The sequence below is a fragment of the Crinia signifera genome, chromosome 3, assembly GCF_055691185.1.
Source record: "Crinia signifera chromosome 3, ASM5569118v1, whole genome shotgun sequence".
NCBI classification, from domain to species: domain Eukaryota; kingdom Metazoa; phylum Chordata; class Amphibia; order Anura; family Myobatrachidae; genus Crinia; species Crinia signifera.
Genome location: NC_139219.1, coordinates 65587701 through 65638851, shown reverse-complemented (window position 1 = coordinate 65638851; position 51151 = coordinate 65587701). Strand labels below are relative to the sequence as shown.

At 42.3% G+C, this 51151-nt stretch overlaps 1 protein-coding gene across 1 annotated transcript; it reads left to right on the top strand.

Annotated features, from left to right (window-relative positions):
- Positions 1-2723: 2723 nt before the first annotated feature.
- Positions 2724-50907, top strand: LOC146063496 (bifunctional protein GlmU-like). Its single transcript, XM_083175920.1, has 4 exons — positions 2724-2803; positions 5486-5545; positions 48113-48295; positions 50480-50907. The coding sequence occupies exons 1-4, from the start codon at positions 2801-2803 to the stop codon at positions 50732-50734; spliced, it is 501 nt and encodes a 166-aa protein (XP_083032046.1). The 5' UTR covers positions 2724-2800; the 3' UTR covers positions 50735-50907.
- The last annotated feature ends 244 nt before the right edge of the window (positions 50908-51151 follow it).

Genomic DNA, 51151 nt, shown 5'->3' with positions numbered 1-51151 from the left:
GAGAAATTCAGGAAAAAATATAAAAATAAGTACATTGTGTTTATATGTCACAGTTATGTGGTGAGGGGCAGAATCTGCTCCTGTTTGTCCACATATGTTATGATTAGCAGCCACCAGCACTGCTTTTGCCTGTTACACTGCACATAACTAATACGAATTGATCCTGGTCCACCAACCCAAGGCACCCCTGCAAGTCTCCTGAGGCACCCCAGGAGGGAGCCTAGGCACACAGTTTGGGAACCACTGCCGTATAGTAAATCAATACCTCCTATACATTAACATGCATATGATTATATTCCAATAATCTACTACGTGCTACGTTTGGTATAGATAAGTAAAACAATGGAAAATATAAGAATGACAGCCTAACCACTAAATTCCCCGGGACCTCGGGATTTAACACAAAATTGTATAGAACAATAGTGATATGGGGCCTTACAATAATCAGTTTAAAACATAAGTTTCAGGTAAGAATGTCCACAACTTCAAATATACTGAATTTTCATCAAATAATGAAATTTATGCCAATATTGGAAGAAATCAATCAAATACATTGTTTGGATGAACGTCTTTTTTCAGTATATTTGAACTTGTGGACAGTCTTACCTGAAACTTATGGTTTAAACTGATTATTGTAAGGCGCCATATCACTTTTGTGCTATACATTAACATGCATATGGCCTGAATATGTGAGAAATTATATAAATAATCAAATGTACACAACATAAAAAGAGAACAAAGCAGGAAACATCACCATCATTCATTTGTAAGACTCCACAAACACGGCAGTAAAGGAAAGTCAGCCTACAAATACATTAGTATGATTTAAGCATTATAACAAGACGTGATAAAAAACAAGTACGAGTTGTACAGGTACAATGACGAGAAGCACAAAACAAGTACAGTATAAGTAGCAGAATAAATCTCACTTAAACAAAATAGCAGCATAAACACAATAGGTACAAGCAGAATAGGCAGAGAGGGGCAGACATTAGATGGGAACCAGCTTGTAAAATCTTATAATCTAGGATGCTGCAAATACATCTTTAAAAGGTGATATTGCAACAATTACTTGGATTATTATGGATTTATTCTAAAGTACAGGTGGATTATTAAATAGTGAATAATAATGTCACAACTCTTCAATTAGAATTGATATCCTGTAGCTTGCTATCTCTTATTTACTAGTATATCAATATGATGAAGTATGGACATGGTTGAACTGGCCCACAGACAGGGCCGGCGCCACCACTAGGCAAATCTAGGCATTTGCCTAGGGCGCCGGCCACTGGAGGGCGGCATTTTGCCCCCCGTGCCGCGGGGGTACCTGTCCTGCGGCGCTGTGTATTTAAAGCTGGCGGCGGAGGCAGCGAGGGGTCCCTGCAGTCAATAAATAACGAGCGATATCCGCCGGGCTATGCGGAAGCGCTTCTGTTGTGAAATCACTGTCCGCACGCTGCGCCGTGCGGCCAGTGTTTTCACAACAGAAGCGCTTCCGCATAGCCCGGCGGATAGTGCTCGTTGACTGCAGGGACCCCTCTCTGCCGCCGCCGCCAGCTTTAAATACACAGCGACGCAGGACAGGTACCCCCCCTCCCCCGGCACCGGGGCGCCCCCACCCCGACTCGCCTGGGGCGCTCCGGTGCCTTGCACCGGCCCTGCCCACAGAGGTACAGGGAAATCCCCAGTGGGCCCCACTGCTTAGAGGCCCACCCTTTCCTAGAGATCAGGTTCCAGACTGTGCACATGAATTATGTATGTTACCTTATACTGCGCAGGACAATGGTGTATTCTCTACAGTTCATTTCTGTTATTAATCTAGTACATTTTCATATATACAAAGAAATGCATTACTTGCAGTATTTACTGTATAGTTATATATTTATATATATTTATATAAGGGCCCAAATCATTGACTCTCTTTGGTAGCTAGCCACATCCCCTAGACCAGGCATGTCCAAACTGTGTGCTCCAGCTGTTGTGAAACTACACATCCCAGCATGCCTTGCCATAGTTTTAGCTTTCCCTAATAGCAAAACTGTGGCAAGGTATGATGGGACTTGTAGTTTACAACAGCTGGAGGGACATAATTTGGACATGCCTGCACTAGAGTGCTGGCTACACCCCTATCTATGGGCCCCTACCTCTGCATTTCCCCATTGGGCCCTTCATGCCCCAGTCTGACAGTATGGAAAGTTATCAAAATATCTACTGATATCTCATCGTACTGACTGTAGCTTTAGGTGACCACGGACAGAAATGAATCCTGCAGCATCCGCGGCCCATCCATAGCAGGATGCTATGATAACTCATTGGATCTCTCTGTTGATCCTTATCTCTGAAAACATGCATATTCTGTTCACTTCACTGAATGCACTAGAACGCAGTACAGAGCATCGTACCATGATCTGTGCTAGAACTAAACTGAAAAAAAATAAAATAAAAGTATGAACTGACCCATAAAGAGGTTTATTACTAAATTATTTATTAGTAATTATTGTCCTATTAGAAAGTAGGGGAAATGAGCCTATATATATATATAATATATGTCACTCTTGCAGATGACTGAGTGCAGACAATAAGGAATGGTTGTTTTTAACCCTGCGTGTTTATCCACTATACCAATCCCTGTTAATCCAGCAGATGGCACTTGGAATCTTTCAGTGTAAATTGGTGTGTGACCAATAGATGTTGCGTCACATATGACCTTTAGACCACGACTAATAGTCTTTTAACACAACAACAGCTCAGCCACAAGTGTGTGTCACCCGAAAGCAAACACTGGTTCTGCTATTTAGTCATGGTGAGTTTACTGTTGTCTGTCTGCTCTAAGAGGAATTCATTCTAAACCTTCATTGGGATAAGCCTATTCCATGAGATCTAACATGCTCAATGCTTTGGTAATGCTTTATAAATATAATACATACATTGATGAACTAGAGCAACATCATGCATGTATTGATCATTCATTTTGTTGCCATGTGTAAAATGCATTTTACAGTAGCATTCTTTCCCTTACTAATCATCCTATGTATTCCTCTCTCTCTTACTGACAAGTATTAAATCAAGCATACAAATGTATTATTTATTGGCAATTAACTTTTGGATTATTTGCAATATTTTATGGTGCTCTCTGGCTTCTGTATGGCTTGGGCTTGCTGATAAATTGGGCTGAATGGCTCCTGTAATTTCCAGTCTTTCCCCTGTTTTACACAGTTATCAGTAAGATAAAAAAAACTGGTTATATATATATATATATATATATATATATATATATATATATATTGTACAAGAACTTGATCATTGAGCTATTCCATTAAATACTGGAATAAAATGAGTGTTTGCAATTTTATTGGAATTGATGGAAGTTTTGTAACCACTAATAATAACTTTAAATGTTCCTTAAATTTAGTAACTTCACAACATCATGTTCACAGTTCAGTAATTGAGTCACCAGTTTTGAATGCTCTTCCTCTGTGGTTGGGCTGCATTTACAAATGTATATGAGATCCTGCAAGATAGTCAGCTCAGAAGTGACCAACTGCTTAAATGCTTCTGGCCAAAGTGAAAAGCTTGGTTAATTGCAGGGTAATGGTGCAATACATGAATTAATCCATCATTCCTGTCTATGCTGAAATGTACCCATCCTTCACATTTTACTGTTTCTAACATACATTTTATAATATATACCTTACAGCTAAATATAAGACACAATAGGGCAGATGTATGAAGCACTGATAAGGGAGAAGTGAGTCAGTGGAAAAGTTGCCCACGGCAACCAATCAGCACTGAAGTAACAGTTATAGGGTCAGATTCTCTAAGCTTCAAAAGTGATAAAATGGAGAGTGATAAACAGCCAGCCAATCAGCTCCTACCTGCCATGTCACAGACTGTGTTTGAAAAATGTCAGACAGGAGCTGATTGGCTGGCTGTTTATCACTCTCCATTTTATCACTTTTGAAGTTTAGAGAATCTGGCCTATAATCTGCATAATATAAAATTATACAGAGCAGCTGATGGTTTCCATAGGCAACTTCTTCACTGGCTCACTTCTTCTCCCTTATCACATGCATTTGCCCCCATGGGCAAGATATGCTAAGCATGGGAAAGTGATAGAATGGAGAGTGATAAACCACAAACCAACCAGCTCTTAACTGTCATTTTTCAAACCCAGCCTGTAACATTGCAGTTAGAAGCTGATTGGCGGGTTGTTTATCACCCTCCACTTTATCACTTTCCAGGATTAGTACATCTGGTCCAATATACCTGATTCAAAGGTGGACGCTATTTGTATGGCATCCAGGTGATAGGATGACAGTGGATAGGTAGACACCATATGGTCAACATGCATTTGCTTGACATGGCCAAGAGGTGAAATGATCGACATGCAGTGGGCGAAACATAGGTTTTTGTTTGTAGAACCTTATCATAGGTTACCATCCATGTGTACTCGAATTGGAACCAGTACATCCCCGAGCATTTTGGTTGGACAGGTGGGGTAAACTCAGGTGCACCCAACACCTGATTAGGTGTGAGATCACAATTGCACCATTTAGTCTGCTGCTCAATAAATATAAAATCTTTTTGTCACAATATTTAATTGAGATACTAGGAAGTCAAGTGAGAATACTACAGTTTGATTAGCGCCTATCACAGGGAGAAAAGTATAAAACTTTTTTTCCCAAAAGTTGCATCCCCGAAGCATGGCAAATGAAGCGGTAAACTAATTTGGAGTCCATATGCTCAAATCTACAAATTGACACCAAAAAAGTAAAAAAAACTCAAGTCGCCCTTTACATGTTTTGACCAATTACATCTTGACATTTTCTTTATGTCGACCTTTGTCTGTTAACCTTTTGGGGCCGACCTTGTGCATATGGACCTTTTGGGGCCGACCTTGTGCATATGGACCTTTTGGGGCTATCCTGGACACTGTCTACCTTTCTACTGTCAACCAATTATACCACACCCCTCTCCCAGCACCACAAAAGGGATGACATTTTGTAAAACGATCCCCATCGCCACCACTTCCCTGTCCTCAAATGGCCACAGCATGACAATTACGCTGTGGCTTGAGGGGCACAGCAAACATTCTCACAGTACAACATTGGCACAACTGTAGTACAGATCCTGTGTAATGCAGATCTGGAAACATCGGAGTGTTGGGTAAACCATCGGTTTGAAATCAGACCTAAAATGTATGACCCTATTTTCCACATTTTTAATTCTTTTGCATTTCAACATTGTACGGACTGTTTATGTATAAATGCCAATGACAATTCCTAGTTGTTCTGTATTGTGATAAAGTATAATTTATTCAAGTGAACTAAATCAAATTCTTAACAATAACTATATAAAGAGAAGTAAAAAAAAAAATGAAAATGTGCAAAATGAATAGAGAAATTTTTATTAGATTTCTAGAGACTGTTGAAATATTTGACATCTGACAGCAGTAAGGCTGAATAACATTGTATTTTTGTGGCAGTACCCAGTGCAGTACCTAGGGTTGTTGCTGCTGGCATCAGGCGCTTCGGCCTATATACAGGTACGTCACTCATTTTAAATTATGTTTAATGAATGCAAATAGCCTGGGTTGCAGGTCTTAGCATCTGTTTCACCCGTATAATGTGTTACTGTTTCTTTATATTTTTTTAAATTAATTTATCAGAGCTGTTCAGGTAATTTTCTACACTTTACATTCTTTACAGCGGCCCAGAGCTTCCTGGGGTGTGGTATAGGGTTCTGACAGTCGGGATCCCGACAGTCATTAGTCCAACGTAGGGATCCCAACTGCCCGAACTCAGACAGCATGGTGAGTGCAACAAAGCCCCTTGCGGGCTTGCTGCGCTCGCCATGCTGCGTGCACGGTGGCTCGCTACGCGCGCCACCTATTCTATTCTCCCTCTATGGGGGTTTTGACAGTCGGGATCCCGACGTCGGGTAAATGACTGTCGGGATCCCGACTGTCGGGACCTCGTCCGGCACCCAGCTTCCTGGACATCCACATAGATAGCCTTCATGTACAGTATTCTGTCCATTGCATTAAGCTTTTTACTAGCAGTCATCTGCCACGCGGGCATGTAGTTAGAGCTTTAGTCTTGGTTTATGCGCTAATATTATCGTTCAGTGTTTATACATTTTATCCCTAATATACTTTGCAGTCCTCTGTGTCCCTATTATTGCTGTGCTCTCATATAACTATCATATACTGTATGCATGATATGAATATATTATGTAATCCTGTAAATGAAATCTGTATAATAGATATTTCTCTGCCTTCTGATGCGTTTATTGGCCTTTAGCACTAGATCCTCAGGGACTTTTGTTCAGGATTGTCAAAGTCCCACTCTGCATCAGTAGTTGGAGTACAGGCAATGTTGGAGTAAAACTGTGTACAAGCGGTGAGAATTTGTGTTCGATTTTGACAATATAGTCAAAATTGAATCGAAATCGAATGGTTTTCAGCTTCATTTGATGACAATTCAATCCTGATGCACACTCCCATTTAGTGTAAATTGAACAGGGAAAGACTATATACAGTGGTACAGATCTGTACTATATAGTCCAAATCAAATGTGTTTTTTGCCTTCCGTTCGATTCAATCCTGTTTGATCCCATTCGAATCAAGATTGAATCACAAGCAACATCGCACCGTGTGTACATAGCATTAGTGTATACAGGAAGGTCTTGTCAGGAAAGAACATTCACCCACGCATAATTATCCTCTTGCATATACATATTACTAGAGTTTGTGTCTGCTTTTTGTATACATATAAGTGAAAACTAAAAGCTACCTTCAAATCTTTCCCCTTGCTCTGTATTTAACTAAAAGTGCTCATATTATATATAAAATGACAAAATGTTTGGCTTATATTCTAGAATAAATATTATGTTTGATGAGATCAGCCTAGTCCTTAAAATGAACGGTGCTGGTACCCTAATGTAGCCCATTCCTACAGATTTTATTTAGAGCATTTAAATGTCTTCTTCTTTTCAGTGCAGGCTGTCCAATTTCTGCAACCAATTGCAGCCGCCCTTGCACAGTCACTCATGCTTTAATAGAGCCTAATGTACAGGTTATTACTTTCTGAATACCATACAGTGGTGTAACTATAAATTTTGCTCCCCCCTGCCAAAAAGTATGTGCCCCCCGGCTCCTTTCCAGCGTGTTTCCCCAGCGTGTGATGATGACGTCATATGCATAGGGGAGAAGCTGAAGCAGGAGAGGGGAAGAGAGACCAGCAGACACTGCTGCTTCCCTTGGCTCCGATGCGTCCATGGCCGCCCTAGCACGCCCATCCGCCCACCCATCCTGTACACAGTAGCCAATAGCTGGCTCTGTGTACAGTCAATTGAATCAGTGGAGGGATTTGTCATCTCTGCCATGGCCCCACCCGCGCTTCGGCTGACTCGCCTCTGGTGCTCAGTCAGTGGGCAGCGGCAGGCAGCAGAATGTCAGTGCGCCGAGCAGGTGCCACTGATACCATAGTCATACTCATCCATTTCTGTTGAAAAATTTGCTATCCCTGTAGAACAGTCACAGCACAAACTACTGCTGCTGTTCTTCCCTCCTGCTCCTGGCCTGACCCTCCGCCATGTTTTGTTGTCTGCCGCCCAGTGGAAGAAGCGGCACTGATAAGCTTCTCGGCTTCTCTGCTACTTGTTATTTAGGGGTCTATTAATAGGGGTCTATTTAAAGTTCCAGTTTCATGTAAAGACTAAGGGGTCTATGCAAAAAGAACAGAGAATGTGGCATGTCAGATATCAGCATCTTTTGCAGCATTTCACTATAATTTTTTTGGGCACTTTTAGATATTTTGTAATTGCAGTAATTTTTTTTACTATCTTTTGCATCATAGTCAATTAATATATTTAATACATCATATTACAATCATAAATAATAATGTTTTGCATCCAATTATACTACTACAATAATATTGCCCCCATAAAGTACAAATTATTTTATGTTCCCCAATACATAATGAACATTATTATATATCAACAATTTCTTATATAGAGCAACAAATTCCGTTGCGCTTTACAATTGGAAACAGTGGTCACTGGGTAGTTACAGACAGTCAAAAAAGGTAGGAAGGCCCTACTCGCAAGCTAATGAATGCTGTCATTTAACCTGTATTGGGAGTCCTTATCTCCTGATTACCTCATTGCTCAAGCAGAACATTGCAAATCTCATCTACTTCTGTTGTATTGTGTATTGACAGTTGGGATGGCGGTTTATCCGATGGCACAGGCAAATGTGGCAGGCGGGGTGGTTCCAGTTATTTTTTCAGTTTCGCCTTTATTAATTCCAGCGGTTTCAACCACCTGAAAAGCAGCATTAAGGCAGTGGTTTTAACAATCTGCCCTTCAGTAAATCTGCTCCTAAGGGGCACATTTACTAAAGGTCCATTTTAATAAATGAATATTGATCTAAATTGATAAGTTTCAGAAGCAAAATATACGTTAGGCGCAAAACATTTTGGCCATCAATAACGATAGAGATGCCCCATACATCCTCATGAGAAAGACACATTTGTGGACAGCCAGTCATATAACTAGCAGTCATTTTTTTACTGGCCTACAACAACAAAAAGTCTAGGAGAGGGCGATCACCAAAACTTCTCACTCTACAGTTAAAGAAAAGTAATTAAGGATGTAGGCCACGGCAAAATCACACACCTTTCTCTAAAAGGAGTACTGACACCGGTCTGCCTCCTGACTGCTCCCAGCCCTGACTGCATGCACTGCAACATGGGGTAAGTGGCTCTATTGGCACTGACTGTGTCCTTCTATTCATAAGTATGTAACTGGCAAATATGATTTGATCAAATTCCCCCAGGATGTGTCTAATGCCCCCCTGTGGGTATGTCTAGAGCAGGGGTGTCAAACACAAGGCCCGCGGGCCAAATCCGGCCCGCCAGACCTCTTCATGTGGCCCGCGCAGCCGCCGCCAGCCTTCACCTTTTATTCTCGATTTTATTTTTTAAACAAGAAAGCCGCCTCTTCAGCACATGCGCGGCAGCCTACAAGCCAGAGAACGTCTGCCCTCTAGCGCAGTGCCGCCGGTTGTCAACCCCTCCTCCGCTCCCACCTGCTGTATAGGAGCCAGAGAGAGGAAAGAGCAGGTCCGTCGTGGTGAATGGTGCTACTGCTGCTGTGCGCTCCAGGTCACTTACTGCTGAGTGTGCACTGCACAGTGACCGGGAGCAGGCTGGCCCCCCACTCCTGGATAGATAGTGCGAGAAGCGCTACTCACAGGAGGGAGGGGGAAATGCGCCTGTGTGAGAGCGCAGCTGTGTCCTTGGTGGTGGAGCAGCTCAGACTGGAGTGGACGCATCAGAGCGGGTAAGTGTCAAACTCTCTGCCTATGGGTGTGTGCACTGGCACATTGCAGCCCATCATTAATTGCTGTGTCCCATGATAATAAGCAGGACATATGCCCTAAGACTGAGTGCAGGCAGCGTGTGCCCTAATGCACTGCAGTTCACAGCAATAGCAGGAGGGAAATTCTACTGCTGAGTTACAGTGGTATTATTTGGGACATACTTGTATGAAGGACACTATTATGATAATAAAGAGTGGACACATAGTCCTACAGATACAACCGGCCCTTTGAGGGTGACCAAACTGCTGATGCGGCCCCCGATGAATTTGAGTTTGACACCCCTGGTCTAGAGGATCTTTTTTATCATCATTCCTCCCCAATCCTTAAGCTTTTTTAATTTGTATACAATTATCTGTAACAGTCCTCCCTGTTGATAGATGTATCTTGATAATGTCAATAGACCCAGCTATTATCCCCCCACCTCTGTGGCATATTCCTGTTTACTTTGATCCCTCTGTGTACAATAAGTGTTTCCATCCAACCCAGTGACTGTCGATCCATAACTGGTGACACGTCCACTCCTCCCATTGGTTATATATGCCCCTATTTGTACCCTCCCCCATGCTTCCCTATATATGCATACAAGAGCAGCAAGGAGCACTATGAGGGCTGATGATTGTACATCAGTCTGCCCTGTGTGTGCCATGCATAAGCTGAGCCTACAGTCTGAGGGAGAGCCCACCTGCCTGTTCCCAGAACAGGGGGTGCAGGGCTTCTCCCTTCCATGCTACGCTGCACTGGGTGACGGCCCTGTTAGCCCACTCATTGAGCCGCCCCTAAATAGTGTCCAGTTCGATCCAAATGCCCACGACAATTCCTCTGAACGCCCATTGCCACACATTCAGCCACAAGTGCCCTGCTTCTGAGAGGTATATGACTCTGAGTTGCTCACAGTACTTCATAATTGTGTATGCTTGACACGGACACATGAGCAGTGTTAATCTCTCCACAGAATGGACTTGCATACAGCTGTGTATCCCCCCTATGTATCCTATGACAATCTATATTAACTGCACATTTTAATGGAGTAGTATGTACGGTCTTCAAGAGAAGCAATATTATTAAATTCTCGGCAGGGGCTGTCCCCTCCTGGTCTCCCTGATATCAGTACCTTCAACGTGTAGGAATGCCATATACACCCTTTATCAATCTCTTCTTCAGAAGCACAATCTTCTCACATGTTTTACATTTAAATTCCATGCCTTGCTACCTGGAGTTCAATTATAGACACTATGAGCAACAAAATTATTCTTTTTCTTTTTATTGTACAAACTTATAATTATTTTTGCATTCATGGGAAAAAAATTGGAAAAGTTGCACTGAGGAAAGATTAAATGCCTAAAGGAACTTCAAGGCAAAAAAATGGAAGAAGGAAAATCAATTTTCCCAGCCACTGAGATTTCTACAGCTTTCTTTGTTAGTTTGAATCAATAGTTCTGTTCCTGTGAATAGCTGAATAATCAGTTTTTGTATAGTGTTGGTATACTTGTGGACTGAGTCACTGAACCTCCAGTTGAAACACTTTTGATCATTAACAGATTTTTGCTGTTATCCTGATTTCTCTACATCTGTGAATTTTACTTACAGCACAGAGCAGAGCAATTATTACAAGCTGTAGGTCCAGTGTGCTTTACCAACATAAATTGATTCTTCAAATACAAATTTCCATATAGAAAAAACCCCAGGAAATGTAAGGCACAATAGATCTTGTCAAATATGCATACACCCCACCCCCCCTCCTCCCCAGTAGGATGTCTTGGAATAAAATGCTATCAGTGACGTAATTATATTCACAGAGGATCCCACTGATGTTACTGCTATCACTGCAATTTACCATAGAACTGACATTTTCAACTTTAATTATGCAGCACTGTGAAAAATGTTCTTTTTATGTCTACAGTCAGGTATTTACTTAAGTTCCATTCCTTGCAGCAGCCTAATGAAGCCCTCTCATTGGTTGCTGCTGAACTGCTTCCCCCTTCGTGCCCTCTCAACTGGTGCTGGGGGGAAGTGGGTTTGGTTCTTTAACACATGCAGATGCCCCGGTTATATAACCAGCAGATGCATGATGGAACTCCTACATTATGCAAGTCAAGTAAGTCTTTTTGAACTGCTAGACTTTTATCCTTTGGTAGAACAAAGAAATACTATATTATAAACATAGAAAAATGTAGAAATGATTCTGCAAGAGCAACAACAAATGAATAATTAAATAGATAAATAAATAAAGCAGCAACAACAAAACAATATGAACCAAATCTTAATTAAAGTTAAAACGGTTTAACTGACTTTGTGGTATATTACATTTTATTAAGTATTTTCCATATTTATAGTTTATCCATAAATTAAAGTTATGAGAGACTGGGGGCGGGATGCTTTAACATCTGCGGCCAAACTTCGCTGGCATTCGATAAGGGCTGTCCTTTGCGATGTGGCACCATCATGGGAGACCCAGGAGTCCCTCTGTGCATACACAGAGTGATGGCGCCGGCCGCGGGGAATGCTGGAAGGGATATGTGACGGATCCCTCACACAGCACTCCGGAGAGAAGCCCATAGGCTTCTATAGGGTATCGCCATCTTTTTACCCTTGTACCTCGTACCCCATTAATTACATCTGTTTTATTGATTATATGCAAGAGTAAGTTAAGGGGGTACAGTAATAGAATTGGGACAACAAGGGGGAAAAGAAAGCAAAAACACAATGGGGACAAGGAAAAAGGGACATCCACAGGCATCAAACAAACAATAAGCTAAAAATGACAAAACACATAGATCAGGCGTCTGAAGCCACCATTGGGATTATTTCAAATTTAAATTGTGTATGGGGGAGGGGGTGGAGTAGAATGTGTGGGGGCACCCTTACCCACTGTGATATATACAGTACCTTGGGAACCATTTTATAACGGGGGCAGAAAGGGCTGTATGTTTTCTCAAAGGCATATTGTATTACATATATTACACAATAATATTCAATATAACACAAAATATAAAAATATATTTTTGTTCAACTTGCAGTGAGAGACGACATGACTGAAAGCTTTATATAATGACATGCATTAACACACAGAAACTGTCACGTTTAATGAACAGTACATCACTTATATCTATAGATTGATTTTTAATGTACAATAGGTTCCATGCTCAATTCTGAAATGATCAGGGCCCAAAGCCCATGCAGGATTCCCCGGAGGGAGATTCACTATCCATCTATCTATCTATATAGAAAACAGCATCACTTTTATTTACAGGCACAACAGCTAAGTCATTCCATTATACAACATAAATGATATGCTGTGAGGTAAGGTTTAAGGTAAATTGGTCTAATTCCATATGTGAAATATAGTGCTGACGCTGTCTGTCAATGTCAAGTGCGGAGCTGACATGAATGATATGTGCAGCAGGGAAGCTCCATACTCAGCTTGGAACTTTGCCCTATGCAGCTGCCTCTGCTGCCTATCCCTTGTTCTACCTCTGCGTATTCAGATAATTCAGTAATAATCCCCTGTGATAGCTCCATAAAACCCACTGGTCACAGGCCACATCCTGGCTTTTAAGCGATAATCACTTTTGTGCTCTAACGACCTCTGACCTGGAGATGAAGAACTCTATATCCCCAGCACAGCTTTCTGGGAAGCCTTATTAGATAATTAATGACCTAATTATGCAGAATATTGCTGTGAGTGAGTTCATTATTGACACGCAGACAGTTGGGTGGAATTGCAGCAATTAGAGGGAAAGGTAGAGATATGATTTCCACATTGCCTGACAAAGCACCATGTGTATTAAGAATGTGTCATGTCAATCAAGCACGCCTGGGGAAAGCATTTGTCTAAGACCTTCCTCTGGGACAATATGTGTATCGATGGAACCTCCAATTATTATCAGAGGGAAACTGTTGTGAACAATAATGGTTCCGTTACACAATACCTGACCTTCTAAAGCAACACTGCTCACAATTGACAATAGAAGGAAATATAATCATTATTATCATAATTATCCTTCATTTATATAATAGCAACATATACCACGGTGCTGTGCAGAGACCTCTAAGTCTATAGGCCCTGCAGAGCTTACAATGTAAGTTAACAGGCAAAGACTGACATACACACACACACACACACACAAACAAACACATACAGAGTCAACTGACCAGTATGGTATTTTAAGGCAGATGTACTAAGCATTGGAAAGAAATAAAGCAGAGAGAGAAAGTAACATCCAATCAGCTCCTAACTGTCATTTTCAAACACAGCAGGTAACATAACAGTTAAGAGCTGGTTTGCTACTAAATCTGGCTTAGTAAATCTCCCACTCTGTTCTAAATGTAGCATAGAGAGACAGGATCTACGTCCAATTTAGCAACACACACATTTGGACAGATTCAGAATCACAGTGTGGAGAAAGCACATGTATGGGATCATTCTTTGTTTGTAGGAGTCGCAGGGCATTTATATCAATGTAAAAGGACTTATTTTTTCCATGTATTCTGAGTTGATGGAATCCAGTTATCAGACATACAGCCACTCATAAGAATTATGGCCCCACTTACTCGTTTTTATCCCTTTTCCTTGAGAATTTAGTTGGCTGGGTGGCACAGGGTCTGGATGGCTTAGTTTGGGTCACTTGCCCATTCTGTCTTCCGCAAATGTAGCTCTACAGTATGTCCACTGGGTTCTAGGCTGGAGCTTAGGTTGACTAATAGATGATCTGGTGTTGGGATGATATAACAAATGCCCATAAGGGAATTTCTGTTACAGGCATAGAGGGAGAAAACACTATCAAACCTTCTAAGCAGAAAAGGACAAAATGAGCCCATACATTTGCAGGTTCAATCCCCCGAACCACTGGCACCACCGTTTGGGGGACATTATGCATGTCAAAAAAGTCCAGATTCCGCAAACCCCGCTGGGATTTGGAATCAGGATTTTTCAGCATGCTTAATATCCCCAGGAAGATTATCAGGGGAGTGGTGGATTGCCCCGATACAGCGTAGGTGCATGGAACCCTAAAGGACTGTAAATTGTGATTTCAAGTAAGGAGTCTAGCGGATAGAAAGGAGGGACAAGTGGCTTTAGTTAAGCATGTAGTAGAAAGAATGAATAATAATAATGCAATCATTTTTTATTATTATTAATATTAATTAGAATAACATAAACACTGATGATAATAATAATAATAATAATGATAATAATTTAATTTAACTTTAATTTATATAGAGCTTTCTCCAATAGAATTGTCAATGTCAGCTGTACATTTCATCATAACATTTTTTTAGCACCAGAACAGATGTTACATTGGGGCCAGGCATTCCAATGTTCCTATAACAGGCTCATCTCATCTTGGGAGGAGAGATTGAAAAATTGTATTTCTTTGTAATTAATCAAATGAAGTGTAGACATTTTTCCTTAAGTACAACCTCTTTAGCAGAGTTAGATTCACTCAGTAGCAACAAGTCTGTCTACACCCTACACATGGCCGGGGTTCTGTACATATGCCGAACTAATTATTTCCTTACCATTATAGTCCTATAATTACTATACCTTATGGATGCTGGGTTTGGGTAGATGGTGGGACTTAAAGTCTGTCCTATGAGCTTTAAGCATTTTCATTATATTCTCTTTTTCTGTAGAAAAGTGACGTTAGTGCACATGTTCATGCCAACGCTATTTCTCAATCTGGCCTGGTGGCTGCCAGAGTTAACAGTTGGTCACCAGTCAATGATTGAGTCTCATCCTCTGCAGAATATCTGGAGGAACAGCCCCGTTCCTCCATCCGGCGAAGGGTTTAAACGATCATTTTTATTTAGTTTATAAAGGTTATACATTTATCATGTAAATTGTAGGGTAAATTATATGCTTAAGGAAATATACTTAGAAAGTATGAGAATGCTTTCAGATAAAAATGGCAATTTCAATGGTTTAATGAATGGTAAATTCAACATTACGATATAACTTAGTGCTGCATATTTATCCTATTAGTGACCTCCAAGCTGTAACATACTATTATGTAGACTTTTAACATTGATGTCACCCATAATGTGCATAATCAAGAATACTCTTCTTAATAATTATTCCTAATGTATAAATTGTGATAAAGTGCAAAAAATGAATGTTTTTAAGATACTGAATTATTGTAATCTAGCACTTACAGTGTGGCAGCATAGTTCAACTGTGATATAATGATATACCATGGTATTTTTGCTATGCACAAAGCAATATAATGTAAATGAATAAAGACCAATCCATAGTAAATAGGTAATTGTGTAATGCAACATACACATCGCCAGATAAAAGTGGGGAAGCAGGGTATACTGTACCCTGCCCCCCCCCCCTCTGTCAGGGGCCCCTCCCTGAGCACCGTGACATAACCAGTTATGCCCCCCCCCCCTCTCCTCACTTGACCAATCTCCTCTCTGCTATAGCCCGGAGGTCCCGGAGTGCAGGCTTCTTCAACTCAGGATGCTGGCGGCCAATTAAAATGCAGCACCGGCTGGTGAGCCAATCAGAGCTCGCATACCGGCAGCCGTTCTGATTGGCTCAAAAGTTGGTGCAGCATTTTAATTGGTCGCTGGTGTCCTGGTTTGAATAAGCCTGCACTTCAGGACCTACTTTGTTCAGCGCACTGAGCGCAGTGGAGGCAGTCAGGGGGGTTGCAGTGGGCAAAATGAGCTGCCCGGGCCCTTTCAGAGGCCGAGGCCAAGACAGCTGTACCCACAGCACCCCCCTATTGGCAGCCTTGGAGACAATACTGTAGTTTAAACAAAAGCCATGCAAACACAGTAAGAACATACACATTTCAGGCAGATAGTGAAGAATCAAAATCAGGGTCTGATCCAGGTTTGTTAGCAGAGCAAAAAAGCACACAAGTGGACAAAACCATGCCGCACTGCAGGTGGGGCAGATGTGCTGAGAGAGTTAGATTTAGGTGGGGTGTGTAGAAACTGAAAACTAAATTGCAGTGTAAAAATAAAGCAGCCAGTATTTACCCTGCACAGAAACAAATATAACCCTCCCAAATCTAAATATATCTGAACATGTTACATCAGCCCCATTTGCATTTGCTTGTTAACAAAGCTGAATCAGGCCCCCAATGCTCAGTGGCTGGACATATTGACATGCTGCTGCCTGCCACTGTCCACTGGCTGAGCACCGGAGGCGAGTCAGCCGCAGCGCGGGTATGGCCATGGTAGAGACAACAAATCCCCCCACTGATTCAATTGACTGTACATAGAGCCGGCTATTGGCTACTGTGTACAGGATGGGCGGGCAGATGGGCGTGCTGGGGCGGCCTGGGATGCATCGGAGCCAAGGGAATCAGCAGTGTCTGATGGTTTCTCTTCCTCTATCCTGCTTCAGCTTCTCCGTTATGCGTGTGATTTTATCACATCACACGCTACGGAAACACTCTGGAGAGGTGCCGGGGGGCACAAACTTTTTGGCAGGGGGGAGCAAAATTTATAGTTACGCCACTGCCAGTGCTATAGCACTGCGAGGGAATTGCCCATGTTGTGCAATGTTTTGTTCTGTAAGTTATTTTTTCACTTGCCGTGTTCCTACTGTCTCTATGTTCTCTGTAAGATGCTGCAGACCCCTGTTGGCACCATATAAAGCATGATAATAATAATAATAATAATAATAATAAGGGTTCAGGAGTCAGGTGATAAAGTCACCGGTTACATCACGTAAAGATTCCTGTTATATAGTACTTAAACTTGTATTATCTTATCTCAGTCATTTATGTTATTTCTCTTGCTTTATATAACAAAACACATACATTTTAAGACACAGGGCGTAAACTTTAAATTGTTTCAGTGCGTGTTCACAAGATAAAGCATTTATGTCATTAGTTTTTATTGGGCAGCAATTTTTCAAGACCATAAAATCTAACCTACGAAGGCCGATATCCCTCGAGTGTGATCATAAAAAGTAAAGGTAACGATAAAACGCATTGTTCAAATTAACTGTAACTAATTTCAGCGTTCACTGGTATAGTGTGAAATGTCCATGTACTTATTGAAAGTAACAAATTCTTTCGCCTCAAACAATTACTTTTAAATAAATAATTTTATTTAAAAAAGATCACATGGTACTTGTGGAGTATCATGGCTCCCACGACCTTCGTTGTATGCTGATTGTATGCTAAAAATCGCATCGCATGCGATCAAATCGCATGCGATGCGATGCGATCGCACCCGATTTTGCACTGAAATGCATCAGAATGCATTGAAATGTGTATTAAACTTGTGAAATACCCCCAAATGCCATTTTTCATAGTGCACCACCCCCACTATCAACGTAAACCCGAAGCGTGGCGAGCGCAGCGAGCCCGCGAGGGGCGGCGGTACACGTCCTACGACCTTTTCATACCCCCACTATCCACGTCGGCGTGGAGTTGAGAATAGAATAGTGTGGCGAGCGCAGCAAGCCACCGAGCCCGAAGCGTGGCGAGCGCAGCGAGCCCTGCGAGGGGACGCGGATACCTTCACAGCTATACGCGTCCCCTCGTGGGCTTCACAGGTATCCGCGTCCCCACGCGGGGCTCGCTGCGCTCGCCACGCTTCGGGCTCAGTGGCTCGCTGCGCTCGCCACACTATTCTATTCTCAACTCCACGCCGACGTGGATAGTGGGGGTATGAAAAGGTCGTAGGACACGTACCGCCGCCCCTCGCGGGCTCGCTGCACTCGCCACGCTTCGGGTTGCTGTTGATAGTGGGGGTGGTGCACTATGAAAAATGGCATTTGGGGGCATTTCACTAGTTTAATACACATTTCAATGCATTCTGATGCATTTCAGTGCAAAATCGGGTGCCATCGCATCGCATCGGATGCCATCGTATGGCATCCGATGCGATCACATACGATTTTTGAGCTAAAAGGCTCAAAAATCGGTAAAAATCGTATCGCATCGTATGCCATCGTATGCCACTACATATGGCATACGATGCCATACGATGGGAGCCGTGATACTCCACAAGTACCAATCACATTTACTAGATATCATCCAGCCAAATATACACCTCCCTTATTATTATCATTATTCTTCTTTATTACTCAAAAATTGCAATTAAACTATATATTTTTTTCAAATGAACACATATTTTACTGTAACTTAATTTGCATAAAATGAACGCCCTACCAGCTTTCACCCTTTATTTTGTGAAATTCTTACTTATGGGATTGACTAATAGCAACACTGGGGGGGGGGGGGGGGGAGGGGTGTTGCTATGGGCATCCAATCAGATTCTATGTGCAGTATTATCTTCCAGAAGGTGCTAAATAAATAAGTAGATTCTGATTGGTTGGCCATAGCAATATCCCATCTGAAATAGAACTCCCATCTTAGTAAATTTACCCCTGGGAGTGCAGCCTGCAATAGACTGAAGGGGCCCAACATGTGGAGACACAGGAACAAGCCACCATGTTCAGCAGCAGATTGCCCACTCTGGGCCTGGACATAGCACCTTCAGTAATGAGGCTCAGGACAGTTGTCCTTGTTGCCAACAATCCAGCCTTGGGGTTTTTGCAGATCTCCGATATCATAGTATACAAAATAGGTAATGGCCGATTACTAATCTGGTACCAGAGTCACCGAATTTCAGTAATAGAGAGACACCTAGGTGTGCTTCTTCTTCTCTAGGAACACAATCTCCTGTAGAAGCTATGCCTTTGTCAGTCCATCACTGGGAAAACACCAATATATGATAATATTATGGAAAAGGACTACACATTGTATAGCAGCAACCGGTTGGTCAAGGTTACACCCTAATCATGTATAAAACCCAATTCTGATAGACAAGACAGATGCACTATAGCCCCAAATGAGTAGAAAAATCCAAACAATAGTTCGGGATAGCTTTTAAACCCTTTGAGTGACAACATCTCTGTGGAAGATGTGCAAAATATCGGCTAAAAATGCCAGCATTGCCCACATTTGTTATATAAAGTAAAATAAAAAAATGTGTAAAAAAAGATTATATTTCCTATATTACAGTATTATATTTTTATTTATAAGGCGCCGCAAGTGGTACGCTGCGCCGTACATATAGAGCACATTAGAACAGTACAAGGTACACAGAACTAGACATAACACAATTAAAGCACAATTCTCAGTACACAATACAGCTGAGATATAGGGAAGTGAATGAGAATAGATGCAGGTATAGATTGTAGGTGAGTAAGAGAGCTGTAATTGAAATGCAAGAAGAGTGCTGTGAGAACAGGAGGGAAGAATAAAAATGTTTGCTTCTCAATTTTCACACCAATTTCAGCAAACTTGACACTCAAAGGGTTAATATGCTCACCCTGATGCTCCACATAGAATCCCACTTAAATGATTTCCTTAGAAAATATTGAGTACAATAATAGGAAACATAAGGGCCTGTGTACTAAGCCCTGGACAGAGACAAAGTGGATGGAGAAAAAGTCTGAGCTAATAAGCTCTTGACTAACATGTTACAGGCTATGGGGCAGATATATGAACGTTCGTTATGGGGGAGAAGGAGTATCAGCGCACGTTATGTGCACTGATACCGCTTCTTCCCCATGTATGAAGGAGCCGGGATGCGGTAAATGATAGCAGGCCGAATGTATGAACGGTCAGCATCGCTGACTGTTCTGCCCGATGCCGGTTTTGGCTTCGCCAGCAGCAGGCTGACAAAGCCCTATCTAAACAGCAGGGACAGCACTGTCCCTGCTGTTAGCTTTAGGCTGCGCTGGGGATTTCGCGTGAGCCCAATCGAGCCGGCCGGGGGACAGGAGTGGACATCGCCGGAGGGGGGAGTTAGCGCACCCCCACTTCGGCAGACAAGATGTTAATACAATTTGTCGCTGTTCCTTCCTGCTTCGCCTCGCTAATGAGGTGAAGCAGGAAGTATTATAGCAGCGCGATAAGCGCCGCTATAATACATCTGCCCCTATGTTTGAAAAATTACAGTTGGATGCTGGTTTTATGGTGCTTAATCTCCATCCACTTTATCTCTATCAAAGATAAATTAGTAAATAGACCCTATACTGTAATCTGTCACACACAAAAATGTATTCTTTCCTTATAGGCAATCTTATGACAAAACAATCTCCAAGAAAATAGTAAAACATTAAACTAAATGCAATAGTACTGCACTGACTACTGTGCCACTATTTTGCCCTTTATCCTTGTCTGGTATAACCATCACTCTACAAGTGTTGTGTATATGCAGATGTCTTCACAGTGCTGACCGGTTGCCTTCAAATCAGAGTATGACCGTGAGAATAATCAAGATAGCAATAACCAAGATCAGGGATCGGGAACATTTGGCCCTCCAGCTGATGAACTACACATCCCAGCATGCCCTGCAACAATTGTGGCATGGCCACATAATAAGGCATGCTGGGATGTCTAGTTCCACAACAGCTAGAGGGTCGAAGGTTCCCCATCCCTGACCTAGATTGTAAGCTCTCTTGAACAGTGCCCTGTTCCCATGTGTTTTTCCTATTTTATACAGTCATATTGTTCCCACTTCCAATGACAGCTCAAAACAGGAGGCCAATCAGGTGTCTATTTACAGAGAGGCTCCAGAATTTGTAAATGATCCTCCTTAGAACCAGGTCAGGGGTCAACTTCAACATGTTGGAGGAACAGCACTGCTGTCACCTGCTATCCAGTAAACCTCTCACTCGCTTTGATCTTTGTCATAAAATAGTCTATAAGGAAAGAATACAATTTTGTGTGAGGCGGATTACACTATGGGACTGATTCAGCAAGGCTTGCTAAGCAGCTGTTGTTCGCTGATTATCAAGCCCTGAAACGTCCGCCCCTGCTGGTGAATCTCCTCGATACTATGCAAGGGGATGTACTTGAGCACATCGACTCGCACACGGCCAAAGGGCAGAGAAATCATTCAATGGTTGACGACCATCAAATGATTTCTCTCCCCTTCGGAAATAAAAGTCAGTCTGTGTCCGCCGAAGAGGGGGCATTGGCCTGCCCATGTTCCCAGGGGAATGCCCATAAAACTCTGCACGTTCCCATGGTCCAGCCTCGTTTCCACCCATTGAGTGTGTAACTTGCCGAAGCCATTCGGTGCCGGGGGTTTGCACAAGCACAAAAATGCCCATGCACAAACCCCGATCATCGGGACTCGGAGGGAATTCGGATCCCTACGAGCGATCCTGAATTGTCCCTACTGTATGTGCCCTATATTTTTTTACATGTGTTCTGTGGAAATCATTCAAGTGAAATTCTAAGAGGAGAACTGGATGGAGAATATTATAAATCTATCCAGAACCTGAAGGGCTATACTGTTTACATCTTTATACTCATTTGGGGCCGTAGTGCATCTGCCTGTCCTATCTATCAGTTATAACCAGTGGCGGTTTTTACCTATGGCCTACAGGGCTGCAGCCCCCCAGGTAAAATCCACCTTCTGTAAGACTGCACTGGCTTTACTGTGACTGGCAGTGACTTCCTTTTGGAAGTCAGAGCTGCCAATCACTCAAGGCATTCCCATTGGGAGGTGTTCCCTCCCTCCGGGATGCCTCTCAATGCACAGCTGCAGGGCAGCATCTAAAAATGGGTTCTGCGCATGCACGGTAACGTTGGACGATACTGCGCATGCACCGGGCCCGGGACCGATAATACAATTATATGGGTCTGCTCCCATGCAGCCCCAAATAGGCTGGGGCCAGTCTCCTCTGTCGAGGTAAGAGCCGCCACTGGTTATAAGCCAATATACATTTGTTTCCTTTTAAAAATACTAATTGTGTTGAAGGCCACAATATTGCATCAGGCGAAACTGAGCACAGTGATAATGGTACAGTACTTAAACGAACCAGAATGCTGGGAAGTTGGGAAGAAACTTATTTTTTTAATTTATTTAACAAAACTATTTAAAAGAAATAACATTTGAGTATGATCTCATATGGCAGAAGTAAATACAACTAAAAAAAATCTACATTTAAAGTGTGACACAACCTAGTACTTTTAATTATTAAATAAAATAAAAACATAATTATCTCCCAGCCAAACACGAGTAAAATGCAAAGTGTTCTGTGCGTATACAGCGACCCCCACATAACTTATTGTTGGGCGTAAGAATCTGAGCCAATCTACAAGAACCTCTGATGTTAGCGCCAGGTGAAAAAAAAAAAGCAATTTCATGGTTCAGTCTGTCATTAATTCTCTCCAGTAATCTTGCGGGCACTGGACGCTTCTGTTTAAGTTTGGGATAATAGAAGGTTTAAGTTTTGATTCCTGTCGAATAAGTCACAGGAGTGAAAAACAGGGACCCCTGTCCGTTGTTTGTTTTTGTCCAGATTACGGCAAAGATAAATAAGCGAGCATTACAGGTGATTCCTGTTTTTTTGGCAATGAGGTATAAGGCTTCCATTAGGCACTATCAAATGCATTAAAGCTGGAAGTCAAAGCCCTCTGCTTTCTGCTGGCTGCTTGTCTATGCCAGAAGACAATCAAAACATAAGGGTCATTTTCTGCATGAACTAACCTTTTTCCTCTCTTAAGGTTTGAAGCCTTTGTTGACAATGAGATGCTCAGTGGGAACATTAAATTAACACTTCATATTCGTGGCTGTAAATTTACTGGCAGGCTGAAGGAAAGTAAAGGAAAACAAACACTCTATCATTTCTGCTTCATTTACCTTGTGAATGGGGACACTCTCACCTGCAGAGAAAAGAGGTCAGGGCAGACAGGGATAATTTTAATCAGACTCTCAGACTGGTCTTTACTTGTAGTGGATTGAGTTGCATTCTGCGTTTAACGGAAAGGTGAGATTGAGGTGAGAGCAAGCAAATAGATAATAAGTACTCTGTGGAATATTTAAAAGGCCTCATTGCAGTTACCAAGGCAAGGAGTCACACACTAATCGGTTGTCAAGGAAACGGGAAGGTCTTAAAGATTGTTAATTTTAATCACTGGTAGAAGAAAATGTGTTGTAATCTTAATAAGGGAGTCTGATTTGTGTAAAACATAAAAAAGGGAGAAAGAAAAGGGAAGTTTTGCTTCTTGTAAGGAAATAATGACAGATGGCTCTGCTTTTCATTAAATAAGTCTCTTCTCCATCCCAACAGAAGAATTTGTACACAAGAGTCAATGAGCAATTATTAATATTTACTAGTTCACTATGTGACAATTATTATGTTAAACTTTTTTATAGATAATCGTTTACTTTGCTTTGGGTAGACATTACGTGCTTGTAGCTCCTATTAAGAATAATGGGCTGCATACATGTATAGCTCTTTTTCTCTGCGTATATATTTCTTTGTGCAGTAAAGCTCTCTTTCTCTGTTTATATTTCTATGGATAGCTTACCTTCTGTGTATCTCTCTATGCATAGCTTTCTTTTTCCATGTATCTTTCTATGTATAGCTCTCTTTGTGTTTCTTTCTTTCCATGTATAGCTCTCTTTCTCTGTGTCCCTCTTTCCATGTGTATCTATCTACAGTATGTACAGTGTAGTCTTCTTTCTCTGTGTATCCCTCTATAGATAGCTCTATTTGTGTATCTTTCTATGTATATCTCTCACGCTCTGCTTATTTTTGATTACTTTATTTTTATACTGTAGCTCTTTCTATGTATAACTTATAGCTCTTTTTTTGTGTATCTGTGTATCTTTCTATGTGTAGCTCTCTTTCACTGTGTATATTTCATTACTTTCTGTATAGAGTTTTCTCTCTCTGGGACAGATTTACTAAGCTTGAAAAGTGATCAAATAGAGTGATAAACCACCAGCCAATCAGCTGTTAACTACCAGGTCACAGGCTGTGTTTGAAAAATGACAGTTAGGAGCTGATTGGTTGGTGGATTATCACTCTCCATTTTATCACTTTTCAAGTCTTAGTACATCTTGCCCTCTGTGTAGCTTTCTTTATAGCTCTCATTCTCACATCTTCCTATGGATAGCTCTTTTCCTCTGTTACTTCCTATGTATAGCTCTCTTTCTCTGCATCTTCCGCTGTATAGCTCTCGTTCTCTGCATCTGCTGCTGTATAGCTCTCTTTCTCTGCATCGTCCTCTGTATAGCTCTATTTCTCAGCATCTTCCTCTGTATAGCTCTCTTCCTCTGTATCTTCCTCTGTATAGCTCTATTTCTCTGCATCTTCCTCTGTGTAGCTCTCTTCCTCTGTATCTTCCTCTGTATATAGCTCTCTTCCTCTGTATCTTCCTCTGTATATTGCTCTTTTCCTCTGTATCGCTATATTTCTCTGAATCTTCCTCTGTATAGCTATATTTCTCTGCATCTGCTGCTGTATAGCTTTCTTTCTATACATCTTCCTCTGCATAACTCTCTTCCCCTGCATCTTCCTCTGTATACCTAGCTCTCTTTCTCTGAATCTTCGAAAGTATAGCTCTCTTTCTCTGCATATGCCACTGTTTAGCTCTCTTTCTCTGCATCTGCTGCTGTATAGCTCTCTTTCTCTGCATCTGCTGCTGTATAGCTCTCTTTCTCTGCATCATCCTCTGTATAGCTCTATTTCTCTGCATCTTACTCTGTATAGCTCTCTTCCTCTGTATCTTCCTCTGTATAGCTCTATTTCTCTGCATCTTCCTCTTTGTAGCTCTCTTCCTCTGTATCTTCCTCTGTATATAGCTCTTTTCCTCTGTATCTTCCTATGTATAGCTCTCTTCCTCTGTATCTTCCTCTGTATATTGCTCTTTTCCTCTGTATCGCTATATTTCTCTGAATCTTCCTCTGTATGGCTATATTTCTCTGCATTTGCTGCTGTATAGCTTTCTTTCTATACATCTTCCTCTGTATAACTCTCTTCCCCTGCATCTTACTCTGTATACCTAGCTCTCTTTCTCTGGATCTTCCAAAGTATAGCTCTCTTTCTCTGCATATGCCACTGTTTAGCTCTCTTTCTCTGCATCTGCTGCTGTATAGCTCTCTTTCTCTGCATCTGCTGCTGTATGGCTCTCTTTCGCTGCATCATTTTCTGTATAGCTCTATTTCTCTGCATCTTCCTCTGTATAGCTATATTTCTCTGCATCTGCTGCTGTATAGCTCTCTTTATCTGCATCTGCTGCTGTATAGCTCTTTTTCCCTACATCTTCCTCTGTATACCTATCTCTCTTTCTCTGCATCTTCCCAAGTATAGCTCTCTTTCTCTGCATGCTTTTTATGTAAACAGATGTATCCATACTCATCATTGCTGCACCAATCTACACATGTGACTTCCGTGGTTATTGGTGTGATCATGCCTCCACGCACATGCATCTATTTAGCTCCCTAGGCTCATAAAAATGCATTGAGCGGCAATGTCGCAGCATGGCAATTCCACACCGCAGGTGTGATTTTGCGTGCCAAACAAGCGCATGTGGACAAACTGTGGCAATGATAAACATGGCTGTAGCTCTCTTTGGGCGGGATGTATTAACATACATCGCCGCCCTTCGCACGGCAGCCGCCGCGATGCTGCCGCATATGTACTAACATATGCGGCCAGCATCGGGTTGCGGTGACGGAGACCCCCGCGATACCTGTGATGTTGGCTGCGGGGGTCTCCGTCACCTTCCGGCGGCTGCCAGCGTCCCCCTGTGTCTCCTCCTCCCCCCTGAAGCCGGATGTCCTGCCGGCTGTCACACCAGGGGGAGGAGATGATCATCATCACAGGAGGACGGGAGGGGGTGGGCGCGCGTACGGCGGGCGGCGAAAGAAGCCCATAGGCTTCTATAGGGTATCGCCACCCAGAGGTGGCGATACCCTGCCTAGCGAAAACGCTGCGGACGTTTATTGATACATAGGAAAATGCCGTAAAACGGGGGTTTTACGGCATTTTCCCTTTAGTAAATCTCGCCCGTAGTATTTGTAGAATACACAAATATATAAAATAAAAATATTTTAGTGGAATTGAATGTTAGAACACCAACTGTCACAATCCTGAGCTCCCTCCTGATAATAATAACATAAGCTTATTATGGTTTACAGTGTTTCTAAGAGAGAACAATTTTTAAACAAATCCATTCCATGAGTTGTTTGTGCCGCTCAGTAATAAGTGGAAATTCTAGTCCTACAGAAAATATTTTGGTGGCTATTTCTTTTCCTTTTGGTTGTCCGCCTTCACTTTACTTTAATGGCTAGTCCTCAACCATCTCCTCCACAGAAGACATTTCTTAATCCCTTAATTCCTTATATGCATGGGTGGATTGAGAGTTTAAAATGGTTCTGAATTTTTTTTTCAAAGTTGCCCCCATACACACCCACAGCCTGACACCTTCTACCCCCTAACACACCTACAGTACCAGTCTGTTTCTCTCTACCCCCTCCTGGCCTCAGGTGGCCCCACATATGCCTCAACTCACCAGGAGCCTTCCCTGTTACCAATATGCCCCTGCTTATATGCATTTCTTACATCCACTAAAACACCCTTGGATATACAGTAACATAGGCTAGCAAAATGTCTAATTATGTTTTCCAGACCTTATTTGGAATTTGTGGATTTTTGTGATATTAACTTGTAGTTATTTTGATTTATACACTTTATCTCAATGTTAATGCATATGGACTCTATTAGATTTTTATTGTTTTATTTATTTTTTGTCAGAAGGAAAGCTTTATTATATTTTTATAGACAGGATTTTTTTTTGTGTTGTTTTGTGCGTCTCTTTAGAGGTCACATGTTTATAGAAGTTTTGTTTCTACCAACTTAAATATTTTCAGTGAGAAGATGTTGCTGAAATAAATAATAATAATATCTCTATAGTTTGGTTGACATAAATCTGTCATACAAGAAGAAAACACCATTAAAAAATCATTTTTTGAAAGGAACTTTTTTTTTTTTTTTTTTAGCAAAATATTAAGCATTTTTGGGGATTGGCCATAAATCTGGCGCAAAGCTAGTAAAAAATAATTCAGTTGGATTAAAGATATCAAAAAAATGGTACCAATTGTTCTACATAATAATTTAGTCTTCCCTGGAAGCAAAGTATTTTACCTCAACTTTGAAAGTAATATTTTATATTTCTTTGCTGTTGCTCCATTGATTTTTATTAGGGATAGGTAAAGAGATCCCTGAATCATATATGCTACTACATTCTACCAACCGGCCAGTTTGTTGTAAGCAAATGTTCACTCATGATCTGCACATGAACAATCCTATTAGGCTAAAATCTAGGCAATTGCTTATGCAAATCTGTCTCTTCTAAATCTCTATTCATGTTCCGCATTAAAATTTATCCCTCTAATTTGCTTCACAAAATGTTCTTTAACTACATTGTACTTCTGTGGAGATTGCTGAATTGTCTGCATCTGTCTAAAATATAGCTGCCAATCTCAGTATCACTGGTTGAGCACTTTTACGTATACAAATTGTCAGTTGCTATCTCTTTTTTCATTTCTTTTCTTATTTTGGATGCAAATTTGTATGCACAGCCTTCATTTTGTGATGAAACGCAAATTTTCCCTTATAATCCCATGTTAATGCAGAACGACAACTGTTTCGGATTATGGGTCCTAGAAAACTAATACCCAGTCCACTTTAATTTATTTTGTTCACTTATGATGGGTACAGCACTTCTGACACCTGTACCAAAGAGCACAAAATCAATTTTGGATATTTGAGAGTGAAACGAAAATTACTGTAAGTGTCAACACATATCATGAACTTGGTCCACTGCTCCCTTGGTCTTGGTATTTTACTGTACTTCAAAACACCACAAGAAATGTTCCAATAAAGCAAATCATAACACAGTTTAGAAATACATATATATTTTTAAATGAACATGAAGGTTATTTTTGTTTGCACTTTAAAACTTACTACTTTAAAACTTACCTAGAGGGAAGATACGATAGTTTATGAAAAATGTGAACGTACTTCAGCATTTCTGCTGTAAATTACTGGTTTATGATGAAGTTTATTCTGGGTCTAGGAAGGCAGGAGATTAAGTTTGTGTTCTTGTCCATTGTCTGGAGTGGCTGATTACTGTATTATGATAAGACAAGCTTTGATGTTTTTGATTTTTTTTTTAACATATATCTAACAGTATATATTTTCTTCACTTTAACTAAACACTTTTTTTAAGTGCTATAAATATTTAACCAAAATGCAACATTTTTAATTTGGCTGCTTTTTAAAATAAAAGTTTAAAATGTATTTATTTTACATTTTGGCTGTGGGAGAAACGAGCCAATTCTGAGTTAAAATGAGCCTACCAGGTGGTCCCGGAAAGTAGACACACTGTGTCAGGAACCTGAAAAGGACGGGGCTCTTTGCAGTTCGCTGGCTGCTGTAGAGCCTGGCGAATGTTGTACACGGTGGGGGTGGCACTGATGTAGCTATTGAGATCCCAGGGAATTTTGTGTCAGGCTTGGTTTATTACAATCAGAGTAGTGATTAGATTTCTTTTGATCGCAGGGTTAGTGTTCATCCTATCAAGGGACTAGGAGAGATGGGATACATATTAATGTCTTGCAGTGGGGCCACGTAATTTCCCAGAGGGTCACAAGGTCAGGTTTGTATTTAGTTAGCTGTAATGATCTCGTTAGGGATCTGAATGGACCACCGTCCAAGCCCTTTCAGGGATATGAACGTGCCTACCCTTCCCCCTTCTTTCCCTACCTTGTGTGGGCTTACACAGGACATGAACTGTGATTAATGGACTTCCAGTGCTTAATAATTTGCAAAACAGTATTAAACAAGGAAAGTTGAGGACAATTGGAATTGGACACAGGAGGGGCAGGAGGTAGTTGTAAACAGAACCAGTACAATCCCAGTGCATGGAATTAAATAAGATGGATGCATACAATGGCACAGCTGGCAGCTGGCAGGGAGCCAGTCCTGGTATAAAGCCCCATTGCTGTGTCCAGGTGGTCAGACTGAGCCGGGCCTTTTAACTTTGCACGTCTTAAAACAAAAAATGGCAAGGGGGAAAAAGACTACACTTGCAGTGGGAAAAAAACACAATGGGAAGCCATTGGTCACAAGAAAGAAAGAGATTATCAAGTAAAGAAAGTGACAAGCTGATAATAGAAAACACGTTCAATAGTAGTAATCCTTGACATACAGGCAGAAATATGAATACTTTGTTCTTGAATTTAGATGAACTTTCACTTCAATAGTGAAATAAGAGTAGATGTTTAAGTCGGTTCTCACTGAACAAATGATGACTTAGGAAAAAAAAAAAAGTTTCAAGTTCATGGTATTGACCTGGCCCACGGTTCCTCCACAGACGGAGGACACACAAATAAACAAGTAAACAGAGGCAAGAGAAGTGCCCCAGGCTTGTGTGTGCTTTTATTGTTAGATGTCTCCTGGCTGTCTCACTGCCAACATGATTTATGGAGAGAACTGAGCTCTGTTTTGTTAGAAATTCTTGAAGTAGAAGGCACACGTGGTGTTATCTGTGAAGAGAAATGCTGGTTTGCACACAAAAGGGATCATTTACTAAAATTGCAGTTAAGTGTAGTACTTGCAATGGGCCTCAACACCAATTAGCAATTAGCTTTTATATGGCTTGTGCGAGTTAGATAATGAAAGCAACTGTTTGATTGGTTACCGTGAGAAACTGTAAATCTTAAATGTAATGTTAGCAAGGGCTGTGTCTTATACGCTATTTATCATAGTCACTGGCTTCGGCTGTGCGTTGCTGGAATACCACTTTAGAGAAAGTGTTATCACATGAAGAGGGAATAAGAAATGTACTTAGGACTCAGTCCAGCAGGGTCTGTGGAAAAAAACAGCAATATCTATCTATCTATCTATCTATCTATCTATCTATCTATCTATCTATCTATCTATCTATCTATCTATCTATCTATCTATCTGTAGATTTTGGAATGAATTAATAAGAACATTTTATGAAATTTTTTTTAAAGGGCAATGACCATAGGAGGAGAGTGAAAAACTACCAGCCAACCTGCACCCAACTGTCATTTTCAAACACTGCATGAAGAGTGACATTTGGGGGCTGAGTCAGTGGCATGCTTATAATAAGTGCAGTGTGCGCCCCTGAGTACCAGCAGGCCCACACCACACACATTGCAACCATTTTTAATATACTTACCCTCTGGAGTCCAGCAACAGGGGCTGCAGGACTGCAGAAATCAACATGTTTTTCTAGAGATCTGCGCATGCGCAGTAGTGTCTGAGCGCTCTAGTGCTCAGACCCTGCTACTCCCGGCAGAGAGGGGAGGGCCCAAGCTAGAGGAGGCTGCACATGGACCTCCTCCTCTTAAAACGCCCCTGAGCTGATTGGCTGGTAGTTTATCACTCTACACTTTATCACTTTTTGAAGCTTAATGCATCTGGCCCATTTTTTTTGGTGCTATGTCTTAATCAACAGCAGTTACTACTTAGCAGGACAAATTTGATGTCCCCCAGCACCCTTCAGTATATTTATGCACACTACCAGCTGTATGGATTGTTTATTCATGTAAACATATGCACCTATTGATATGCATTAAGGACTTTACTCTAGTTGGCACGCTATCCTGTGCGTTCGCACAGGGGAGCGATGTTGAGCTCTTGGGTATAAACATTTATGCGCATGTGCAGCCACTTAGTGCAAGCGGGTACAGCGAATTGCTTATTCGCCATCCTGCCGGCAAGGGGTCACGCCCATGGGAATGCCCAGAGTTTCATGGGCGTTCCCATGAAAACATTGGGTGTTCCCATGGAAATTCGCCCATTGGACGGGTGCAGGCTGCTGATGTCAGTGGATGTCAGCTGCCCACCCGCTTCCCGTATAGGGACCCGCAGATCTAAGACACCAGAGAGGTGTCTTTGATCTTCGAGGGCTATAGAACTTATTCAATGGTCGGCGACCCTTCACACAAGGCTGTGAATGGATGTTTATGCTAAACATCCATTCGCATGCGTGCAGGGAAATTGGCTGGGGGGGGGGGCAGGCGTTCGTGCATGCGGCGGGCTGTGTTTAAATGAATTTTGCAGCTTTGCTTGCCAACCATAATAAGGTCCTTAATGCTGGCAATGGATGGGATGACAAGAAGCAGGGGTCCTTTCTAGTGTCTAATTCTTTATGCAGACCTGTGTCATGGTAAAAATTAGAGATGTGTGCAGATCCCTATGTTTTGGATTTGGTACTAATTTCATCATTGTGTTTTAATTTTGCAAAACCACCATCAAGTGTAATGGTTTGGATTCAAATTTTGGTTCAATTTAAATCAATAAAAAAATTCTATAATCATTGATTTAAAAAAAAAAAAGATAAAAACCATTTCATTTTTTTGCAATCCAAACCGCGAGAAAATCCAAACTGGGAGTAAGTTTGGATTGGATCTCCTCGGAAGATGTGGACCGGGTTTTGGCTGGGATCTACAAAATTTAGGTGGAATTGGATTTCTGGAGAACCAAACCAAAGTTCTCGAACAAGAATGGCCTTACTGTACTTCCGGTTCCTAAAAAAATAAAATAAAAACATCCCCATTAAATTTTTTAAAGTGTTTTATCGAAGCATCAAGTGTCAAATTCACATACAATACAGTACATCAAAGAATACATCAAAGAATATAATACAAATGCTTGAAGTCATATTTTTAGTGTTAACAGGAAATATAATATTTGACAGCAGAGCCATCCCAATTTATTTTAGCAAGAAATCTCAAACTTCGATGGCACATGGCAAATGCAAATGGCAAACTGTAAATGCAAGTACCAAATTTTGAACTGCAAGTCCGAACTGGTTCCAATAGAGGATAGCACACGATGAGCATGCTCAGGGTTGTTGAATCAGGGAAATAAGACAATTTATTTTTGCAATCTCTCTACCAGCGTATAGTGCTATATCTCGCTAGCATTGAAATCAGAGATGTGTATGACTGAGTGTGATATAATAGTCTGCTGCTGATTTGATTTGATTTTACTTAACAAGCTCTTACATAAATTTTCATAATAATATGTTTGTGTGGAAGAAAATCCAGATCTCTTCTGTAAAATAATTGCCTCCCCAATTGCACATGTGAACATTGGGCCATCAGTAGCAATAATTGACACCTTGTCTTCTACTATAATTGCTAGCTTCAAAAATAGTGACCAGTTCTGTCCTGCTTACAGCAGAGAAATGAGTGTATTCAGGATCAGAATCAGCGTTATTGGCCAGATATACTTGCATATACTAGCATCATTTGTTTTGGTACATACAATCATACAGATAGATATATCATAAGGTACACCGAGTAAATTACATTAAGTGGATTAGAATGTCTAGTTAGTAAAAATGTTCCCAAAAGTTCAAGTGTCAAACGGAATGAAAATTTTAAGGCTTATGGAAGACCTGGTGGGAATGGCCCTGTAGCCTCTGTCCGATGACAGACTATGGCCAGGATGAATCTGGTCTTTTACTATCTTCATTGCCCACTTTTTAGCTCTGGACGGGTACAGGTCCTGGACAGAGGGAAGGACAGCCCCGATAATCTTCTCTGTGGTTCTGACCATCTTTTGGAGCGTGCACTTGTCTCTTTCACGGGCAGAGCCATACCAGGCGGATATTTCGGAGCACAGGACAGACTCAACAATCACAGAGTAGAAGAGGAGCAGAAGCTTCTGTGGGATGTTTAACTTCCTCAGTTGCCTAAGGAAAAACAATCTCTGCTGCTCTTTCCTGACAATGGTATCTGCATTGGTCCCCCATCTGAGGTCCTGGGTGATTGTGGTGCCCACAGGAGTCCACTAGCAACATCCAATAACATGTTCCCTACATGCACATATAGAAGAGAATGCTTCCCATAATATATTAACTGGATGTTAAGCATGCACCTGTGTCTAGCCATTCTGCAAGCAGCTACACTGCAACCAGCACATTCTAGTACCCATAATCGACGTGCAATATACTTGGTGGCGGAACTTGTGTCATTGGCCCAGGTAAAAAAGTATAATTTGGGCCCCGCTCCAAGTTCACAATATTCCACACAACAGTTGGTGGAAGCAGTGGGCCCCTTAGTCCTCATGGGCCCTGCACCTTCTACACCAAAGGTATATACCATACCTTTCCTATCCATTCACATCCCCATTGTACAGGCCACACATACAGTATCCTCTCCTTTTCTTTTTCACACTGTCCATCCTCCTAACCCCTGGCCAAACTGCTGGGTCACCGTGTCATACAGCACACCAGGAACCTTTGCATTCTGGTGGACTTTATGCAATAAAGAATATCTATCCTTGTGTATCAATGCCTATTTACCTATAGATTGTAACGTTACGAGCAGGGCCCTCATACCTTTTGACTGTCTGTAAATACCCAGTTTGTTGTATCACTGTCTCCTATTGTAACTAGGGTGGCCAATCCCGGGATCGGGATCGGTGGGATCCCGGGATTTAGCCCCAAAATCGCCGGGATTTCAATCCCGGGATTGGAGGTTCCAATCCCAGGATTTCGGGATGTCAGTAGTCCCGCTGCGCAGGCCAGAAAGCTGCCCCGCCGCTCCCGGACACGGCCGGATTTACCTCAGTCGCACCGCTCAGCTTGTTCCCCACTGCCACACCTCCCGGATTCTGGCCGCACCCACCTAGGTATGAAAATATGCGGGCGGCCGGGGCATTTTTTTTTAAATAGGGCAGCATTGAAAAAATGCCCCGGGATTGGCATCCCTAATTGTAACGTGTAACGGAATATGCTGCGCTATATAAGAAACTGTTAATTAGTTAATAATAAAAAAAATAAATGGTAGTTCCGCCTCTGAATATACTCATTTTTCTGTATGGCATCAGGAAAAAAAGATGAAATAAGAAACATGGGCAGAAAATACAATAGAAAATAAATGTGGTCAAGGATAAATGTGTATACAAGGACCATATAGTGTGCACTCGTCTACGGTCTGGGATGTGATACAGCCTAGTACTGCACTGTGGGCAGCCGAGACAGCTCTGAGATTAATTGCTTGTCACAAGTTTGAAGCCTGAACATTAAACAGATAATGTGTTAAGTCTGTGTCCATTGAACACTTGATGGTGAGACTTCCCTCTGTCATACTGTATCTCTATCGTTCTTTAAAAGTAGGTATTTGAGGATAATAGATGGAAGGAATTTGAGTGAAATATTCTGGTAAGTACAAGAAAAGGTGATATCTGATTTTTCATACAATATAACAGATCGAAAGGATGGTTTAAGTGACAATAGTAAGTAACCTAATAGTTTCCCAGGACAATGACATAATTCCTAACAATGGAAAATCATTTCCACTGTCCTTCCATCAGCAAATATGGCACATTGCTTGTTATTGAGCATCAGCATTCTCTATCTACACAGAGGGCCTTATTCTAGTTCACTCTTTCTGACAAAATCCTTCTTAGCTGGACAAAACCATGTGCACTGCAGGGGGGCAGTTGTAAAATGTGCAGAGAGAATTAGATTTGGGTGAGTTATTTTGTTTCTGTGCAGGTAAATACTGACTGCTTTATTTTTACACTGCAATATAGATCTCACTTTGAAGTAAAGCCCCCGCCCAACTCTATTTCTCTCTGCACAAGTAACATCTGCCCCACCTGCAGTGCACATGGTTTTGTCCATCTAAGAAGGATTTTCTCAGAAAGAGTGAACTAGAATAAGGCCCAGAGTGCTAGTTGGTGTCTCTCTAGAGTAGTTCACCCAGGCTGCACATCTGTACAGATATTGCTGGGATTTTCCTTTTTGTAAAAACCAAGGGGTACAGTATATCTACTAAAGGACTGTGCTGGGAGAGGTGGGCTGACTCAGAGGCAGAACTAGAGGTGGTGCTAGGAGGCACCAGCAATAATCTTGTCTAGGGCATCCAATTGGTTAGGGCCTACTCTGGTACATCTGGCATGCAGCCCTAGCTCTGTGCTCCTGACCTGTCTTGTTTCATGCTTTCTTATAAAGCGGATCACAGACCCTATTACCTGTTACTACTCCATAAAGCCCATTACTGTATGGGCTGTTACCACAGGTGGCTGCAGAACCAACCAAGGAGTGCAGGGGGAAAATCACAGAGCACATATATACATGTTTGTTATCGTGCATGTAATGTATGTGCTGGATCGATCCCCAGGGGATCGCCAGCACTGATTGCACCAGGCACCTTCTGTCGCCCTGGAATCAGCATAAACCTGCCCCTTGGACTCCTATTGGCTGGGGATGGGCTTAACACTTTAATAGTTTATGTTGATTACTGGGCAGTGCTGGTAATCCACAGGGGATCGATCCAGCATGTATTTTACATGCATGATAACATGCATGTACAGTATATACTGTATGTGCTCTGAGATCCCGCCTGCAGCCACCTCTGTATGTTACTACTATAGTGTCATTTGAGTGTTTTCTGAGGTATCATGATTTAATGCTCTAAGGGGACTCATGATGGGTTAATGACACTGACAAGAGATATGGGCAAACAACTATAGGGTATGGTTCAGTGTATGTTGGAAGTACAGTATCAATCTTGTTGGGTTTTACACAAAAGTGACATTTATGATATATCCAGCTAATCATATATTTGAAATAATCACTTTGACTCTACTTGGAACAATTAGCCTAACACCAGGTTAACAGATATTTCTAAAACAATGTTACCAGATTCTTCAGAGCTTGATCCACCTTGAAGCAATGGCTTTAATAGATTCAGAGAGTATTTCCTCCATCTAAAATTTTCTGCACCACTTTTGTTGGTACATCGGTAATCAAACATACCCTGATTTATTTGGCTTGTCCGTTGAAAGTCTTGTAAAAAAAAAGGCTGTTAATGCTGCTTACGTCCACTGTCAGGAAGGAACAATTAGGGCTCCCTCATGAGACGGCATGTATGCCACTAAATGTCACAAAAGGCTATAGAATTTCAGCTGCCAATTAGAACAAATCCCATTAAAAACATATTCAGTGTATCTAATTTAGTTATGGATTGCTAACTGCATGGCTGAGACAGGCAGCAGTAAAAGACAGCAAAGAGATGGAATAGACAGCAAGTATCTATTTATTTTAACATTTTGAAACAAATGGCACTTGTACGTGGAATGGTTAAATAGATTGTAAATGAGGAGATGTTTTACATGCATTTTATTGCCTATTATGCATCGTTTAGCTGGCTCTAGCAAGTGACAAATGCCCTCACTATATTGGGAAATAAATGTCTCTGTACCCTGGTTACAATGATATAAAATGATTTTCTAATAGGAGTACAAGTATACATTATGCCACGTTATTGTGGATGACGGTACACTGCTGTCAGATTCAAATCGGTACCTGAACATTCTGTAGAGGTTCCGGTCCATGGCGATATGATAGCATCATGCAGTTACTGCAGATTAGTCACATTCATACGGAAATGTCCCAGCCCCCACATTCCAAAGGTTCTCTCTACATTGAGACCCGATGACTGTGGAGTCCATTGGGGTACGCTGCACTCACTGTCATGTTTATGGGACCAACTTGGCATGAAGTACTTTGTGACCTATGAGTACATTTACTGTGGGCCTAATTCAGTAAGGGTCATATATGATAAGCGGCTCGCAGCAGGTTAGCATATGCGATCCCTACCAGTGGAAATGCACGAGGAGGTGCATACCTCCCCCTACCTGCTTTTATGATCGCATTAAACTGTGATGTGATTGCGGTACAAGAGGAACTTCAAGACTATCAGTCTAACTCTCTTGTCATCTCCCACCTTGACTACTGCAACATCCTTCTCTCTGGTCTACCTCTCACCCGCCTCGCTCCTCTCCAATCCATTCTTAACGCTGCTGCTAGGCTCATCTTCCTCTCCCGCCGCTCTACCTCCGCCTCCCCCCTCTGTTTATCTCTTCACTGGCTCCCCATTCCTTTCCGAGTTCTCTTTAAACTCCTCACCACCACAGCTCCCTACCTCTCTTCACTGATCTCTATCCACACTCCCTCCCGTCCTCTTCGCTCCATCGCTGACCGCCGACTGACCTCTCACCTAATCACCTCCTCCCACTCCCGTGTCCAAGATTTCTCTCGCGCTGCCCCCCTGCACTGGAACAACCTCCCGCCACCCATCAGGCTATCTAATTCCCTTACCTCCTTCAAGCGCTCCCTCAAAACCCACTTTTTTCGACTAGCCTATCCCTCCTCCTAACCTCTTTTGATCCTCCTATCCTGCCTCCGTTCCCCTCCGTTCCTACTTATCCTATTGTATTTCGTTCGTCCACCCACCTATTTTTAGTATGTTAACTCTTATGAGCAGGGCCCTCCTTCCTCACGTACTCACCCTACCTCATTACCTCACCTGTGCTCCTGTCCTGTTCTTCCCTTCCTCTACTTCATCTTCAGTCTCCTTGACAATTTTGACACCTACTTCTGAACTGATGCTGATTTTAGTTCTACCAGCTATACCCCTATTTATACTGTATCTTTCAACACACCCTGTACATTACCTTGTAATTTTTTTTTTTGCTATGTACGGCGCTGCGGACATTTTGCGGCGCCTTATAAATAAACGTACTACTACTACTACTAACCATACTCAGGCTGCCGGTCGCAGGGCGGCTTGCGTGGCCAAGGATTAGGAAACTAGACCTTACGCTGAAGTCCTGGCCACTCCCAGAAAAAAACGGACTCCCAGACAAGCACCCGCCTCTCCCCATGAACACCTATGCCTGTCAATCAGACAGAGGTGGTTTCATTTTTGAAATGTGATCACAGGACCCATCGTGCACATGCATAGAATGGGTCCCGCACATGGGCAGTTTCTAGATCATCGGAAAACTGCACTGTGGATCACTTCTGTGATCTGTAGTGAATAAAGCTCTATGCACGTGGTAGGGTCAATATATTTAAAAGTCAAAAATATTTTTTGGATTACCATTTCTTTTTTGTTGGCATTTTAAAACTAAGCCGATCATGATCAATGGCTTGGGCACCCCATTTATTAGTAAATCTACCCGAGGTGTATTATCCTGCTTGAAGTAGCCATTAAAAGATGGGTAGACTGTGGCAATTAACAGATGCACTTGGTCAGCAATAATATTCAGATAGGCTGTCATATTCGTATTCTTAATACAAATTAATACGACTGCCATCGGTCACGTTCTTACAGAAATACGAATCGTAAATATGGCAGTTTTATAATCTGCCATATTTACTGATTCCGAATCGTAAATATGATTACTGATTCGTATTTGGCCGATGGCGTAGGTGGGCATATTTTACCGGATTCGTATTTAGTGGCCGTATATACATCGGTTAAATACAAATACGAGTCAGCAGCCTGACTGATCTGTGCAGGCTACAGTGTAGAAAAAATTAGAAAAAAATAAATAGTTTTAAAAAACGGCGTGGGGTCCACCCCCATGGCCATAACCAGCCCCAGGCTCAAAGTGCCGGCTCTGGTTCTAGAAATTCACAGGGCAAAAGATGGTCCCTCTGAGTTTCTACAACCAGCACCAGGCTCATGGGACAGTCCTGGTTCCCCCACTCCAGAGTTACCCCTGCCCGTGCTGAAGCCTGGGCTGTCCCCGGTGCCCCTGGGCTTTGGGTACCAAGCTGATGTTAGTGTAAAATAAAGATAAACCTACTGGGTTCTGCTGTGGAACTATTAATCCCAGCAAGCCTGGGCCGCATAATGGGGCTTGGAGAACCGCAAGTCCCAGCATGCGGCCCATTAATGGTGAGTGCCACAGCAGAACCAGAAAGTAAAACTTTATTACATACATAGCCCACACATACCAACTTACCTATCTTGATATGTAGATCGTATTCGTAAATACAAATACGAATGTGCCATGAATAATTGAATACGAATTGACGTTGTTTTTCCATAGTAAATGCTGAAATTGCGTGTAGGCAGTCCTATGCATACGACTGACTGCCTACGAATACACCTAAAATAGGCATATTCACGTTAGTAAATTTCCCCCATTATATCACCACCAATCTCCAGCAAGAGCCACTGACACAAGGCAGGATGCATTCATGTTTATGCCACTTTCTGATCCTACCAGAGGTGTAACTCTGGGAGGCAATGGAGTCATCTGCCGCTGGGCTCCTGCTCCGAAGGGGGCACCTCTCCTCCCCTGCAAGTTTGAATCAGTTAATTGAAAGCCGTCAATCTCATTTCTGTGACTGACTCCCCCTCCTAATATCATTTTTGCAAGTGTCACCCTGTATAAGAACCCATTACCTGACTCACTGGAGACAGACACTGTACTGACTGAGCTATTGGGGGGCATCGATATTTATCTTGCCTCCGGGTAACTGGGACGAACTTACGCCACTGGATCATACCATGCATGTAGTCAAGAAGCAGCACCAGTTTGAAGTTCTTAGTTATCAGGAGTGGAACCCGGTGTGATCTTCTATCTAGCTTAAGGTTTTATGTGCTCTTTATTCAGGAATGAACTTCTGCATACCACTGCTGTAACCTATGGTTATATGAGTTATTTTTGCCAGTGCTGTAACTAGGTGAGGGTGCAAGAGCTCTGTGGGTGCAATGTTACCCAACTCATTGCCCATGCTTCTGGTTTGCAGGGGTCATGGACTGGCACCCTGCAGCCAGTAGTGCACCAGTAGTACCCTAACAACGGCCCACGCTCCAGAATCTGCTCTAGTTTTTGGGCGCTGGCAATCCCACCCACTGTGCTTGCTGTCATACATGATGGAAGCAGGGCCAGCACAGGGCACCGGAAGTGCTTGTTTTAGCGCAAATTGTTGCATTTCTGTTATCTGACATACAAAACTGTAAATAGAGAGGACACATTAAATGTACCATGTCTGTTTATGTTATTGCCCAATATGTGGCGGTTTATGCACCGGGGACTGGACTGGTGCAAAGTTGGGCTGATAATGATGATGGTTATGAAACCAAGCGTATGGACCACAGAGATGACACAATACTATATAGGGAGAGACGGTACACTCTGATAGTGTTCATGTCGAATCTGTCAACATTCGGGACAAAAATAATGTGAAAACCCCATGTCGACCTTTTGACTGTCCACCTTGCCTTTGTCGACCTAATGCTTGTTATGACCTTCTAGCCCTGTGAACCTTAGTTTCATCTGTCAACCTAAGCCATGTAGTCGACACAATGCATGTTGACCTATTATGGGTCCACCTAAACAAACAATTGTAGTTTTTCTGAAACAATGAAACAGCTTCCTACGAGATAAGAAGCAGTCTCAGGGGACATTACAGCACTACATTACTATTTGTGAGAATGTATAAATCCTCTATTGTTAATATATACAAATCACGTATTATATTATAGTATCTGAATCATTTCTGTATATTCCACTGTGCAATATTCGAGCAGTAATGTTGTGGTGCCATTTATTTTGCGTTAATGGCAAAATGCCCGATGTATATATCTGTCTCTCAAATATTCATCTTTATCCTTTGGTAAATGTTCTTTTCCATATTAAGTATTGTTGAAATACAGAGAAATACATTAACAAGCCCAGTGTGAAGGACAGTGTTACATAGAACCCATTCTATTTCCATCCTAACCTCTGAGGATTTACACAAGGAACTTGACACTTCCTGTGCAGCAGGTGCATGTAAGTGTAATCACTATACATATGCATATGTACTAAATGTGTAATGCGTAGAATTCACCATACATGATGCATAGATGTTCACTGTATAATAACTACTCTTTGCAATTCAATTATACTTACAAAAAACACTTTTCCTTTAATATACATATTGTTACTTTTTTTTTTATTTGTAAAGCACCAGGGCTGTAAGTAAAATTAATGTCCGTAGTAAGAACCAAACTTAATGGGACATGAATCTATGTACATAAATACAGCTACAGATGGAGCAACTCTCTGTCAGCCAGCGTCGGGGCTCACCAGAATGCCCCAGCTGGCGAGATGGCGCTCCATCTGACTGGGATGCATGTCCCAGTTTCCGTGCGGTGGGGGATGCAAACCCTGCAGGGTTAGGGGTGGAGGTGGGATCGAGCGTCGGGGAGCTCCGTTGTAAGGGGACGCACGCGCGCATCTCGTGCGTGCACGTGTCCTCCCGGCAGCTGGCGGTTGGCAATCCGACTGACAGACCCCCGCTGAATGAGCAGCGCTCCATCTGTACCATAATCAGACATGTAGGCAGTGTAGTCTTTATGTAAATGCACGCGGAAAAGTGTACCGTAGAAAAACTGCTTGCAGTACAAGTGTAGTGTACATAATGTAGTGCCGGTTTGGCAAAACCTGTCCTCAAGATCTACCAACAGTTCATGTTTTCAGGCAACCTGTGGATATATAGGGGGAAATTTACTAAAAGAAATTTGTAAAAAAATAGGTGTATTTGTATCCCCCATAGTTAAAATGAATGCAGGATGCTTGAAAATACCTACCTGGTGATCTAGCTCATTCACTTGCGAAACGCGCATCCAGACTGTGCACGGACTGGCGCCTGAAACTCCCTGAATACAAGAGAGTGCCCCAACAAAGAGAGTCTACTTTTCTCTTCAATACTAAGTATTCATCCACTTGACTCTTGGGAGCACCACCAATACACCTTAATTTGCCGTAAGCGGCAAAAAATCATTTATGTTGGTTTTCCTCATTCCATATCGGACCACAAATAATTTAAACAATACTGTGTGGCAACATCAACCTCTGCTTTGATGCTTGAAAATTATTAATGACTACAGCTGTGCACCAGCTAGGTGATTTTGGTCATGTGACAGTTAGTAATGACTACAGCTGTGCACCAGCTAGCAGATTTGGGTCATGTGACATTTAGTAATGACTAAAGATTTGCACCAGCTAGGGGATTTGGTAAACGTGTACAGTTGGTTAATCTCAAATACCAGTTTGGCCACCCCTGATGGAGTGTTATAAAGTCATCTGATTCACATTCCTGACTAAGGGCCTATTCTGGTTCACATGCAGTGAACGGAATTTGGCCCCTGCCCCGATGGTCGGGGGTTTGCGCATTTCTGCGCATGTGCAAACCCTGACTGCGAATGGTAAGTTGCTCACTTGCCGGGCAGTCCACAGAGGGGAGAGAGGGACGGGGTGACCGGGTCGGTAAAGGCACTGGGCCATGGGGACGCCCAGTGTTTCATAGGTGCCCATGAAAATGCTGGACATTCTCATGGGAACGCAGGTGGCCATGGATGGTCTTCGTCCCAGCAACCGCAAATATAAGTCAGTCTCAACTGACTTATATTTGTGGAAGCAGGGGAAATCATTTGATGGTAAGCTGTAAGCTCCGCTCTGCACAGATCGCTCAGCACACATTGCGGTGTACATCACGTGTGTGCCGTGCGATCATGCTTTAGCCCCAGTTTAGTAGGTCAGCACAGCTTCCCCTGTCACCCCGTGTGTACTGGGCTTTAAAGTACAACTAATGTATAGAGTTTCTGTACATAATAAAGTGTACTGTACTTTATTACTGTGCACTGTATATAAGGTACAAACAACAATCAACAAAAATATGTTTACAGTACAACTACTGTATACAGATTCCATGTATAGCTTCACATAAGCATAACCTTTATATTTTTTATTTTTTGGAAATCACCTTGACCATTTTCCGTGGCAATATATTTGGAAAATGATGTTGAATTTGCATCACTTACAGTACTGCAAGTGATGTTGGTACTGTATAAATATTAGTTTTTGGACCAGATAATATCCAGACATTCTGACAGTTTAGGAAAGAACCACATTTACTAAATATATCAGGATGGCCATTTACACTTGGCTAAGATGAAATACACTGCTTATGTCAAGTTTTAATTTTCAGGACCACGGTTAGCAACTGAAGAGCAAGATAGGATTGTTCAGACTACAAAAGCAGCATCATCTGGAGAAACTAAGGTTCACAGAGATGAAGTCTTGGTAGGGAAAATCTGAGTCAACACTTATTCGCCATCTCCCAGTGGGGTAACTCACAGGCAGAGCTACAGAGCCATGAGAATCCACCAGTATTAACACTGCGGTTGTAAAACTTAATACTAAGAAAGCTTATCTTATCTGCATAGTGTTTTTCAAACTGTTCGTATAGATTTATTTTTATTCTTATCGCATATCTAATTACATACTAAACAGCTCGTTTCCCTGGTTGCCATTTCATATTAGATATTAAAGTTATCTACCAGATGCAGCCTGCTCAGCCGCCGATGTCTTTTTTAAAAATAATGTTTTTGTTTTTTTTATCTAGTGGAATAGGTTTTAGTGTTCTACAGTTGGATTAGTATACTGCTGTTTCTAAGGTCAGATTTTTTTCCAGATGTCAAACTTAGATATTTGAAATGTCTAAAATACTACATGTACAGGAAACCTATATGTGTTTGTTTTTTGATAATTTTTTAAACAAATTCCAAATTAGAACAACAACAATAGGAATTGACATGATCTGGTGGCGCAAACAAATATATATATAAAGTGAACCATGCACAAAACAATATAGTGTTAGGTGATGATTGAATTCTGAAATACGTCCCTTAAACTATAAAAATAATGATTTCTCTGTCGTAAGATGAAAGGTGCATGAATGTCCCACAGTGACTGGAAGTGAGTGTAGCTCGGAAGGAAAAGAAAATGAAATGGGGATTAGTGATACAATATTATTAATATCGTTTTTTTCCAGACGTTGACACTTGATGTATTTTTAGACATTAATGGGAAGATTTCCTTACTGCCTACCTCGCTCACCTCTATAGGAGGGAAGAGGAAGTGCATAAAGGTATCTTTTATGGTATCTAGAATGGAGGTGTGGTACCAGAAAATAAACCAGGATGGCATACCCCACTCACAGTGTATATGTTATTGTGACCACATGTAATGGTTTCTTTGGCACTCTGTTTCAAATTTGCATGTATGGAGGAAATACAGGTTCAAAGTGACTGAAATTGCCTCCACAACACACAATTAATAGGAATAGAGTTACACATATAGCGGTTTATTAAGGAACAGAAGGTTTTTTCAAAAGTGAGACATTTCAACTGGAGAGTGTCTATTCAATACAGCTGGCAGAGAATGCCTACCATAACTTACTCATACAGTATATGAGTGAAGCAAATCCCATAAAGGTATATTTTGGTGTTTAGGGACAGATAACCCGGAATTGGAATCCACTCGCAATAGTTTCAGATGTCGCCTTGCAGGGGCTGGCTGGCAACTTTTAGCCTAGGGGGCAAGTCCAGAGCACTGGCCCATACCCCCCATCATTCTGGAAAGCTGAATGCTTGTACGCGTTGGTGGCACGCAGAAAAATTAGGCGTGTGGCCTATCATAAGGGGGCGTGGCCTGTACCTTTATTGTATTGTGTACCTGCAGATTGCACATTGTGATGCTAATTACACATTATGCCGCACACCTTGATGCCCATTGCACCCCATACTGTGATGGCAATTACCCAATGCTCCCCACACCGTAACGCCCATTACGCCCCATACCATGATGCCCATTACACCGCACAATGTGATGTCCACAGTGCCAGATTTGCCCCCACAGTGCCAGATATTCCGCCACAGTGCCAAATACACATATGCCCCCACAGTGCCAGAGACACATATGCCCCCACAGTGCCAGAGACACATATGCCCCCACAGTGCCAGAGACACATATGCCCCCACAGTGCCAGAGACACATATGCCCCCACAGTGCCAGAGACACATATGCCCCCACAGTGCCAGAGACACATATGCCCCCAAAGTGCCAGAGACACATATGCCCCCCACAGTGCCAGATATTCCCCCCACAGTGCCAGATATTCCCCCCACAGTGCCAGATATTCCCCCCACAGTGCCGGAGACACATATGCCCCCACAGTGCCAGAGACACATATGCCCCCACAGTGCCAGAGACACATATGCCCCCACAGTGCCAGAGACACATATGCCCCCACAGTGCCAGAGACACATATGCCCCCACAGTGCCAGATATTCCCCCCACAGTGCCAGAGACACATATGCCCCCACAGTGCCAGATATTCCCCCCCACAGTGCCAGAGACACATATGCCCCCACAGTGCCAGATATTCCCCCCCACAGTGCCAGAGACACATATGCCCCCACAGTGCCAGAGAAACATAATATGCCCCCACAGTGCCAGAGAAACATAATATGCCCCCACAGTGCCAGATACACATATGCCCCCACAGTGCTAGATATGCCACCACAGTGCCAGAGACACATATGCCCCCACAGTGCCAGATATGCCCCCACAGTGACAGAGACACATATGCCCCCACAGTGCCAGATATGCCCCCACAGTGCCAGATACACATATGCCCCCACAGTGCCAGATACACATATGCCCCCACAGTGCCAGAGATGCCCCCACAGTGCCAGAGATGCCCCCGCAGTGCCAGGGGGTGACATACATGCCCCCACAGTGCCAGAGATGCCCCCACAGTGCCAGAGACGACACACATGCCCCCACACAGTGCCAGAGATGACACACATGCCCCCACAGTGCCAGAGACGACACATGCCCCCACCAGCAACTCACCATTGTTGCTGGGCTGGGGGGTCCGGGACAGACAGCCCTCCTACTCCCCCGGGTCGCTTAGCCAGTCACTGGCTGCTGGCTGCGCTGGATCACCATCCCCCTCCTCCAGGCCGCACTCCTGCGCTGGCCGTGGCTTCCAGAGCACGGCCGCGGCTACAGGAAGATGGCCGCCGGCCTCCTGCACTGAGGACATGTCCTCAGTGCAGGGGGCGGGGACATCTTCCTGTAGCCGCGGCCGTGTTCTGGAAGCCGCGGCCAGCGCAGGAGGGCTGCCTGTGCCTGGAGGAGGTGGATGGTGACCAGCGTGGCCCGCAGCCAGTGACTGGCTAAGCGGCCCGGGGGGCACATGGCACCCTGCCCCCCGGCCCAGCCCGCCCCTGTCGCCTTGTAGTCCAAAATTGATATTTAATGTATAAAAAACATACAGAAGAAGACTGCTCCCTAAATGGGGTACTCGCATCAAGATACCAAATTATACCTATTGACCATCCTCTCATTAATGACCTGTACAAATACTATCCTCTTCATTTCCACCTTTACGCAGCCACCAGGAACTTGGGGAGCATACATTTTGTAATTGAATGTTTCTTTAAAGGTCATTGATAATGCTTAAGAGTTGGGAGTTAATAATGGAATTAAAAACAACAACAATTGAAAGCTGGATTTTGTAGGATGATTTCAGGAAGTTAATTGTCAGTTTCATTCAATCTAACAACACTAGGTATCAGGATCATAGTTCTGTGTGTGCAACAGGTTGGATGTATTATGAGCCCTGCAATAGCATTAAATTAGTGCATCTTCTGTATTTGGATTGCTGATAGATTCTAAAGTTATCAGGCTACTGGTAGCCACACAGGATATGATATAACATGCAAAATCAGGTATGTTGGGACAATACCTTATATACAGTTTCCCACAATGACAGTGACTGAGGTGTAAATGTATGAAGCTTGTAGAAATGGTATCTATCCCCATAAAGAATATTGGGGCAGATGTATTAAGCCTTACCAAGAGATAAATGCAAGGGTGATAAGGAGAGATTAAACGTCCAGCCAATCACATCCCAACTGCCATGTTACAAGTTGTGTTTGAAAAAAGTCAGTAAGGAGCTGATTGGCTGGACGTTTATCTCTCTTTATCACCCTTGCATTTATCTATTGTTAAGGCTTAATACATCTGCCCCAATATGTGCAAGGTGATAATTCTCCAGCCAATCAGCTTCTGACTGTCAATTTACATATTGTAGCTGAGTGGCTGGAGCATTATCACCTTGCACCTTGCAAGGTTCTTAAAGGAGATACTGTGTATACCACTTCTCCAAGCTTCATATATTTACTGAATATCTTAATTATCCTATAAAAATCAATAGGCTCACTATTAAACATGTTGGTAAATGTGAGCCAAATGAGATGACCATTATTGGCAAGTGTGTGGTTATTATCTGACAACTATAATGGCCTAAAGTAATCTGGCTACTCAGCTCAAGCACTGAGCCACAGGATCACTGAAAAATCTAATTGATCATCATGTGTATCCAGCTGTAGTCAGAAAAGTCTAAGGGATACAGTAGGTGGTGAAGCTGCACACACATAATTCCTGCTGGGGTGCTATACTGTAACTCAGAGGTATTCCAACTTCAAATATATCCACAATGCAAAATAACACAAAGCACTCACCAGGCTTCTTGAACTGATACCCAAATGGTATTGTCAACATTTCGTTCCACATCAAGACCTTTGTCAAGACCACCAGAGAGAGGAAAGAAGCCGGTGGTCTTGACAAAGGTCCCTATGAGGACCGAACTGGCGCCAACACCGTTATCAATTCAAGATGAATGGTGAGTGCTCTCTGCTATTTTGCATTGTGGATATACTGTATGCTAATACTAAGAAATGAGTCCCAAGCAGTGGCGGATCCAGAGGTGGGACAGCAGCACAGTACAAGGCTTACAGATGCTTTTTGCATTGTACATAAATGGGACTACTGACCGGAGACATTGACTTTGCCTGTATGCATAACAATATTCACCCTTATGACACCATCCTTATCTTAGATATCTTCTTTTTTTATAGAGTCTTAACACTTTTTCTTACATATAAAACTCACGAATGCTATTAGTTGTATATCGAGGCCGTCCATTGTTAAAATTGCAACTATGATGCTTGCGTTTAAAAATAAAAGATGACATTTTGCATAAAAGTGCTTCTGTAATTTATACAGCATGCAATATTATAAGTGAATTTGTTAAATAAACTCAAAATACGTCTTAGAATGTTGCAGGTTGATGTCAGAATGAGATGACGCTGTTCAGCCAGATGTAATTAGCTGCTGTGATATGCACTCGTTATACCCATCCCTGACAAATGTACAAACAATTATGCCTCTTTTATTGTCTCACTCAGGGAGGACCGAGCTCTCTCTCAGTTTACGCCCTGCGGTTGGGACCGGGAGAAGAAATAGTCTCGTCATTGTTTAAATTTGTGCAGGAGAAGAAACTAAGAGCGCCATTTGTTCTGACTTGTGTGGGCAGCGTCACCAAAGCAACACTTAGACTGGCTAATTCAGACGCGCTGAATACCAATGAGGTACCTGACAGGTCTGCTGATGTACTGGCTCAGTTTAAGTCATGCACAGATAGAGCAAGATGGCCGTGGAGTGTTTCAAGAGAAGTGTACTGTTCCTAATTATGTAATTATAAGGCTTAGGTGCCAAACTACAAGCTGTTACTAAAATCTGTTCGTCCTGTCTTTCTCAAGAAATGCAGAGAATGAAATGCCTGTCCCCTGAACATATCCTGTCATCTTTAATTTGATATAATCTTTAATTAAACACATTGGCAATGCTGAAATGGTAAAATATGTGGGATATTTCTTATGTCACAAAGGAAATACCTCTCGTAGCACAGTCGCAATTACCCAGCATACATTTGCCTTCAGTGCTTGGGCTGCTGAATAGAATTATAATGGCCCTGGTTGGAATATATTAGGACCACATTCATGCCCCAATACCTAGTTTCTCTAACAGAAAAGCACATTTGTAAACACAGAGAATGTGATACATAGGAAAAGGTAAGGATGGACAAACTATAGTTTTAATTAAGGTTAATATGACAATAACTAGTTAAAAGCCAAATGTATTGTACTTTCACTTTGAGCTGTGACCGTTTTACGTTCACTTTGAGCTGTGACCGTTTTTCTTTTACTTTGAGCTGTGACAGTTTTAGCCCACAAACTCTCCAGCCCACCCACAGTCCCTATATGCTCCTACCTCCACTCTCTGTCTTCACAGCTCCCTCTCTCCATATCCAGCAAGTTTCAAACAGATCAGTGTAAAACACAATAATGTCTCAGGCGCTAGAGTGAGTGAGTGATGCTCCAGATATTTGTATGTATATTAGCAGCCACTGGATAAGAGGTATGCCAACCTCCAAAAAGACAGAATAAAAAGCAACGCAATCCAGATGGTGCTGAATGATACATTAGACAGATGCTTAAATAATATTATTTAATAAACATAAAATATATTTATACACAAAAGAACCTCCCGGGAGTTAAATAAGATGACAATCAACACATGCAATAAATATCATACATAAAAATACACAGAAAATAGTGTCCTGATGTATATAGGTATCTGAAACAGATCAGTGTCCCTGCAAAAATTGCTGATTCCCGGGCCGCTGTGATCAGCTCTGTGGTCCCCAAGGGATTAGAAAGTGGTGTAGCCTGGAAATATTCCGTCCCATGTGGCCAGCATTGCAGCTCAGCCTGGAAGATTTCCATGCATAACACTTAAGTTGTTAAGGGCCACATGGGACTGTGGTTTATAATGACCAACAGCGTCTCCAGAGATGAGGATACATTGCAGTTCAAAATTCCAATAGGAGAGCCACACCAACTGCCACCCCAAACAATGGCAAGCATCACTGTCTGGTATTTACTGGCTCCCTATTTGAATTGTGGACTATGCTGCAGCTCCCATTTGTCACTGACGCTCATAATAGTAGCAAAGGGCCTGATGTGTGAAGGAGAGAAACTGTGACTAGTGCTGTGTGGGTGTGGCCAGAGCCATGTGGGCGTGTACATCTCCTACTGTCAGCCCCACTGTTTCTCGTTAGAAGTATAAAAAGGACATAATATTGTGAGGAATTTAGAAATACTGTATAATTGTAATACTTATTGTGATTTATGTGATTTCAGTCCAATTTATCCCCATGCAATGGCTAGTAAACAAACCAGTATGTGTTCAGCATTCCGGCAATAAGGATGCTGGCAATCAAAATACTGACGCCAGCAACCCAACTACCGCCAATAGAATCCTGACATCAATGATGATGCCGGCGTCAGAAACAGCTCAACTGCCGGGAAGTATGCGGGCGGGTTACATTTAGCCTGGGCAAAGGGGGGAGGGGGTTACATTTAGGCACAAGGGGGAATAGGGCTAAGATGCTGGGAAGGAGGATTGGGTGAGGGGGGGGGGAGGTCAGGGAAAGATAAGTATACTACATGAGCCCTGTCGGGATACCCTACTTTGGAATGCCGGTGTCAGTATTCTGAATGCCTGAATCCCCACCGCCAGTCATCTGTACATAATGCAATAGACCCCTTAATGTTTCAGGAGGTTTGGGAGCATTATGGCCTCTACCATGTTACGTTTCAATAGTTGAATGTTAAATAATAGCGTCATTTGGAAACTAGCTGTATTATCTTTTTAAACTTCTCTCTGTGCCTACCAGAAATACAATTTTAAACGTTACTTCTCTTTTTCAGATAATAAATTTAAAAGAGAGACTTGAAATCGTTTCCTTGGTGGGAACATTGAATGAACATGCCCACCTGCATATCTCGCTGTCCGACAAGGACGGGAAGACCATCGGTGGCCATGCGATGGGAGACCTGGAGGTCTTCACGACTGCTGAAATAGTGATCGGAGAACTCAGCGACCTTCAGTTCTCTCGGGAGATGGACGAACGCACAGGCTTCCCAGAGCTCATCATTAGCTCTCGCTCGGAAAATACTGCCTAGCTTCTAAACGATGTGCCATTTTTCTGCTACGAGCAAGTGAATGAGATAAATTTGCTTCAGAGCATGTCTTTAGGTTGCTCTTTGCGTTATTGTATTGATTGCAAGCATTTGATTACTTCTAACATAATCAGTCATGTACAAAATACACACAGTAAAATAATCTCAGTAAATTCTTTAAATGTCTCGACATTAATTTCTGCTGTTTATCAGCATGCATTGCGTTTAGTATTCAGGGATCTTTCTTCACTTGCCAGCTTTGGCTGAAATGTTCTACAGGGATTTTACGAGACTGATTGGCCCGGAGCGGGTGTAGGACAGTGACAAGGGGGGTAATGAATGTACTGTTTGCTCATCTTTACACGGCTACTATAACACTAATTGGGAGGGACAGCTGAAACAAGCACAGAAGAGAAGTTA

Excerpts from the sequence above, each read along its gene's own strand:
- LOC146063496 (XM_083175920.1), top strand. Across the intron at positions 5,546-48,112 it reads GCGCTTCGGCCTATATACAG|GGAGGACCGAGCTCTCTCTC; the intron begins GTACGTCACTCA and ends TGTCTCACTCAG. Across the intron at positions 48,296-50,479 it reads ACGCGCTGAATACCAATGAG|ATAATAAATTTAAAAGAGAG; the intron begins GTACCTGACAGG and ends TCTCTTTTTCAG.